Source organism: Ornithodoros turicata, chromosome 4 (assembly GCF_037126465.1).
Source record: "Ornithodoros turicata isolate Travis chromosome 4, ASM3712646v1, whole genome shotgun sequence".
Lineage (NCBI taxonomy): Eukaryota > Metazoa > Arthropoda > Arachnida > Ixodida > Argasidae > Ornithodoros > Ornithodoros turicata.
In genome coordinates, this window is record NC_088204.1 from 34284613 (window position 1) to 34356701 (window position 72089).

Below are 72089 nucleotides of genomic sequence, written 5' to 3' on the forward strand. Positions count from 1 at the left end.
AAGCAGAGTGCCACTCATGGTCAACGACAGTTCCTCGAAGTGCATTAGCACACAGGATATTTTCATCTGGCAATCTCGCACAATCTGAAGGAAACACAGGTAGCAGCAGTCATTGAGCGACCCCTTTACTTAAAGGCATTCATCATGAAAAGGGTATATTTGGTTAACTTGGACCATAAGAACTGGATCGTAGTAAGGTCCACTACCTGAGCTTCCCAAATGTAATATACCAAAATGTGAAGAAAAAATGAGTAGGGGGACTAGGCCAGCTGGCACAACAGTAAATTACAATACTACCTCACGGGGAAATAAAACGAAAGGGAGCTGTTGTGCAGTTTGTGCGCAACTCGAAATCGCCGCAAGTTGTCACACTTCTGGACTACCACCACATGGGGGCATTCCTTTATTTTTTTTTATTTTTTTTTTGTTGCAGACAGCATGAAATGTCCAGAAAGAATGTAGTGTTCATATCCTGCAAGGCGTTTGGTACGTGGCTGGAGAGTCGTGCTTAATTGGTAGAGCATCAGACTGACAACGTTGCAGGACCATACCCCGCTCCTGCATGACTTTTTCAGCCACTGCCAGCTTTCCATTCAAATTTTCTTTACTGGCATCTTCCTGCATTATGACCCAATATCCGTAGCACGTACACTAGGTACACTTTGCGGGGTCAAGATATGCGATAGCCCGCGTTTCGTGCACTTCACTGAACAGAAATCGCTTCAAGTGCATCCTCAGCCACAGAGTATGTCAATCACGTAGTCACTGACATCGCCGTATGTGCGCTACGGACTGACATGCAGTGTAGGAGCTCAGCAAAGATTTTGCTCTTTCCCCGGACATCTTTCAATTAATCGTGAAGTAACATATTGCGATGATGCAGCTTTATGCCATCTCCTGCTCATGCTCCTCCCTTCTTTTCCGGTTTTACAATCTGGATACACTTTCCACATTCTCACACTGGTATTCACGATTGCTGGGAAATTTTGTTGCGATAATTATAATTTAAAAAAAAAATTCAGGCATCAAAATTGGGGTGCAACATATGAGTAAATACGTAACTGTTTCTGACACTTGTTGGAGTTCAGTTCGACTCCCTGGCCCCTTGCAACAAAAGTTCACTCCATGATATTTTTCTTTTCTGCAGATTGTCTTGGGGATCCTGTGCATTGGTCGCAAACAGGAAGTCACAGTGAGGGGTGCCACTCAGGTTCTTCTGCATCTTTTTTTCAGTCCCCGTTGCGAAGTGAGCTCAAAAACATGTAATTCATTGGTAGATAAGGGAGTGGAAGATTGTCCTTTCGCGTTTCACTGCGAAGAGCCGCGACAAAAAATATGTAAACCGAAACCAGTTAATTAGTGCAGCAAATGACCCGCTCTGGTGGCACATTTTCTAAAACGTGTTCACTGAAGGTCTCAATAGCTTTAGGACCCATTTTAATGCTGACATCGCCCTGCATTAGAACTTACGTTTATCACGGGACTCATTTGAATTTTTATTTAAATAATGAGCGTCTCCCAATCATTCACACTTGTAGGCGGTATCGCAAAGCTACTCGTAAAAAAGTAAGTTCTTCCGTTGGTGCCCCTGTTTGCGAATTATTTAGCCCGGGGATTTAACTGAAACACCCTGCATATACTCCTCGAAACTAAGATGTTTCTTGGCCATTTTGTTTCCTGTTTACAGGCAGACTTCCGGAGTTACATTTTTATTTTTAGTGCCTTTATTATTTGTCTGTGTTGGATTGTGTCTGCTACATGAAAAATGTGTCCTTTCTTAAAGGGACTCTGACCAGAAGTTCGACAAATCTTTCGTTTGCATATATTACGAAGGTATAATATGCCCCAAAGCCACGCGCGAAATATTTTGGCTGTGCGCGGCGGCAAAGTTCGCCAAACGGGGAACTGAAAACCGGCTTGGCTTTTCCTCCTCAACTCACGCTATCGGCGCCGAAATCTAGCCTCTTTATAGTGGATGTCCGCCAATTTCCGTGTGCGTGACGAAAACACGAGGTTCATTTTTCACTGGGCGCCCCGACCGGAAGTTCTGCTGTTAGTGTGTTAGTGAGAGCGGCGGTATCCGGAAAGCGATCTTGAAAATTCAAAATGGACGTCGACGGTAGAAATGCGGAGACTGAGTCCGGAACGTTTTTCTGACCTTCCTGCGATTGATAAGGAAATTCTGCGTGCTGAACAGTTTCTTGCTTTCGAAACACCGCCGACGCTGAATGCGAGACCAAGTCATAGCTCTACGAACATCGGGCACTGATGAAGCAAACACCATCAGTCGCCTCTCTCCGACAGACAGGTAAGCGATGAGCTCTTTAGCGCACACTGTGATCGAACATGTCAACGTTCTGTGTAAATTTTGTGTCCTCATATTTAATGCGCACTTGTTGTTTAAGGTGGCGGTGCAGCTGGTATGTCATAGGCTATGCCGAAGGAGATCGAAAACACTGCCGAATGACTGCAATATGAAAGCGTTACAACCCACGAAGATTTCCAACTTCTATGCCTGTCTGGACTGTCCTGAAGATAGCGTATTTTGAACTCCGTGGGCAGCGCGAAACTATGACCGACCATATTCACAAGTAAGTCACATGCTGTAGAACGATGTTAAAATTTAGCCCTGTATTAAAGTCCCTAAAAACTCCCGTACAGGGCGCAGCACATAAAAAGACGACAGCTCTGAACTGGGGAAACGCAGTATAGGAAACCGTGTAATTGTCAATGTGCTGTGTCTTGAGCCACCTCTTTATGTATTGCTCTGCGGTTAGAGTTAGCGATATCGAGTGTTCTTTCTTTGTCGATTCAGTGAAAAGCCAAAAAATGTTGGTTTCTAAAAGAATACAGCATGTGTAGTAATATACAGGGTGTGTGCTTCTAAACTGCAGTGGCACTCAGGTACCTCTTGAAATGCCACTGCACACAACCTGTACAGTGACCGGCTACTTATTTGCCTAACTATATTTATGTACATCTGTGTATGTATTAATCTACACACAGATACACTGCACACTGCCAGTTTGCAAGGTGGGTTTGGCACAAGCTTGGGAAGATGCCAGGTTGTGCAGTGAACAGGATCTTGCAAGCCTACCCCACAGAAACTGCCACAGGCTTCATGTGCCCAAGATACCAGAGGTACCCCTTCGCACAGCTTGTCTATCGCATTTACAATAATTCTGTATCTGTATTGTAGTATGATTCATAGCCATGCAGGACGATGCATGGCTATGAGTTCAATACGTTGTGTTGAAACACAACACTCAAGTCCTTTTTAATGAGTCTTGTGGGACGATAGATAATCTCTGCTTTCATGACATTGTGTACTGTTGCTACCAATGAACAGTTTCTTGAGCAAGACTGATGAACCAACGAAAAGATTCTGTCTTCCAGATATGTATGTCCCTTGTAACTGCTGTGTTTGTTAAGTGACCCATGTTGATGTACCCTCTCATGTAATGCCAGCAAGGGCTTTTGAGGTATATTCATAAATAAATAAATATCGCAACCAAAAAGAGATGTAACACCTATTTCTTATGTTTCGACGTGAATTACTGAGAGCCCCTTTCTTTGTGCAAAATTACATCAGTCAAACCTAATGCAAAATAGTGTTATCGTCTGTGAAGCCTGGCAACAAGAGAGTGCCGAAGGACAGTACGTAGCTGTGTCAGGGAGGCAAGCATTGCTTCCATCACTATGTGTTAGAAATTTATGGCAGCCAAAAAAAAAGAATGCGTAAACAATAAGTATAAAACGTTGCCCTTACGAGGAAGTCATGTAGTGACGAATCCGGAACCGGGCATTGTTAAACAGCAATTGTGCAGAACCTTGAAATTCGTATTGTTTAATCACATCTGTTATGTGTGACTGTAGAGAATTTTTAACACAAGTGTATTCATTGGTGATGTAGCACACAGGCAAATCGCAGGAGATGAACGACAGAAACATAAAATTAGTGCAGCAGCAGCAGCCACAGCAGACCTTTGGTTACTATGGCATTAGCACTTACCCGCTAAGTATGTTCAATACTAATTACTGGCCAGTGGCAGAGCAATGAGCACGAAACACTGAAGTTGGTGGAGCACGAGGTGGGGCTTTGAACATGGAACGTGACATCGACTTTATGCATAATGTAAAAAACCCTGAGACTAGGGAACACGAAGGGACAGACACAAACACGAAGTCTCGTGTTTGTGTCTGTCCCTTCGTGTTCCCTAGTCTCGGGGTTTTTTACATTATGCATCATCTTCACCAGCTCGCTTGCTTCCTAGCCATTTGTTCACCGACTTTATGTAGCGTGTTTTATGTCCATTAGTTTCGCGGTCCTACCCTCCGGCATTGCAGATCATGTTGCCCCACAAATAGCCTTAATCACCTATCTATGAAATGTACTCCCGATTATTACCATGACTAGGGAATGAATCTCACAAGTTGTAGACAGCAGGGCTTCTACTGAAAGATGCTAGTAGCAGCTCGGGCCAACAACAAGTATGTTCAAAACTCTTTCTCGCGAAAGATATATTTATTTCATTTTGACAGGCGTTGTGACTAGACATGATTGTGACTACATATTCTGACTAGAATGCAGCTTCTTGTGCCTTGGGGACCAAATGGTGTGCTCCACTACATGAGATCTATGGATGTAACTCCCTTTTACATTGTATAAAGTGTAATAAATGTCATTGATGGAAATCTCTAGAAAAAGATTACAGTTCTATGGACCAACATGACTAAATTTCAGGTTGGTCACTCAATGTAAAGTCAGTGCAGGTGTGCTATGGTACATCTGATTTGATCTGAAATGTTAACATGAAAGAGCATTTGCCAAAAAATCACATCGCACATCTCTGGAGCACACAGTTCGCGCCAACCAGGACCACGTTCCTGTCTAACTTCGATCAATGACAAATTGCTTGTTGTTCGGCTCTGCACTTCTTGGCGCTCTTGCATGACGATAGCTTCGAACAGTTACGTAATGAAGTTTCATCTTGGAAAATAACTATGCAGCGGACGCGCTAATGTTCACTAGCACCGGTTAAATTCTTTTGAGATTCCTGTTTGGGAGTTATAGCCCTTTTATATATATATATATATATATTTTGTTGTTGTTGTTGTTGTTCTTGTTGTGAATAACACAAGAGCTTGCCGTTGCTTTATTGTCAGAGGGTAAGCTCTACTGTACTATGTACTTCAGGAACAGTGAGTATCACACATGTAAGCCAGTGTCATTAGGATGAAGATCATGGTCAGAAGATTCTTTTTGCTTTGTTTTTTGTCTCAATCTATACCTTTCATAACAGTCATCTCGTGCTCAACATTGTACGCAGCTTTCTAAGCCTTATATGCAGTTTTGGAACCAAGGAAGACAAACACCTTTTTTGAAAGTGGATCTCACCCTAAACAACTTTGTGGATACATTGTTATGGGCATCCTCTCTGTATTTGAACAATGCATAAACTGTTTCATGGGAGGTATGTTATCACACACTGACTGATTGTCCGTAAAGCCTACTTGCTAGTTGCAACTCTTACATCTCCACAGCCTCAGTCTCCAAAGCAGTACAGGGCTAGAACACTAAGCATTTCAACATTTCAATATTATAAAGCCAGAGGAGAAGAATTATAGGTTACATGTATTTGCTAGCTATTGTGCCTTTCCTTGTATGTTCCTTGATTAAATAAGTATAAAATAAAAAACAATATTAAAATATCTGGGGTATTGTCGGGTGGGGTGGGGTATTTACACACAAATTTGAGGAGGAAAGATTTGCTTAAGAAATTATCACAAATGGCAACAGTTAGTGAAGGTACTGTACAGGGATTCTGAAACTAATGAGGTACTACATAAAAAAGGAGGGGTAAATAAGTAAATGAAAGCTGACACATATACGCTTCAAAGAAATCCTGGTGACTTCATGGGTCTACGCATGGGTCAGTCCTGGTCCAGATGCCCGTAGAAAACGGCTCTTCTGGGCCTCATTGACCGATTCCCTTGATTGCCCCGACTGTGAGGCGCTACTCACTGGCTTGGTGGCAAGTGGGCTTGCGTCTGACAGTGCGGTTTGGAATGAAGGAAGCAAGGAGCATCTCTCTACGGTCTCGTGCAGAAGGATGTCAACATAACCTGTCGAAACACAGCATTTCATGTTGCTTTCAGTAAGTACACTAGAGCACTGCTCATAGAAGCTGTAGCCATGTGTGTTAGGGAAGAATGCGCACTCACTGAATGTGGCATTCTCTTTCACAGGGCATGCCACAACACATCCTGCACTCCCTTTTGGCACTTTTAGTTTCCAGCGCTCCTGATCAGTCAGTGTCCTGGCTTGCTTGCGGCATGAATTCTCATTGAAGTGAAGAATTGCAAGGCATGTCCTGAGATTAAAGTGAACAGCTTCATTTCAAGGCAGCACTTCCTATTGTGTATTTCTCTCTAAAAGAACATGTAGTGACTTTCAAAATAAGAAAGACCTCGGATACAGGAAAAGCACATGATAACTATTATTCTGTATTCCCTGGCCAGAACTCCTACAACTGGATAATTTAAAATTTATCTTGCATACAGATTAAAAGTGTAAACATGAATTCAAATACTTGGAACATTTCTGTACACTTATGAACTGTGCTGCAACATAAGGTTGAAAGAAAGAGAAAAATGAGCATGAGACACGTACCTCTCATACATTCCTTCAGGAGAAAAGGCCACTGACTTTGATGCAAAACCATTGAGGACGTTATGGAATGATTCCAGCCCGTAGGTTTGGGTGTTGGGAGACAATTGGCCAACGTCCTTCAGAAGCAGAGGTGCAGTGATTACGGCCTTGAACTTTGTGTGTGCTGGAGATCCTAGAAATGGAAAATACTATGGTAGAAATCTCTTGTACTCCGAAGAATTAGACTGGATACTGTACCAGGCTGAAGCCATGCAGATTCTTGGTTCGGCTTGTGGAGGCACCGAGGGTAGTTAGGTGAATGACCCTCATGAATATTTGCCACATGATTCACTGAGCTTTTCCACATGCTCCTGCGCAAATCAGGGTCTCCACCACTCACAGCCGCGCACCAGTACATGTGGTTGACGGTTGCTGGTATCCACATTTTCAGATCCTTCGTGGCAGCAGCATTGCTGGCTGCTGCTAGTTTTTTCTTGACACCTGAGGTTGGTTATTGAATGTGCATTGCAGAAGGTGTAACAAATACTCTACATGACACTACATAACAAGTTACTAATCAGACTTAGAACAGTGAGTGAGATGAGCAAATGGTTATCTGTATTCATAATGCCGTCATGTTGCAGTGTCCCATAAGCAAATCCTCTCATTACCTTTTGATGCATGCCAGACATCAAAGTAGTGCTTGATGTTGGGCTTGACATCTCGCATGTACTTTTTGATGGCAGGATGGCGGTCAGTAGTCAGTGATGTCACATTGATGTTGCAGTCCTCAAGGAATCTGAGTCCTCGTATCAGACCCTGTTTCTCCATGTGGCTGCTGGCCTGCACGTCAGGGGACTGGGAAAGAGAATGTACTTTTCGCGAGAATTTTTGTTAACTGCAAATGTCTGATGTCATGCCCAAGGCTAGATGTAGGCGTGAATCCTATGAACTGGGTAAGCTGAAAGCTATGAGAGATTCAGCGTCTGTGTCATGTTTCATGCTTGTTCTTTCACCTTAGGTCAGAGCACACAAAACATATGATAGGCATACCTCCTTCACCTGGACCTGCTCAAAGTGAAGTATCTTATTCAGCACATCTGAATAGAAGCTGTATGTTAGGTACTTCGCGCTGTGGCCAGGTGAATCGCATCTCCCATCTGATGCAAGAGAAGTTTGGTTTGTTCCGAGTTCCTAAGCAGCTCCTCTTGCTGCGCTTTGTACACCTGTGGTGCAGTACATACAAGTTCTTTAGTAAATAAATTTTTCTGCACAAAGGTGCAACTGCACTTTCTTTTGAGTAGCAGATACAAGGTCGCATACAGCTCGGTTACTGCAGTGCTGGATAGAAGACCAGAGAAAGACAGAGCAAAATTCTTTTCTCAACAACACCCTGTTGGTGTGAGAAAGTGGGTACCAGTTAAATTTGCCAGGCCAGCTGATGACCTATGATGACCTATTTGATGACCTAAAGCCCTGCACATGGCACAATTTTCGTGCTGCTCCGTATATTTTGGAAGTCGAAGTAGGTACCACTTTTATCCTACCTTTTTGACTGTTGGGAATAGGTATGCGCCCTGATACCTGTAGTACTGCCGGTCAGTGAGAACCTGGATATTTATATGGCGAAGCGCCCGCAAGGTGGATGTTGGACTTGATCCGCTATAGAGTAGAGCTGCAGAAAGCAAGGCATTTCCTGCGGCCTTCTTCCCTATGCGAGGTTGGCTTTTCCACATCATAGTGTGGCCAACAGGGCATCTCGCCACAACGGTAAGCAGGGTTCCACTTGTTTCGAATGAGCACCTGCAAGCGTTAAGGCATTCCCTGCACATTTTGAGGAGTTCAATGAGGCAGCTTTCGAACACTATGAATTTTGGTTCCTGGTGAAGTTGCCTCTTGTCAGGTAGAGGTTCCCTGCAACATTGCAATATTTCTTAATTTCTTGAGTGTAGCATCATCCTTTTCTCACATGTTTGCCGTAATGGATATTCCCCGTATGCGCAAGTTAGGAGTGAGCAAGCCTTTTGTGCAGGTTGTCACATGTTTAGCATTGTGTGCCTAGTGGTTCCCGCCTTGTGTTAGCTGCGTAGTGTTGTGACGCTGTAGTTAGGCCTAACTGGTCACCCCTAAGCCTTTTCCCCAATGTGTACTGTTTTCTCCGTGCTGTTTAGCAGTAGCGGTTGGACCTTTTGTCTCGCATGCCTAGATTTGTTTAGCAGTGTTGCCATTTTTACCTGCCGCTAGTATCTTGTTGTTCTCTATCCTTCTCGCATAGAGCTATGATGGTGGCGCCGTCTGGTGTGATGCCTTGCAACTAGGTGACCACCTGTCGTCGATCTCTGCAACTGACAGGTGCCAACAAGCAACATGGCGGTCGCTGGTCACTCGGGCGTTCCCGAGCGGTTTCTTTGCCACGGCATTGTTGATTTTCGAATAACTTGTTTCTCTCCACTCTATTTCTATCTATTTTTTTTTCTTTTTATGGACGTAGGTTGCCGCCAACTCACAACTTGTTCAGGACACGAGTTAGATGCTCCCCAATTAGTGTGGTGACATCCTTGAGGGTGCTGAATAATGTGGGGGCTCCCAATTAGCTCTAATTGCTAATTAAATCGTGTTTAGACAAAGTTGTCAGTTGGCGACAGTCTGTGTCCAGTCCATACTACTAACCTAATTTTTTTTTTTTGGAAATGGGTGCCCCTTGGTCTTTTTGGTCATAATAATTGATGAAATAAATTAGCCGAAAACACGTGGAAATGAGTCCTTGGCTCCGCCTCTTTTTTGTCAGCTCTGGTTTGAGTGCCAAGGAGCCTGTCAAAATGTCGGGTGACCTTGTCTTTGATAAAATAGTTTTGATTCCCGCACTCGTTGCACGTGCTTGTTCTGTGAGTTGAGATGCTAACCCTATCCCCCTCGTATGTCGTGTCAATGTAACCTCCTTTTATCGCACTTGGGCACTCAAACGGGGGCAGACAAAAGGAGGCGGAGCCAAGGATTCATTTCCGCAGATGTTTGGTGAACTTGCTTCAGCAAATGCCATTACGTCGCAGTTGCTACACTGAGTAAAATGACCACAAGGAAAAACGTTAGGTGACTTGTAAAATTTTGGAACTGAATTCAAGAAATTAAATTTCATCAACTGAAATGAAATAAAAATCGTACTAATATGTGGCAAATGTTCCTGCCAGACAGAATGCCTTGACCGCATGTCTCTCTGTTGTCTACGTTATTTATTCTGAATTTCTATTGCGGTTGGTGGACCACTCTATAGTCTCAGCAAAGATGTTGAGCTGTATAGACGGCAGTATGTTTTCTTCGTGAGACGAGTTTCAGATTCTAGATACGTAGCTCCTGGCAACCTCCAAAGGCATGATTCTCCATAAACAGCTCTCCTGCTTCATGACAATATAAATGCTTCCATGGAACGCTTTTGAGGAAGTCAAATCAGAAAAAAAAAACAGATTTAAGTATTACTGTTCATTATCGTTGGTTATTTAGATTGCATTGATTTCTTCTGGTAAGTTAGTGAAAGACTTTCATACACATTTGTTTTAAATATTATGATGCTAATTTTGTCAATTTTACTTTAACATCCTCAGGTGGAGCTGGTTGCACAGTCTGGCGTTTTCATCAGCACCGCTTCCCTCAATCGTGCAAAGTCGATGAGTGGAGGCAATGGTTGTCGTCTTGCAAGGGACCTTATTCGTATTCTCTTTTCCCGTGAAGAGCTTATTGGGAGTTCCGTAACAGGGATGCAGAGCAATGCTCACAAAGAAAGGCCTGCCAAGGAGCAAGTGGACCCCATACGAATGGGAGCAGTCATTGGTAAGTATGGAACTTGTTGTGATGCATGTACTGTATCACCAATACTATTTTAATTCTCTTTACAGAATACTGCCACATGGTATGCCCAAACACTGAAGTGTCAAAAATTAAACAAAGCATTCATACATTTCTTCAGAGGTTGTAAGTACGCAGTGGGTGTGTGTTTTTTCTTCTATAATTTAAAATATTTATGTGTACCTTCCCAGATGTATGATCTCAATAAAGTTCACTTGTGTCTGATTTGTTATTCCCTGGTAGTTCATACATTCACGGTATACATCCTTTATATACGCTTGATATATATGCTCTAAATAGATTCTACATAAAAAAACTGTGTTATGGTTTTGTATGAACAATATTGTATAGAAAACATATACGCCACAGTGTAAACTCTTTATACACTTAATATATCTGCTCTAAATAGGATTTGTTTACAAAACTGTCTATTGTTTTTGTATAAAAAGTACTGTATACAAAACGTATACAATTAGTCCGAAATGGCTACAGGAAAACATATAGACCTATACACAAAACCTGATACAAAGTCTATAGGGCATTTGAATACAATTGTATAAAAAGTCTTTAGCCTATTTTCATAAGGGCCGGTAGGATTTATTCCCTGGCACGTCCGGAACGACTAAGTTCTTTAGGACTTCATATGTCTTTGCACCTATATCACTGTGAGGAACGTTGCTTTCCGTTTGTCTTCTGCAATATCATATGCTGTCGCATAATGCTCCAATCGTTCTAGGTAGGAGCTAAAGTTGTCATGAGACTGATCAAACTCGAGCAATCTTCCTACCCTGGCCGACATCTTTCTCCGCTGCTATTTACTTGCTTTTAACTGCCTGAACTGAGCAATGGATGTGCGGTGCTCGCCTACCTGGAGGTAATTGAATCCTAATGTCTTCGTCGCCAGTTGTTGTAGTCTTGCGTGGGTAGCGGAGCATCAGGGAGACGACACGCACACAGTAAAGCAGGTGACAACCAAAAAGCGTTTATTGCAAAGTGCGCAGCTTTTTATCAACTCAACACACGGGGCGGTGCCCTCTGTTGGGTGCCCTCAGATAAAGTTATCATCAAGGTTGGTCTTCCGTTATCACAGTCACTACTCCAACGGGACTTGGACTCTCAGCAGGGGAGGAATGTGAGTAAGGCCTGGTGTCGCTTCCCGGTACAGCGTACCCGGAAGCTCGGTCTGGCAACATTGGAGAGATGACTCTCGAAGGTTCTACGAACGAACATGGCAGATACATGTCGTTGTGCTGCCGCTACTCACATGTATTACTCAACAGTTCATTAAAGTTGCTCATTATCCTTCTCATGGTCTCCCGAAGCTCACACTTGAAACTTTCTTTTCTTCTTCTTATCTTCGTTTCTTCTCTTCTGTGTTTCGGCGATGCGACATACGGGACAAGATCTTCACGAAATTTGGCCCTTAACTGCTGTTGCTGTAAACGGTCCAGCTGATCTGATATAAGATAAAGGTGGTGGACACGGCACAATGCTTGGTACAAGGATTAACCCACTGCTGTTTGTTATCCCGCAGCTGTGCCTGTTTATCAGCGATCGTCTTCGCGTTTGTTCCGCTGCCTTTGATGCTTCACCCTGTTTCACTTCGCCTGTCGGCGCTGATACCAGCATCGGTACACGTGCTTTTGACGCCTTCGTCTACGGAACATTCTTGAGGTACAGGGGCACACATTGGGAACCAGGCTACTCGGATCATTTAAGAACAGCATCTCCCCGTCTCAGCGCAATGCATGGTACAACGCTTAACTCACTGCTGTTTGTTATCCCGCAGGTGAGGTCTAGCTCTGTTCATACAATTCAGCAGCGACAGTTTGTTTTTTGTATTTATGCCATGTCCACACACGCTTGTCTCCATCCTGTACGATTGTTCTCTTATGTGCGTTTGCTGCTTATGTGCCGTATGTTGCTTATGTGCCGTATGTTGCTTATGCGATGTGGTGACGTCGAAATGAACCTTGTCCCTTCTGACACACTTGAAAAGAAGCTAAATGAAATTCTGAAAGGATACACTGCTAAAAGGCTGAACTTCATCCGCCTGATCAAGGTTTTCTCCAGAAAGCTGCTGAAGAGATTAGCGAGGAGGCTAAAGAGCTATCGGCATGAATATCTAACATGGAAACGCTGTTATCCGATTTCACTGAGTTAGACTACTGTCACATCCTTTCAGAACTCAGTTTCGCAACTACTGTCAAGGGTCGATGACCTCGAGAACCGTTCTAGGCGGAACAGTTTGATTATTCACGGCCTCCAGGAAGAATCTGATGACACTAGTTCAAAAAATCACCTCCAAAAAATCGGCGCAGAAGTTCATACGGTGGAACGTATCCATCGCCTGGAACGTAAGTGGCCCAGTAGTAGGCCTGTAATTTTTAGGGTGTACGATTTTAAAGAAAAGTCTCAAATACTGCGCAACTGTAGCAAATTGAACGGAACAAGCATTTTTGTGAGTGAAGATTTTTCAAAGAAAATTCAGGATGCGCGGAGGCTGTTGTGGAATAGATCCTGAGATGAAAGGAGTTCGGGTGTTAAAGCTCGCCTTGTTTATGACAAACTGTATCTGCGCGACAAGGGATACTGTTGGGATTTTGTAACTAACTCTCGTAAGGAACTTGTAACGGCAACTGCGACCACGGTTCTGAGTAGCGATGTTCATAGTAACAGACATACTGATGGTCAAAATAAAAATTCATGATGTACAGGGTCTGCCCCTGACGCTGTTTTATACAAATATTCGCAGCATCTGCTCGAAAGATACGCTACGTGTACGCTAACAATTCATTTTCTCCTTCTATGGTTGTCACTTCAGGGGATCCCCAGGGCTCCGACCTCGGGCCTCTCCTATTCCAAATATACATTAACGACTTACCTTCCTCTATTTTATCGCATATAAGGCTCTTTGCTGACGATTGCGTAATCTACCGTATCATTAACTCCTCCAGTGACGTGTCTGCATTACAAAATCACCTTGACACCTTATCTTCTTGGTGTGAAACTTGGCTCATGTCCTTGAACATTAAAAAATGCAAGCGCATGGCAATCAGTAACACCAACCACTCTGTTAATTCCTACCTCCTTGGCAACGTTAAGCTGGATAGCATACTTAGTTACAAATATTTAGGTGCTCACATTTCGAGTGATCGTAGATGGGACATCCACATTAATTCTGTGCTTTCCAAAGCAAGCCAAACGCTTGTCTTCATCAATTGACTTCGCAATTACTCAAAGGCACCCTGCGACTTAAAACGGCAGTTTTATGTTACATTAGTCTGCACAAAATTAGAATACGCATAATCTATTTGGGACCAGCACCAGGATTGCCTCATTAACAACTTAGAAGCATTACAAAATCGAGCAGTTCGCTTTATATTTTCTGACTACTCCCGACACTCAGACGTAACGCTACTCAAGAAACAAGCCTCCCTTCCTCTTCTTTCTGTTTGTCGCAAAATAACTCGCCTCACGTTGCTTCACAAGTTTTACTACCACAACATTCTCCCCAGATATTTCCTGTTCTCACCATCCCATCATATTGCCAAATACCTCGACTACTCAGAGAAACGACTTCTTCTATTTAGTCGCACAAATCACTTCGTCAATTCATTTGTTCCCAGGACAGCGAACGATTGGAACAGTCTTCCCGCCTCCACTGTCATCGTCCGGGACCTAATAGCTTCCGCAAGCTGCTGGACCAATTACTTTGCTTGTAATTCGTTGTATGTTTTATGTTGTGTGTTCCTTTTATTATGGCACTCCCCTCTGTGCTTCCCTGACCTGAGGGTAAATAAATAAATAAATAATGAAATATCCGTCTGAATCTGAATCCGTCTAGTAGGTGATTCACACGCGGGAACATCATCCGAATAAAATAGGACGAATAGCGCGAGCTGGAGCATGGAAGCGAAGTAATAATTCTATCACAGATGGTGCATCATAAATATTATGTACACATTTGTATAAAAATGGAAAATCACGACTAGTACTACAGTCGCGGAAAGCCTATCGCCCAGGGATGATACCGTTGGGAGTGGTCGTAGCTTTCTAATATACTCTCGCTCGATTCTCTTGTGATTCCCGAAACGAAGTTTGTCAGTTGCGTTCTGGTTGCACGCCTCTGTGGCCTGGACGCCAGCCGTTGCACAGGGGCCGGACAGTAGTGGTCGCAACTGACACAGTTCGCAGGTAGTTGGTAACCCGTTCGAACGGTCACAGTATCGTTGTTAACGTCTGTTGTGGGTGATCCAGTGATCTGGATTTGACGACACCAATCGGATTAAAATGAAGTCCTCATTATGCCGAAGACCATATATATATGCATGGGCGCACCTAATGCTGTGCCCATTTGCTCCGCTGGTTTTGAAACAGAAATAGCGAGGAGCGTTGGTGTGAAGCTTCCATAATACTTGTAACTGAATCGCTTTCGAAAAAAGCGCAATTTATTTTCCTCGGTCTCGCAGAGCTGTAATTCAAATAAAAAGCAAAAAGCCACAGTGATCATAACTGCAAGTAGATTTACATGTAACAAATGGCAAACAACTATATTCTCGGTAATTATCTGTATTATATTGTTAGTACATAGTGCAAATATTATTGTTAGTCAATACTGCACCAACATTTTAGCGACCAAGAAAATCAATTGAGTAGCCTCATGGTGGAGAGGCCGACGATCCAGCATTGCTGTACACATCATTCATGAAAGGCGCTGACGGTGGTCATAATCGTTTTGCGCGGTGGTACAGTAGCCGTTGTCTTCGAGTACCATATGTGCTCCCTTTGCTGCGATCATGTACACTGCGGCCATAGTATTTCCAGAAACCACGTTTGGCATCACGGAAGCGTCGACCACACGCAAGTTCTGCACGCCTCCTCTGAGCCTGAAAGCAAAATGCATCACCTTCGTAAGTCCCATGGCGTCTTTATCACACACACATTACTGTGCGACCACAGTGTATCACGCGTTTTAAAGGAGAAGTGAAAGAAAGACCACTTCTCGACTTGGGCGAGTGGCACGACAAGGAACGAGCTTTCTCGTTTAACAGTCAATCCCCGCCGCTGAACCGTAGCGCAGGGCAAGAAATGCTTTAATGCAAGAAATGCAAGAAATTTCATGCTAGCTACAGACTGATCCAGACTGACCCAGCTACAAACTGATCAACTATTAAGAGAGCCCGCAAACAAACATGTGGGTGGGGTGCGGACTATGATTGACTTTTTCCCTTTCTTCACGCTGTTCTGCAAACGTCACGGAAGGAGACTGGTCTGAGCCTCCAGTGTCATGACCAGTGATTTATCCAGACCTCCTGCACCCTATACAGCCCCCACCCCAAATGTTTAGCGACTCGCCTCTCCCCCTAACTTTTTTGTTGGTAATGGTACATAAAGCTGTTACAACGCAACTTTGTTCGTTTATTATTGTTTTTTTTTCCTTTTCAACATCCCTCGTTTCTATTCTGGATAGACCACCGGTCACTCGTCTCCACACAGGGTAGACTTAACTCTGGGAGTTTCTTTAAATTTGATTTGCATGAGCTAAGCATATTGTCTTCTGCGATACAGTTGGCACTCACGTGTTGCGTTTGATTAATGGAGCAGTAAAATAACAATTAGGGCTGCTTGCAAAAACGAGCGTAAAGTCAATTAATTCACGAATGTACTTACTGTATATTCTCCAGATCTCACGGAAGGGCCGTTATTACGTTTTAGCTGTGGCAGAATATACTTCCAAAGCTCAGTATCAAAGCAGACAGTTAATCATGTGTCATACGCATTACTGGGTTCATATACAGGGTGTTGATCTTTATTCGTTACGGATTTTTTATTTAAAAAAATAGCAGAGTGAAATAGATGCCTTGAGTGCTACGGCTAGACTGACATTCCCTCGAAGAAAGCATGTAACTACAAGATGAATAATTACCTAAAATTTCATAACTCTTTAATTAGGGGATTTAGAGCAAAAGCGGACAATCACAATGAGAGACCATCCAGCCGAAACCCCTTCCACGTTTTAAAAAAATCCTGAAACACGGACCAGCGTTAATATAACAATCCTCGGATTTTGACATGCAAATGAGCCGAAACTGAAAACGCGCCTATGAAGCGCATCGCATTCGTCGACAGAGGCATATCCGGGCGGGAAAGCGATTAAACTGGCCCGCAGGATCGGCACAGAAGCCAGTCCTCTTCATGGCTCCAAATCACGTGGCCCTCTTACATGAAATGAGGACTGTATCCCCTGCGCTCCGGGTCGCCGCGGTTTCGGTTTCGGATCATTTGCATATCAAAAGTGGGTGTGGATATCTTCACGCACGCGCATGTTTCAGTATTTGGTAAATGTTGAATGTCTTTCAACTCGGATGGTCTATCATACTGATCTCCCACTTTTGCCCGAGGCCCCCCTAATTAAAGAGTTCATGAATGGATTTTAGCTACTTAATCATCTTGTAGTTGCATACCTTCTTCGAGGGGCTCTCAGCTTGACCGCAGAACTCAACTACAAATTTGCAGCTCAGTTCTAGCAGTTAACTATCAAAAACTACCAGAGCAAAATAGGTGCCGTTTTAAAACGGCATCTATTTTGCTCTGGCAGTTTTTTAATACCAATTCTGTAGCGAATAAAGATGAACACTGTGGCTAAACACAGCTGGCTAACCTTTTCAGTGACTTTCATCTTTCACTATGTATAGTGTAACCGTAGTAATTGAAGGAGATACCCCATAATATAATATAACCATAAGATAATCTAACCATATTCAGTGAAGGAGATACTCGTATTGCAAGAGAGAGAGAAAGAAAACAAATAATGTGTGATAACTGGTTTCTGCTCCTCTTTACAATACCCTTTTCTCTTAAACCTCATTGCCTGGCTTGCACTTTTGAGATTCCCTTTCGTAGTCTGCAATTTCGAACATTTGTTTAGGAACTGCAAATAATTTGTTTAAATAGCAGAAAACGTCGTTGTCGTAGTGCAAAACGTAGTTAGAAACTGACGCCCTTTAAGGCGGAATCACTCCAATCTAATCTCTATGGGTATCAGGGTGTCCAGTTCATCTCGCAAACCACGGCTCTTAGATAGCCAAACTCGAGGCATAAAATAATGGAAGAGACCATGTAGGTATTAACATCTTTTTAATTCATCTTCTGCACACGGTTGAATTTATACAATTTTTTGCTTCCTTGGAAACAAATACATTCAGCTCTACGGGACGAGCATGAAAACGGTCGGTATAACGTCGGTGAAGAAAATTTTCCTTTTCAGAATGGTGTCCAGCTGTGCAAATGTTGATCCTGATCACCATTCAATTGAAGTTTCGTGTCAAGACACTCAAGTTTCCGCTGTGAACTGGACATACATTCGGCTATTTGTCGTCTGATAGTCGCGGCTGCATTGTACTGCCACCGCATCCAGCTTCCGCCTTGGGAAAGGGACATAAGCTTTCGCACCTAGCTGGGAGAGGGCACGGGAGAAGGTGCGCGAGCAAGCGCGTGTAGGGCAAACTGTCCGATAATCAAACTACATTACGAATTCCGACTTTGTTTTTCTTTGCAAACATATCCTCTTATGTCGAAAATGGTTAAAAATTGGGCTGTTCGGTGCAGCATACTTTGTGGGATAACGCGGCCACACGGCGGCGCCGTTATCTCGCCGGGAGAGGGCAAACTGGCTGTCTCTCCCGGCGAAGATTATTTAACTCGAGACCGAATAGGCAGGAGGCCTCTTTTGGCTGAGTGGAGCGCGGTTCTCGAAGGATTGCTCCCGCCCGGCTCACTTGGAGACAGTCCATGTAAGTTCATAGGAATGTTTCCCCGTGTACGCTTCCCTGTTGACTGATTAAAGAGTTGTGCTTTTCACTTCTGTCCGTGTCTTCCGGTGCAGCGGTTGGGCAAAAGACTGGTTGGGTTCTACCCCAAGTGGGATTTAGGGGGCGGAACTCCATAAGTGGCGCCCAACGTGGGGCCCGACCAGTCTCGCCGCACGCCCGGGAGGCACTGACAGCTAGTGTATTTTGCAGTGTAGTTTGTAGCATTTGTCGCCCGTGCCCTTCGCTCGCTGTCGCTTTTGCTGTTTTGTTCGTAGTTCGGGAGCGTGCATTTGCTGGCCATGCCGCCCAAGAGGCCCCCTCTCGAGCCCGTTTACGAGGACGACCCGCCAGTAGCGGAGGACCTGCTTCGGCAGATGACAGCTCTCTGCGCTTTATTGTCGCAGCAGCTCCCCAGTAGCACGTCCGCCGCACAGCCGTCCTCGGAACCCCCGCTACGCCTGAACTTGAAGATACCGACATTTTCGGGCTACAGCGACGCCAAGTCCGTCGAAGATTTTCTTGCAGACCTGAAGGCTTACCAGACAGCCGTGGGAGCAACCGACGAAGCCGTCCTGCGCCGGATACTACCCGCTGCATTGGTAAGCTCAGCTGCTGTGTGGCGCCGGTCTCAACCCGCATTTCCGTCTATGACCGAATTTCAGCGACTGTTTCGGGAGGAATTTTTGCCCCCGGATTATGCAATGCGTATGCGCGAGGAACTCATGACTCGAACGCAGCACGCGGAGGAGAGCCTGTTGGAATATACCCGGGCAATCCAAGAGCTGTACCGCAGAGCTGAACCGCTCGCGACGGAAAGCGAGAAAGCGGTGGCCCGCGCTATTCGCCAATGTCACCCTCGTTTTAAGCCTTATTTGCGGGGGCGAAGCTTTTCTTCGCTCGATGACCTCGCTAAAGAAGCCCGTGTCATCCAAGCAGATTTGTTGGCGGAATTGCAGTACCGCCCACCGCCTAGGCCGGAACAAACGCTGGAGCCTAGCTGCGCATGGAACGGGCCGAGACAGTCGTTAGACGCGGAATTAAACCCCCGCGGGACTGTTGGAACACACGGCGGTTCGTCCGCCGGGCCAGTTTACCGTTCTTTGGATCCCTTTGCATATGAGCAAAGGAACCGAGCGAGGTCTGCACGAGCAGAGCCGCGCGAGCGCGAAGTCGGTGATGCACGTCATGCACCACGGCAGGACAGGCGCGACTCTAGAGCAAGTAATAACGCAGGAACACAACCCCGTTGTTACGGTTGCGGTGAACGCGGTCATTTTCGTCGTAACTGCCCGCAGCAGACCACTACCACCCCCAGACAACCCCCGCAGGGAAACCCGGGACGCCGGCGGCGGTAATTGGGAATGACTCAGTTCTGTCGTCGGCTGCTGAAAATGTCGATAAGAAGCAAGCGAATTCTAACCATGCTATCTTGTCTGATAACGTAGTGGCCTCGGTCCCGCTCGCATGTCGAGCGCAGGATGACATATGCAACATCGGACCGTTTATCGTGGCGCGCGTTCTGAGTAAGGACGTTGCGGCTTTGGTGGACACTGGAGCGGCTGTATCCCTGATAGGTGACACCATCCACGATTGGTGCCGGGAGCGGAACATTTCCGTACGGACGACCAGGACCTGCCTACGGCTCGCATCAGATGCAGTGGTACCAGCCGGAGGAGCAGTACGTCTCACTTTGACCGTCGACGGACAACGTGTCAGACAACGCTTCATCCACCTGCCTGGATTGGCGGGACTGATGATCCTGGGACGCGACTTCATTATCCGGATGGGACTCGTCCTGGACTTACGTCGCGGAGGCTACCAGCATGCAAGCGGTACTACCTTCTACCCCTTCATGGAGTGGACGACGCCGGAAACGGAGCAGAACCGGACTGGTGAGGAGACCCAGGATCCCGGAGCTGGACAATCTACGTCCGTTGAGCTATTTTCCGGAGCAGAACACCTAACAGCGACGGTCGTACCCGCTGTTTTGGAGGACGTCCTGAAACGATTTCCAGGAAGCCCAGACCAGCGACGCATGCTCGCTAAAGCATTGCGGCCATTCTCCTGTATGTTCACAGAGAGACCAGGTCTAACCCATGCATTGGAGCACCGGATAGAAACCGGCGACGCAAGGCCCTGGCGATGTAATCCTCGGCCTTTGAGTGTGCATAAGCGCAAGCTCCTCGATGCTGCGCTGGATGAAATGATCGAGACCGGTGCTGTGAGACCTTCTCGCAGCCCTTGGGCTTTTCCGGTGGTTCTTGCGCCGAAAAAGGATGGAACGGCAAGGTTGTGCGTGGATTACCGCCGACTGAACGAGGTGACGGTAAGAGATTCGTACCCTTTTCCCTCGATAGACTCGATCATGTATTCGTTGGGATCCGCCCACGTGTTTACAACTTTGGACTGCAGTAGAGGATTCCTGCAGATTCCGATAGCACCGGGTGATGTTGAGAAAACAGCATTTACCTGTCACAGGGGATTATTTGAATTTGTCCGACTGCCCTTTGGACTGTCTAATTCCCCCGCTAGTTTTCAGCGAGTGATGGACGAGGTGCTTGGCGATGCGAAATACAATTTCGCTATGGCGTACATGGATGACGTAGTAATTTTTTCACGTACATTCCAGGAACACCTTTCTCATTTGAAAGTGGTGTTAGAACGCATGCAGGCTGCAGGATTGACTGTCAATCCCCGGAAGATGCAGTTGGCTACCAACAGCATCGATCTCCTCGGGTTCAAGGTGGAGTCCGGCACGGTCAGGCCGAACGAGGACAAGCTAAAAGCTATCCTTGAGTATCCCCGCCCGACGGATGTGAAAAGCTTGCAGCGCTTCCTTGGTATGATTGGCTTTTATAGACAGTTTATACCGCGATGCGCAGACCTAACGCAACCGCTAACTTGGCTTTTGCGGAAGGGAGCACGATGGTCGTGGGGACAAGCGCAGGAACAGGCGTTTACCTCTCTCGCTAGAGCGATTGCGGAAACTACCCGCTTGTATCTCCCGGACCTCAATCGCCCATTTGTACTTCAAACAGATGCGAGCGATTACGGCCTTGGTGCAGTCTTGTTACAAGAGCATCACGGTGAACTCCAGCCCGTGGCATTTGCAAGCCGTACGCTGACGCCTCCCGAACGCAATTATAGCGTAACGGAGAAGGAGTGCCTAGCAATCATGTTCGCACTACATAAGTTCGACATGTATTTGGATGGTGCGAAATTCACTATCCAAACTGACCATCAGGCACTGTCCTGGTTAAAGCGGTTGAAAAACCCAGCCGGACGGCTCGCACGTTGGAGTTTAACGTTGCAGCGATATGACTTCTCGGTGGAATACCGGAAGGGAACCTCAAATAAGGTGGCAGACGCGCTATCTCGAGCACCGTTGCCCCTTGAGGACGTCGTTATTCCGCAGGAGCTTGTGGCCGCGGTTAACCAGACCGTCACGGAGGAGGAGCTCTCGTGGGGACAGATTGTAACCAGGAACGACATCCTGGAAGTGCAGAGGACCGACGGCCTTTGTCAGCGTGTGTCGAGGTGGCTGGAAACAGCAAACCTGGAAGGCACGGAAGACGCTGAGGAGAGGTACGACTCCTACCAGCTGAGCGAGGATGGTCTCCTGGTCCGGTACATTCCCCAGGCGGACGACGAGGAGGTTGGTGATAGCCCCTTTCGGATCGTAGTTCCAAGGAAGCTACGTAAGTCATTCCTCAAATACTTCCATGATTCTGCATTGTCGGGTCACGGTAGCGGCAGCAAGACTTATTCTAAGTTGTGTCGTATCGCGACTTGGCCGGGCATGAGACAGGATGTTTTGCGGTATACACGCAGCTGTCCGATATGTCAGAAGTCTAAGCCGCGTGGAGGGCAGCCTCCCGGCTTGCTGCAACCGATTGTTAGCCAGAAACCTTGGCAGATAGTCGCATGTGACGTAATGGGTCCTTATCCCAGAAGTCCCCGTGGTAACCAGTATCTGTTAGTTGTTACAGATCACTTCACGAAGTGGGTTGAGCTTTACCCGCTGCGGAAGTTGGTGTCCGCTCGGATCTGGGACAGACTGCTGGACGTTTTTTCCCGGTTTGGATTCCCGGACCAGCTCATCACGGATAACGCCTCGTACTTTACAAGTAAGGTGTTTGTCGATAGTTGCTCTGCGTTGAGCATACGTCACGTAAAGACGTCCCCTTATCACCCTCAGGCGAACATAACCGAGCGGGTTAATCGCAACATCAAGATGATGTTGGTATCTTTTACCGAAAGGCATAAAGATTGGGACGCCCGTCTTACGGAGCTTGGCTTTGCCACTCGTACTACGGAAAATAGGTCGACAGGATTTACCCCGGCTTATTTGAATTTCGGACGGGAAATTGTGTTCCCCCTCGAAAACACGTTGCGAACACGGCACGCACAGCCTAGTCGTTCGTACGCGAAGTATGCTAAGGATCTTCGCGATAGAATTTCGACTGCCATTCGTTTGGCACGAGAGAGTCTTGAGGTCGCAAGACTGGAGCAGACTCTCCAGTACAACAAAGGTCGGCGCCAGGTCATTTACCGCGTTGGAGATCTGGTACTAAGGCGAACACATCGCCTTAGCGATGCAGCGAAAGGCTTTGCTGCCTCTCTCGCTGATCGATGGGACGGTCCTTATCGGGTAAGCGCACAGCTAACTCCGGTCACTTACAGGCTCGAGCGTTGCAGCGACAACGAAGAAACGGGCCCCGTCCACGTACAAGACCTCAAGACCTTCAGCCAGCGCATCTCGGACAGCGGCAGGTGGGAGGAGGACCACGATCTATCATCGCAAGCCCGCTCTCCCTCAAGTCCCCCTAGGGCCGGTCAACCATCCCCCCAAGAGACCCAACCGCCCAGGGCGGGGTTCCCGGGATTACCCGCTATAACCTTCGCCCACGTAAACAACCGAGGTGACGTTTTCCTTTTTTTTGGTCGCAGGCCCCGCACGAGGTCCCGACCCCTCGTCGGTACCCTCCACCTCCACTGTCCAGTCGGCCCACCCAACCGGCTCTGGTCCACTCCGCCTCCCGGCCGCTCCACCATGTTGCCACTTGGACCACGCTAGATGACCTAGGAGAAGCCAGCATCAGCTACGTCTCCCGACGACGCTGGCGGGACCAAGCTCGACCCTTGCGGGGAGACCCCCCATCTGCGATCCCAGAACCCTTCAGGGGGTTCACCCTTGAGGAACGGTTCCCCTCCGAACCACCAGCACTCTACAGCCCGGAGGAAGTGCTGAGACTGTGCCCCATCTGCCAGGTGCCCCAAATTCACACCGAGACCCATCGCCGTGGGTCCCTCCACCTCGGCCGCACCCAAGGAGCACCAGCCCCGTCTAATCCGGTGAACCTGCATGACCTCCAGGCAGCTCTAGCTGTTATTCGTCGTCTACAGCCGGAACTTTTGGCCCCTTCCCACCAGCTTCCTCGCACACAAGAAGATCATCTCCTTGATCTCCCGGACCTACCGGACATTTGATTAGTGACTTGACTCCTTCGCTTAGTGGGGGAAGGTGTGGGATAACGCGGCCACACGGCGGCGCCGTTATCTCGCCGGGAGAGGGCAAACTGGCTGTCTCTCCCGGCGAAGATTATTTAACTCGAGACCGAATAGGCAGGAGGCCTCTTTTGGCTGAGTGGAGCGCGGTTCTCGAAGGATTGCTCCCGCCCGGCTCACTTGGAGACAGTCCATGTAAGTTCATAGGAATGTTTCCCCGTGTACGCTTCCCTGTTGACTGATTAAAGAGTTGTGCTTTTCACTTCTGTCCGTGTCTTCCGGTGCAGCGGTTGGGCAAAAGACTGGTTGGGTTCTACCCCAAGTGGGATTTAGGGGGCGGAACTCCATAACTTTAAAAGCGATAAAACCCCCGTTAAGGGCAGACCTAGTAGGAACCTAAAAACAAAAGCCAGACAATGGTTCATAGATAATAATTTAGACAAAGTGGCTGGTTTAATAAAAAAAAACACAAAGTCAGTATCTTGAGGCCTTTCATACCGTAAAATTACACAAAAAGGGCTTTCCCTTTCGTGCTATAATTTCTGAAAAGAATACCTGGCAGGGTGTAGTTAGCAGGTTTTTACAGGATAACCTCAAAGGTCAGTAACGCCGATTTCCCGATGTGTTGAAACGGTTGTGATATTCTGAAAGAGCACATCAAACTATCCCCGAAAAGGACCTTCGTTTCTCAATTTTGTCTTCCTACTACGCAAATTAATTAATCAAAGAAATCGAAACAAGCCATGGGCGCAGCCATTTTTGTGACGTAGATGGGATAAACCTGCTCCATCTACGTAGATGAAGTGTCCTGCTTCAGAATGGACGAAAGCTGAGGCTTTCTCCGGCTTCCAGCGTGTGCGAGAAAATCCAGTTGTGGCTGTCAGCGAGGCAACGGGAACGGAACGGGAGGCAAAGGCGACGGGATGAAGACACAAGTATACAATATAGCTATGGGTATAAGATTTTTCATGTAGCTACTGTCCTGCAATTATGAATTACCGTTCCTTGGAAAGCAATCATAACACAGTGCATAGAAATCACATTGGGCTTCTTCCACTTTGGTTTTCGTCCGTTTCTTGAAAGTAACCTTTATCATGTTCTCTTTTGGAACAACAACAACTTTATTTCGAGACGATGAATGATGAATGCGGAGTTCCATCGCCAGGGCCGTTACTCTACCCCATTGCAGGTGGTGATGCGGGGAATGAAATAATAAGCCCCTTCACAATATTGATCACAATGATATGGTCTTATGTAGAACTGTGAAGGCACAGCCAGGCACTACACCCTTCACAAATCACACAGCACTTTTAACTACAACAACAATCACGAATGTTCACTCTCTCCAGCATCGGACAAAGGCAATTGTATACCATTAGACCCTAAAAATGTAAAAACAAAAAAAAATCTGTCTTTGGCACATGTCATAGGCATAACAAATTCAATTTGGGCAATAAAAATGGCACTACAGGCACTATAAATTAATTCACTTTTTCGGTATTGCCAGTTCTAAAAGCACAAAAACAAGTGTCTGTCCTTTTTTTTCTTTTTTTCAATCAAGGATGAGCCCAAGTCTGTGGGATATGTAACACCTACACAATGCTGTATGGTGAAACTTCTCTGCAGGTGTTGCAGAATTTGTCATCGTCATGTTTTTCGTCATCGGTATAGTGGACGGTCTTTGAAAACCCCATATTTTTGAATAATCCATAGACGTTCTTAATGTTCCAAGTACTGAGACTGATAAAGATTATTTAATTCGTTGTTTGGCATGTGGCATGTGACATGGCTGGCAAAAGCAAATTGCAGCAATGAGGGGAGCCTGCAGTAAGAGATGTGTTGAGCTCAGTGCCATGCACTGAAATTTGACCATGAAATTTGCGACCATGTATAAATAAAACTGTACGCCAATAACATAAGCATCGCGAAAATCGCAAAATTCCCATACCGCACACTGATTGCGTAAGTCAGCGCAATGCGACGTTTCGAAAGTAGCGATGCGAGGCGCGATATGGAAGGAGCTGTTACGCCATAACAATATACGGATGGTTCATCAAGTGAAGAAACTGTCGAGGACGATTTTGAAAGTGCGTGGTTCTTAGACGACGATCCCGAAGATGGTCCATTCCACATGGACCCCAGACCGATCGCGAACGAGCAGCACCTACCTGCCTCACCAGATACTGATCCTTCTCCTTCAGAGGATGAACTGCGCACCGCTTTCAGGTATGTTCAAGTGCTGTCAGGTATAATTTCGTATGCTTTTATCTGCAAAGCATTCACGACACGTTTACAGGTATGTTCAAGTGCTGTCAGTTTTAATTTCTTATGCTTTTATCTGCAAAGCATTCACGACACGTTTACAGGTGCCACTGCGGCTGCTGCAACCCCGCGAACCCAGATGAGTATATGTGCTGCAGTGAGATAGAGAAAATGCGAAATGCGTGCAGCGACGCTGGTGTAAGTTGCTTAACGTTGCACCCTCTTTTCCATCCGTTATGTCTGCATCCAGAACTGCTGGAGGTTCACATGAGGTATATCACTTATTACACACCATCGTACATGGAGTGCTGCACTGATAATAACTGGTACTGGTACCGCTCGTAAAACAGAGCACAACCCTATATTTTATACAAGCAACATTACTGCTTATAGTAAGCTACGCTTCACAGCATATTCCAACTTTACATTTTGGATGTGGGGTCGCCTTGGACGAGGAAGGCGCAAAAAGATTCCTGGATGCTGTGTTTCCAAAATACGGTGCACATTTCCATCACCATCTTATCGAGGGTTCATTGGTCTGTATACCTCCTGATATTGTGTGCCTTATGATATAATATTTTATTCTTTTTCAATTTAGATGTTCCGCTGCAGTCCCAGCTACTAAGGGGCATCCTGCTTGGCTAATGCCCCTGTACTTGTTCCTTGTTGATGCACCTTGTTCTTCCACTTGGCTTCAATGTTATGATTATAAAAATAAATTCTTCCGTCAATGACTTACTCATCATATAAGCTACACCCTTGAGATAAAGCTAGGTTTCACTATTTGCACTATTTTAATACTCCTCTCACTGCTGCACATGCAATTCCTTGTTCTATGAACCTTGCCAGCAATTCTGCTTACAAACATAGAAAACTGGTAGCTTTTTAGGCTAGCGAAACTAAAAGGTGTGACACATGAGTGTTACCATTCCCTGCTGAAGTGTGTAAGGTACCAGACTTGTACCTACAGCACATTTCGCAAACATAAATGATCTTTGCAACAGCAACAGCATTGCAGTGCAGGAAAAGGCACAATGTAAAAAACAGGTATTCTTTTTCATTTCCTATGACAAAAAGCAATATTAAGATGTAACTTTCGATAATTTCACAGACAATAAGCCCGTCTCAATAGGTAGGATGTAACCCCACTTCGCTCGGTGTGGTCTGATGTGTGTTACAACTTTGTCTTTGTTGACAATAAATGATGATCACAACTAGGAAGAAATTGTTGAATGCAGGCAGATTCTTAATTTTGTGAAAATTTCATAAAGGAAGCGCATCTGCACTACAACCTTCATCTGCCCCAGCTGCCAATACATCAGTTCTCTCATGCTGTATTCGTCTATTAATTTTGTCATGCCAGACAAAGCTGCTCTTTTTGTTTGTTTGTTTTTTCTACTATCTCAACGACACGATTTAAAAAGGCAGGAATGCATTACACAGAAAGGATAAAACTTTATGAACTTACATACTTAAAAATCACTACTTTGCTGCTGTGCATTTCTGGAATTTTGTACAACCATAGTGGGTCGGTATACCACCACAGACATTACCCCAATAATCAATGAAAGTCAGGTAAATGTTTTAGTGCGCAAATATTGTATGCAATATTGTACAAGAGCAGTCACTCCAAAGGGTAGCAATCCTTAATTGCCTTCATTTGTGAAGTCATCTTTTACCAGTTTAAGGAGCGCAGAACTATCATCACAAGAATGAAAGTGAATTATGCTTACCGAGTACACATGCCATCAATCGAGAACTTCGATGCCTTTGGCGCAAAGTGGATGATGACCGAGTGGAAGGCCTCCAGTCCAAATGTTTGCTTATGTGGTGAAAGCTTTGGGACGTCTTTGAGAAGGTAGGGAGATGCAATAACTTTCTCCAACCTTTTGAAAGTCTCTGTTCCTGTTGTATCGAATCAGAAAATTGGGTACCGTTGTACATCGTATCCAACAAGAAGCTTCACCTCGTACCTTCGTGCAGCCAAAGCCTTTCACCAATGTCCCCGTGTGCGCACCTTTCATGTAGGCTGCCTGGGTGTTCATGAATGTCAATGACATGGCGGAGGATAGTCTGCCACTTTGCCAGAACTAGCTCGCCATCGTCATCACTCGTTCGTGCACACCAGTACAGGTGATTGATTATGATTGATGACCACTTTTGAAGAACTTGGTGCTGCTTTGAGTGAGATGCAGCAATGATCTTCTTTCGGATACCTGGATGTACATAAAGAAACATGGAATAACTCCCAGTGGATGGTACAAAATGTGATACACCAGTGAAAAGTAGCATAATAGTGGCACCTTTTGCTACATGCCACACATCGAAACGGTGCTGCACGTCTGGGTGTGACGTCTTCATGAAGGCCTTGATTTCCGTGTGCCTGTCGGTGATCAAGGTCTTCACCTTCATGCCTTCATCTGCAAGTGCATTTAATGCCCGCTCCAGTCCCTCCTTCTCCATTTTGTTGCTGGAGGACACTTCAGTAGACTGAAACAACAAAAGCAATACTTCAGGTTATTACAACTGTAAAACGTTGCCACTGCAGCACTGTTAAAAGAAAATGAAACTTGGAGTTATAGTTGCTATTGGTAATTAATATAAGTTTCATGCACCTTTTTATTTGTATAACGCAAATATACACAAATCTATACGTGGACACATTATGCTGCAATTTATGCGGGGAAAGTAGGGTCTGGACAACCGCGGGGTTAAACAGTGATCACAATTATCAAGCAAAGACAGAAACTGGGAAAGAACTAAAAAAAGATTTGTATGAGATTGGGAGCTACCAATTGGGAGTCATTGAGTTAATATCTATATTAGGCAGAATCTCTAGAAATTTTGTAATGCCACAAATATATGCTGCAATAAATATAATCTGCTATATTGTGGTTACTAGTCAATAGTGCCAAGAATCTGGAAACACTCTCTTGCACCACATACACACTTCAGAACAGTCTTCATGGCACAATACACTGTAGGCCAAACATAGTCCAGTACGATATCCCTCTCTCACCCCACTGAGTGGAAACATTGTTATACAACTTTGCGTAAGTACAAGGAAAGGTTATGTTCCCCTTTTCAGATCATTGGGATACATAACTATATTATTCAGAACTGACTGCCTGCAGTACATAGTGAAGCATACATTTTTAATTGTGCACTTTCTGCTTTTGGGGAATCTGCACAAGCACTTCTAAAGCAGAACCGCCATTTAAGCGGGTAAATATTAACGAGGTTACACTTTGTCGTGCATTGAAAATTTGTTTCCTACGTTATGTTATTTTGGCATATCTATTTATTATGCTATTTTGGCTAAAAATCAATTGTTTTAGGAGGATCACGTTGTGTGAAAAAGTATAGAATTACCTTCACCAGCTCCATATGGATGATGCGGTTTATTCCGGTCTCCATCAGGGAATATGTGCCGAAATCTGCTGAGTGGCCTGGTGAGTCCGCACGGCCATCTCCAGCAAGGCACAGTTCTTTGTCCTTCAGCTGCTGCAACAGCAGTTGCCGCTCATTGTTCCACACCTATCAAGAATAAGCAATGGTGTCACCATCGATTCCTTTACCACACTGTACAAGAATTGCGCACCTCAGTGACAGCAGGAAACATGTAGAGCCTCTGGAACTTGAAGTACTGTGTGGCCTTTACTGTCTGGACACCAAGGAAGCTGCGTAGCCGCAGTGTCTGCGTTGGGCTGCTTCCAGAAAACAGTATGGTGCTGCACAGTAAGATGTTCCCCAGTGGCTTCCCGTGGTGTGTTGGCTGACTAGACCATTTTGTTATGTGCGATTTGGGACAGATGATGGTGGCCTTTACCATTGTCCTAACGCAGAAGAGTTGCACATTGCAGTCTGGTCTCAGACACTGCGGGCACCGCTGGAAAAGCTGCATGAGGCACGATTCGAACACAATATACTTGGGCTCTTGTGCAGTGCCCACTTGCGGCTCCTCCAGTATACTGACATCGCTGAAAATTTGCTATATGTTAAAGTTCAGCCTCTTAAAAGAATTGCAATATTGCACATGTACAACAACTAGAAGTTCAGAAATAACTCACCAATCGCCTTCGCTGCACAGTTCAGGACGATACGATTCATCATTGGGGTCCACACTGTTCACAAAGAAAAATAAGAGCACATGATACATGTACATCTGAAGATGTAGTGAAACATCATGCTTATCTCGCTGCACGCAATTAATTAGAACACTGGGAAACAAAATGGGAAACACAGCTTTGATGAACACTTCATGGGCGATGATGTCTGTTCCATAACTAGAGCCACTACTCCATTTGAGCCTTCTGAACACATGAGCCTGAATTACATAATGGGAAATCAGCTGAACTAGTGTGATTGTGCCCATAAATGCGTATTACTGCATTAGTGGCTATTCTGACACAACACCCATCAAAAGTGTGAGGTATCTTCATTGAAAAGTGTTGCAAATAACACCTCAGTTCCTCCATAAGTGCCATATTTAGTTCTTTTTCTTCAATACAGTGCTGAACAGTGTAATATTGTGCTTGTCAGCATGATTTATTTCACAGTGGGGTCTCTATCATTATTTTCAGCAATAAATTATTATACTGTCTGTAATGCCATTTATAGTACACAAATTTTTCCTCTGCCTCTTACAGTTGCCTGAACAGTTTTTGTGCTCAATCTGGAATTTACTTGTAAGACCGGAATGACTTTGCAATTTTGACTTTTTTTGTGTGTGTCACCATGCGTGAATGGCACTCCGGCCACTTTTCGTAAACAGTGTGAAAGCAGTGCAATGATTAGCTGAAATATAGCTTACCATTCATCACCCTCTGAATTTTCATCAGAAGATGAGGGTTCATCATCCCAGAGCGACTCCCTTTCTTCCATGACTTGTAATGGGTGTTCAGCACTGCCAATAGAAAACCGTTGCATAGTCAACAAAGATATATTCAAGCTGAATGCAATAGCTCTGCAACACAAATCCACCAACGGAGTTCTTGACAATAAAAAGCATCACTGGTGAGGCAGTGGCCTTGACAAGGAGAATGCACATGACGGGTTCAAGATATTTGTGCTGGTGTTTGGTCAACCGGCCTCTTAAAGCATGCTAAGTCAAGCTTAATAAGTTACGAAGCATAAGGCATAAGGATTATCTGCCAAATATATGTGAACAAAGATGGAGGATACTCAACATGGAACACCTTACCACCAGCATACACTTGCAACAACAGTAACAGAACAATGCTTCCCTTTGTTAGGTGCCACGAAATACAACACTATTTATAGGAAAAAAACAGACAGGTAATCTACCTTTCCAGCACTTCTTCAATGAAGCATTCACTGATAGGCACTGCATCCTCCACAACGGGAGTTGATGATCGTAGAATGTGTGAGGGATCTGTGGCATCCTCAGGATCTGCGAGTAAAATTATGGTTGCTCTAGCTACCGAGAAACAGCATGGGTATACAAATAACAAGAGTGCAACACAAGTGATGCAACCCACCTGATTCACTAGCAATTGAAACATCTGAAGTGCCAGCTGCAGGTGTCACTGGCTTGTAAGGCAAAGTAGACAAACTTGGAGGGAGCAGCTGACCACAGTGGTGGCAGTACTCTCCAGAGTGAAGTACAGGAGGACGAATTTCAGATGTGGATGGCAAATTTTCCATCGGTGCCAGGGTGCCTGCACAGTCATTTAACAAATGAGAGAGGCACTAAACCAGTTATAACATCCAAATATACCTGTTGTGGTCTGAACGTCACTTTCTTTCTGCAAAGGAGGCATTCCAGCTTCACCCCCACCTTCAGCTTGCGTCTGTAACCATTGAACAAATGGATTATCATTGCTTCGGTAATCAAGACGAGTCTATAAAGTAAAGCAGAAACTGGCACATTTCTTCAATGCGATGGCATTTGCACAGCATGAGTGCAAGGGAACATTACTGTGACTTCGACATACCTCCATGCGCTGCCTTTTCCTGCCTCCGCAATTTGCAGCTGCAGATATCGTCGGCACAGCATCTCGGTTGAGATACCTTCGTCTGGAGACTCCAAATTGCGCTTCTAGTTCCGCATTGCTTCCGTAGCATTCAGGGGCAAAATGATCGGAGCAAATCGTTGCTCTCGATGGTGGCACCCAATCGGAGCTATAACCGATCGCTGCAATCCTCAAGCTTCTCCTTCCGTCTTGTGGAAATTTGTGGAACGAGACATCGGAATTCCATGCCGAATTGTTCTTGCAGCCAGGAGCGAAACACTCACGCATTTTCAGTTCGGAGCACGAAACACGAAATGCGCCAGAGGAAGACCTTTGTGCTGACGACCAAGCAAATGCTTTCACCCAGCCACTGACTGCGATGAGAAAACGAGGAGGAAAGGTGATAGCACTGCCTGTCACTAGTAGAAGCCTAAACCTTCTTGTTCTATCGTTGTTTTGTTCGCCCACGGTGCTCCCAGACGCAAGGAGATGTCTCCTTTGGATCTTAAAACCAGCAAGGTCAGAGCAAGACATTTCGCTCTGTATAGAAATATTCACAAGGATAGCGTGCTCACAATAGGTACACCGGTAAGTCACTCTCCAAGGTGAAGGTCGTGAAAGGCACTTGCATCTATAGCCTTGACACGCATTTGTCGGAACCGAAATATCCACTTCTCCGTGGGAACAAATACACAGCAGACGTCTGGCGTCGAATCGCAATTTCCTTTTATGTTCTCAACTGAGCGGCCCAATCGAAGGAAGCTAAAATTGCGTTCCTCGTTGGTTCAATAAAGCCACAGAAATATAATTGCTCACGAATCCCACATCACTGTTACATCACTGTTTCGGTCTCCGGAGCAGACATCACGGCTCGGCGGAAGAAGCCAAGCCAAATGTCATGCCAAGCCAAAACATCCCGGACCTCGAGTGTGACGTCCACCCAGGGTTTGCGAGCCTCAAGGCGAAATCGTGGTGAAACTAAAAATTCACTTTTTCTGAATAAACCGCGAAGAGTTTGGGGTAACTATTTCGCACACATAATCAGTGTTCCCTAATGAACACGTCGTGTGAGTACCGTTCCGTTCTGCAACAGTCGAAAATCGGCGTAGCTGAGCTTTAAACTTTTGACTGTTGATGATCCTTTCCGGGTAAAAAATGCCTGTGAAGTTGTGGATTTTTTTAAAAACTATAGAGAATCAAGAAGTTAAATTCTTTTCTTTAGATGTTGTTGATTTGTATTATAGACTGCCTAAAAAGATAATGTTTGAAGTCGTTGAAGAGGCTATTGAATTGTTCGGAGGTGTAAAATTCCAAAATTCCTCTGGTTGCTCTGTACAACAGTTCCTACAGTTACTTAGTCTGTACTTAGAATCAACCTTGGTGGAGGTAGACGGAAAGGTTTACAGAGAGAGGACAGGGGTTTGTATAGGCTCAACTATTGCGCCCATAATTAGCGACTTGGTTATGGCAAAAATTGATAGGAAGGTTATGGGTAGCTGCAGCGAATTAGGCATGTTAACTATCATGAGATATGTGGATGATTTTCTCTCATGTGCCCCAAATGAAGTCAGGAAGGTTGAGGTCAAAGAAATTTTTGAAAAAAGCGGGGAAGGTTTGAAGTTTACCCTGGAGACACAGGAACAGGGGATGTTGCAATTTCTTGACCTTGCTATCTTTGCGCATGCTACAGGTGTTTGTTGGCAGTACAAACAAAGATGTAAAAAGCCTTTAACCCCGTATGGGTCCTGTATTTCAAAGACCGTAAAAAATGGTGTAGCTAGATGCGTAATTAATAACGCTCTAAGCAGGTGCTGCATCCACCTGCTGAAAGCTGGTTGTATAGAGCAAATTCAGAGGTTAGAAGAAGCAGGATATCCCGAGAACATCATTAGGGATATCTTAAACAGAATCATCAGAGAAATAAGTAGTGGCAAAAAAACCGAAAGCCCTGAAAGAAGGAACTTTGGGGTAATTACATACCCATAAAGCCTCCCACAGGATAAAAAAAGTAGCTAGCAAGTACAGTGTTGAAGTAGTCTTTCGTAAAAAAACAGGCTTAAGATTACTGATTAGGAAGGTGAATCAGGAGCAGTTACCTCGGTGCTCTATAAGTCATGAAAATCAGTTTGTGGACTGTATAGTTGGGGTTGTTTATCGCATACCGTTTAGTGTCTCAACTAAATAAAAGAGCTGCCGTTGTTGGTGCTAGCAAGTTTTACTCTTGAGAAAGTTCCCCAGTTGCGTACGATCCGCCTATCCACAGATGACGAGGTCAAGAAAACGTCCATCAAAGGCAAGGAAACGAACGACAAGGAGCATTGCCACAGCTCGCAAGAGAATGCGGCTTGTCGCCGCATAATTGGCGAAAAATTCTGACAGGGCGTCGCATGACATAATTTACAGTTGTCCAATCCCTAAAGTGGGATAATCCCCAAAGCAGTGCAAAACTTGTTCGTAAGAAAAGTGCTCACAAGAGGCACCACAGAAAAAAAGAAAAAAAAATATATACAGGGTGTTCAAAATTAAGCTTTCACTAGCACTTTATAAATAGGCGAACAAAAGAAAACTGGTGCTATTTTTCTCTTCCTTGAGTAAGAAACAGGTGCTACATAATTAGCAGCACCTGTTTCTTACACAAGTAGCGTAAAGTCATGATTCTGTTTCCTGTCGTCGCTGTGTTTGCGTAGCGCTCGTGAAAGCTTAATTTTGAACATCCTGTATATATAAAATAAAACAAAAGTTCACTTCGTTTTTCCTTTTTACCTTGAAAAATGAGTAAGGAGTAATGAGTAAAGACCAGATGCAGCGTTTGCGCTTGCAGCGCATTGTTGCTGACCCACATTGAGTATACTATTCCTTAATTCACTAGAGGAAACGCGTGAGCGTTACGGTTACATGCTCTGGCGTTACCTACTCTCACATACGCTTACAGGTCTTTGTTTGTAATTTCACCTCTTACAGATTTGTTTCAGGTTGTAATTTTCAGGTTTTTCAGGTAATTTTCAGGTTTGTTACAGGTTGTAATTTCACCTCTTACAGGTTTGTTTGTAATTTCACCTCTAGGGATCAGTCCTGTGCAATTGATGCGGACGTGATGGACACCGAAGCACAATGGGTGTCTACCTCAAAAAGGTCCAAACACGGGAAAGCCACAGGGATGTACTTTCATGCCATATCATGTCTGCGATAACAACGACGCAGGCAGTGATAACCGGCAGCAGTCGCAGAGAAGTGATCTTGAACTACCGGCATCCGCGCCTAGTGTTTACGGCAGATCGGGAAGCGACGACAACCCGCACCCGCCTCGTATGGCATCGTTGTCCGCAACCTCTGCGTGCGACTTCACAACACAAGCCAGTCGACGGTGTCAGAAACCGCAGATGGTGAACGAGCCAACCTAGTCATCAACTTTCAACAAGTGATTGAGGAATACGGAAAAGCTGCTGTTACTCATTCACAGGACTACGTGTTTTGTGGCCAACTTCGGTTCTACAAAGAGGGTAGAGTGGGGCTGAGTGTCACATTGGAATATCGCTGCACCAAAACACCTCTTTGCACCTTTAGCCATTTTGTGCGCACACAACCTGCACTGGATGCGAAAAACAGCATCAATGCTATTATTGTTCGAGGATGTCTCGCGGTCGGAATTGGGTTCACTCAAGCCCGATAACTTACAGCGTCAGTTGGCCTTCCCTTCCGTTCTTACAAATTGTATCAGAAGTGCGAGGACAAAGTTGGCGAGAGGTTGCACGCTGCAACGTTGGACTCTATGAAGGCTGCCGCTCAAGACGAAATCGAAAGAATGTCCTGATCCTGAAGGCTTTTGGCAGATTCCGGTCATAGGGGACGGAGGATGGAGTAAAAGGTCTTTTGGGCACAGCCACAATGCACAGAGCGGTGTCGCGGTTATCATCGGCAAATATTCACGAAAGATACTGTTCATTGGTGTCAGGAACAAGTACTGCACTCTTTGTCAACGTGCGGAGTCTGAAGGGAAAGATCCTTTTGCACACACCGGTGCACGCAACTGGGCTTGATCTTCGACCTCAATGGAGCGCGACATTATCGTCCAGGGTTTCCAAGAAAGCCAACCAATGTACGGACTCAGATATACGACACTAATTGGCGATGAAGATAGCACCGTTTTCGTTGCTGTGCAAACACAAATTTCATTACGGTTGATTGGTCAAGAAAGTTGAATGCGTGAATCACCTGGTCATAAAGACTGTACATCGCTGCAAAAGACCCAAAGCATTCGCATCACCAGATGGAAGGGAAGCCGGGAAGATTTCGTTGTCAGCGAATGACCAAATCCTAAAGGGTGTCGAGAGATTCACGGTTAGACGACATGCCCAAAACACCCACGCTGTGACGTCTGTAGCGATACAAAGGCTACGTCACCAACTGAAAAACGACCCGTATCATTAAGGCAGGATTCATCAAGCAGGATTTTATTAAAACTCATATGGCTGCCGCCTGTCCCGCAATTTCTATGTTCGAACGAAAGAAAAATACGTCATATTATACCATGATCGCAAGGACTGGTATGGTGAACTATAGTTCATATTAGGACAGGTCATGGTAAGCTAGTACAGCCATTGTGTCGTAACGACGGAAGAAAAAGACCATGTGGGTTTCGTCAACATGTAGAATGCAAACTCTCTGAGTCACCTTTCCAACGTGATTTTCTGATATAAATAGGTAAATGGCGCACATTCCAAAGAGTAGTATATGTCTTTTCGTGTGCACAATTTCCTTTACAAGGTGTTTACTATTGATCTGTTTCTTCTCTTCACCCTGAAAAGAAGCAGCAGCCAGCGGGCTCCTCGTGCCGTCAGTACCCAAATATATAGATACAAGAAAACGACGTCGTCACCAGCAACCTCCGGAAAAACAGCTCGGGCTCAGACGCTGCTTCGGGCTACTTTCGGCGTTTCTAGTGTCTCCTTGCTCCTGCAAAGAGTCATTCGTAGAGCTTTTAGCTCTTCCTTCGTTCTACACCATCTTGTCTGCACAAAGGACTTCGTGAGAGGCGTTGATGTTTCCCTTCACGCGTGCGAACTCCTTGATCTCTTCGACCCCATCGGGGTGCTTGAAGCCTTTCGCTGCAGTCGCCTGGAAAACGGGAGACGGATCCCCACTGAAACGATCATTGTGACGTTTGCCGGTCACTGCTGCCCCTCTGAGATCAAGTCCAGGACGCTCATCTTTCGGGTGGACCCCTTCACTCGCAGGCCTCTTCAATGCAAACGCTGCTTTCGCTTCAGTCACACTACCAAGAGCTGCAAGTCCGATGTACGCTGCCGAAGCTGTGGTGACCAACATGATGATTCCTCCTGCCCTGATGGGTCGCCGCTGAAATGCTGCCTGTGTGGTGAAGCTCACCTTGCTGACTGTGAGATTTGCAGTAGTCGAGACCAGGAGACTTCCCTGCTAGAAATCATGGACACGCGCCACTGCTCGCGTTATGATGCTGCTGCTGTCTTGAAAGCACGTGGGTCCAGCTTTGCACGAAAGGCTCAGACACCTGTTGATGGCCAAGATGTTGCCAAGGGCCTCGCCGCGCGGTTCCCTAACACTGTTCCCCTACCTCCTCCGCCTCCTTTCTCCGTATCGTCGCACCCTGGATTCGTAGCAGTCGCATGGGACGAATTGGACTGCATCATCCATGCGCTCCCTTCATCTGCTCCCGGTCCGGATGGCGTATCTGCTCGAATGATGAAATTTACGTGGTCTGCTCACCCCCACGTCTTGCTTGACATTGTCACCACCTCTCTGAGTTCGTCATGGATCCCCCCTGATTGGAAAGTTGCAAGGGTTATCCTGTTGAAGAAGGCTGCGTCCAAGGGCCTTGCCATTGAAGATATTCGGCCGATTGCGCTAACGTCTGTCCTGTGCAAGACTGCGGAGCGAGTAATTCACAGCCGGTTGTCTGATTTTGTTGAGTCCAATAATATGTACAACTGTAGCCAGATCGGCTTCCGTCAGCGTTGTTCCGTCTGCATTGGCCACGTCAACCTTGAGAGGCAAATACACCGCGCACAGGAGGATGGGGACTTCTCTTGTGACATCAGACATTGCATAGGCATTCGACAGCATTGAGCACCGCGTTCTGCTGCACAGGCCGTCTGCAGTTTGTACCCCTGCCTATATTCTCTCCTGGGTCAGGAATTTTCTTTCTAATGGTCGAAAAGATCTTTCCAATGGTCGGACCGCCACCTCGTCTCTTCCCCATCAATAGCTGTTTAGAGGGGTGCCTCAAGGTTCTGTCCTTTCCCCACTGCTCTTTAGCATACGCATGAGCTCCCTTCACTTGGATGCTAATATTCTGAGCATCACTTACGCAGATGACATCGCTTTTTTCACCTCGGCCTCCCTCATCACTTACCTTGTTGTACCGCTGACCCAGCAGTACATCGGCTTGGACCACATCCGTTCATCTGAATATAAAGGTTCAGAAATGTGCGGTGCTCCTATTTCCGCCTGCGGGCTTCCGTGGGGTGGTGCCCAGCATCAATTGATAGGCAATGACCATCAACCAAGCTGAGTCTCTCAAATATCTGGGTGTGTGGTATGATCACAGGATGGATTGGGGCCGCCACATTGACCCCATCTGCAGAAGAGCCTCTGCGGCACTGGGTTGCATCCAACGTTGCTCCAGCGTTCGTGTTGGTATGCGCCGGAATGCCCTTCTTTATGTCTATCGTTGCTATGTCCGTCCCATCCTCGAACATGGCTTTGTCCTTTTCTCTCACCTCCCTGACTACCGGATAAGCAAGCTGCTCGTCTTAGAGAGGAAAGCGCTCCGCATGTGTCTCGGTCTTCCCAAGAATACTGCAAACGGCGCCCTGTATCTTGATGCGGGTGTGCTCCCACTGAAAGTCCGCTTTCATCTTTTAACAGGGGGCACTTTCCTCTCTCTGGCGCAGAGCCCTCTTGCTTCTCACCACATTGAATCGCTCACAGATTTGGGTTCCTGGACCAGCAGGCGGTGGCGCAGATCCAATATTCCCAGTTGCTATTTGCCCAATCTCTCCTGTCGCCGCTTGCCCATGTCCCCCAGCCGGTTGTGCCTCCCGCGCCAGTCTCTGTCCAGGTTCTCAGCATCTTTCACTCTGATGCCAAATATGCGCCTCTCAGTTACTTGAAAGCAGAGCTTGTCACTCACATGTCTCACTTTCGCAATCACCTGGTCATCGCCACGGACACATCTGTCTCTGAGGAACGGGCTGGAGTTGGCATTGTCATTCCCCAGCTCGACTCGCACTGTCCCATTCGCCTCCCTGACTACACACCGGTCTTTCACAGTGAGTTTCCGGCCATGCTCCTAGCGGTGCTGAAGATTCCCGTTGCTTTCAAAATGGTGCTCATTCTCTCTGACTCTCTTTCTGTGATTTCCTCCCTTGTGAGCACCACAAGCGCCTTGCTCGCCTTTCTTAGTTGCTTTTGCACCTAGCCACACCTCCCACCTCCTTGTCTCCTGGATTCCAGGCCACCGCACCCTGGCTAATATGTCACTCTCTGGACCAATCCTGGATGTCCTTCCTCCAATTGCTGACATCGTCCGGGCGCGCTACAGACGTTTCCTTTCTCTCGCGCGGCATCGCCGTCCAGCCTGTCCAGCCACCATGTCCTGGCTATGAGCACCTCTTATTCCGTTGGAACCATGAGCATTGTGGCTGCCGTGAGACCGAAACTTCTGTAACGCGCGCTCGGTGCCTTTCCCTCCCATTAAACTTCTATCGCAACCGTGCTAGCCTCGAATCGTCGTCTGCTTGCCCGCACTGCGATGAAGACGAGACCGTCCATCACTTCTTCCTTGATTGCACCTCCTATGTCACCATTCGTCGTCGCCTTCTCGTTCCAGGTGTATCCCATTTGAAACCATTAGAAATAACCTTTCACAAATAAACGCGTAAGCAGCCACTGTTAGAAATAAATCTCCCACAATATACGCTTAAAAATCAACGCACACAAATAATCGCTGAAATATCCCCGTGTAAATAAAAACGCTAAGGAATCCACGGTTAAGAATATATCGTTAAAAATAAATCGTTTCAAAGTCCCCCACGTCTGCCCTACGGTTGCTGCAATCACGTGGTATGGCCGCGAGTGAAATGGACAATCAGCATAGAGAAATAGTCTCGCTTAGGATTTAGATTTATTAGCGTGACCCCCCCCCCCCCCCCCCCGTTGCCCGAAGCAAGGTGAACTCCAAACGAGGGACTTAACTAACCTCCCAGGGCCAAACTAGCCTAAGCTGTCTGAAACAAAACTAACCTAACATAACCTGATCTAACCCGACGCAGAATGCAATCAATGCGCCTCTGTGCTGGATGATGAGGAATGAACGAAAACGAAAACGAACGGAACGAACCAAGAAGCAGAACCGAAAACCGAAAAAAAACGCTATTTTGGTGCGAACCGGAACGGAATCGAATCCGTATACTTTTTTTTTTTTTTTTTTTTGCACAGGAGGGAAACCGAAAAATTTATTTAACGGTTTTCGGTCCAAGAAAAAACTGCGCCGGTTTGGACTACGAATAGGCGAATGAAACTGACGTCGCGTGTTCTGAAGTCATGTAATGGATACTTTACAAGGGTTATGGTTACGGTGGAATGTATGTCGGTATACTATGACCCTTAGGCTGCCTTTGTAACGTTCTATCGTTCGCGCACATAGACTCAGAGGTACATGTGACCGATTGTGACTCTCTACCAATGTGCCGTAGTGTTCGTTTTAATTTCATCCGCCCAAACCCTTCTCTCTGGTTACGTTCCTCTTAAGAGGAAACACACTCAACTAAACAGTCACCCAAGGAGGCTGTGTAACGGCTTTTCTCTTAGTAATGCCGCGCAACGCGACCCTTGTTTGAGAGCAGCGATGTTGAATACATTTACGTATCCGCGAGACCAAGCGCGTGCGAAGTGGCGCCTCTTTTGTGGACAGGACACGAAGAAAAAACACGGAGCCGTCGAGCGCGTTTGTGAGTGAAGGTGTTCCTCGATTTGCGTCGCACTCTTGCGGTGTTGCTTGCTGGCTGGGAAGCAGACATTCGGATGGGACGCAATCGCACCAATCCAGCAAGAAAGTACTTTACGTATGACATTACGACAAACAAGTCCGTCTGTATCATGCGCTTCAAGAAAGGAGAGAGCCTATTTGTACAGACAGTCACCTACAGGAACCAGGAGCTACCAATTTCTCAACTGCCTATTGATATTGAATACCATGTATGCGGAATAAACGGGTTTACATTTTGCAACATCGATTTTTTTTCTGAGAATGAATATGCACACCAGAAACGGAACTGGTTAAAATCGGTATGAACCGTTATTTTTTTTTTGCTCCGGAGCAGAACCGGTACCGGACCGTTTGTGATGGAACCGGATCGAAAACCGGAACCAAAAACCTTTCGGTTCGACACCCTGTTTTTAATGGTGGATTTTTAAGCGGTGATCTCTAAACGGACATAATAAGTTGTTTATTTTTCGTGATTTATTTTCAACCATGTATTTTTTTAAGCGGTTTATTCTTAATGGGGGATTTCGGGTACGCCCCTCCCTCGTTCCCCCGGTTCTCTCCATCGCTGCTCAGCTCTCCCTGGCAACGCTGCTATCCCTTGGAGCCTCCCATAGGAACCGCGCTATTCTCCATAGTATCATCTCATTCATCTCCAGCTCTATCCGGTTCTAACTCTGTTTAACCATCCTCTTGACCGCTCCTCATTAACCCTGGCAAATCTCCCTTGCGGAAAAGCGCCATCCCGCTTGAGAAGCAACAACAACAACGCAAACGCGCGTGCATTCGTCATTTCTGATTTTGGTCCAGAAATATCACGTGGCTCAACACTGCGTGGCGCCATCCATCGCGAGAAGATGACATGAGCGGGTTGGGTGATTCCGCCTTAAAACTCAGCGAAAATTGTGGTGCTTTACTGCTGGATGGACAAAGCGGGGTAATTAGTAAACGTTCATAATTTACTAATATGCAGCATTCGTGCACGAGACTGCACTTCTTCAGGTTACAAAAATGTAAACATGGTACAGGCACATATATACAGTTGAAGGGGGAGTTCTGGCATGAGAGGGTAACAGGTTGATGGAAAGGATGCAAACAACAGATAAAAATCACAAGAACATAAATACAAAAGCAGGGGTATCAGAAGCGAAACAACGCGAGCCCAAGGGCTTATACACAGGAAACGAGAACACTTGTTGGTGACGTTCGAGGAATTAAGGATAAAAAGGGGGGTTATGGCGACGGAATGAGGACACGGGTGCGGAGTACAAAGGTGACCAGTGGACCGTGAGAAAGTGAAGACGGAGGTGGTCTCAGGAGAGAGACAAACGAAGAAAAATGTGGAAGTTGGAGAGTAGTGTGTGTGTGTATATCATTATCTTCTTTTATTTGAAAAATTATATTTACGGGTTCAATAATTGTAGTGGGCCTGCGTGGATGTTCAAACCATGAGGCTTCAGAGACTGGAATTTTGCAATTAAAAAGGATTCGCGATTTTTGCGCTTCATGTCACTGTTATAACCCGATTCAAGGATAACGATTTTGAGGTCTGTACCTAAAGCGTGTCCAGGAAGGTTAAAATGTGTAGAAACGGGTGTAGGATGGTTATTAACAATATCGGATTTATGGCCGTAAAACCTTTCCCTCATGGTGTTCGAGGTTTCTCCAATATACTGAATACAACATTTCGTGCACATAATGAGCTAACATACGTTAAAAGAGTTGCAGTGCAATCCCTGTCGGATTTCGAAAATAAAAGAGTTTGAGGTGCTCCAGATAAATGTACATGGGCTAATGAAATGACATGTTTGGCAGCGTTTGTTACCACAAGGGGAACACCCAGGATTTGGTCGGGATAGACGGGATGAAACTAGTAAGTTACGAATGTTACGTGATCGACGGAATGTGATATTGGGGGGAGCAGGAAAATTATTTTAAGTTTTTCGTCGCTGTGAAGTATGTTGAGATGGCGGGTGAAGATGGACCCTGCGCCACTCAGTGCTTTGTTATAGGCGGTAACGAAGGATAAGGGGTTTTGTTGCTGCCGCGGTTCATGTGAAAGTAATTTATCCCGATCTAGAGATTTGCACGCGGAGAGAGCATTGTTTATAAGGTTGGGAGGGTAGTTTCGTTTTCTAAAATCGTTGGACATTTCTTCAGCGCATGCCTCAAAATCTTCTGGGTTAGAGCATATGCGTTTTAGACGTGTAAATTGACCAAAGGGGATGTTCCTCTTCTGAGTATTAGGATGGTAGCTGTTAAAATGAAGGTACTGGCGTTTGTCAGTGGGTTTCTTGTATAGATTCGTGACCAGCTTACCAGACTGTACAGAGACAGTCACGTCTAGAAAATTCACTGATGCATGGGAAAGATTACACGTGAACTTGATGGCCTGATGTACGGAGTTAAAATGCCCGAAAAACGCAATTAAGGATGGTTCATCACCCGACCATACGATGAAAATGTCGTCAATGTACCTTAAGAAGACTAAAGGTTTGATCGGGAAGGATGCTAATGTTTTTTCTTCGAATTGCCCCATGAAAAGATTCGCATAGTTGGGAGACACGCGTGACCCCATTGCTGCACCTTGAATTTGGACAAAATGTTTTTCGTTAAATATAAAGTTGTTGTACATGAGCACAAGCTCAAGGAGCGAGAGGACAGCTGATGTCTGGAGAAATTCAGACGGGAAAGATTCAAGAAAAACTTTCATCGCATCGAGACCCTCATCGTGTGGTATGTTTGTGTAAAGGGATGTAACATCCATAGTAGCCAAGATGACGTTGCTCAAATCGCTGTTCTGCTTATTAATCGAATCGACTTTGAGGAGAAAGTCATTGGTGTCTTTTACGTAAGAGGGCAGAAGCGGAGGAACATGTTTGATACAATGGTCTAAAAGGAGAGAAATGTTTTCGGTGGGTGTGTTTATTCCTGATATTATAGGCCTGCCGGGGTTATTTTCCTTGTGTACCTTAATCAATAGGTAAAATGAGCCTGGAGTAGCATTTTTGGGTCTAATGAACTCCGCAATGTTACGAGGAATAGAATCGTTAGCGATTAGCGCGCTGATCTTTTGGTTAATTGTGCGACAAAATAGTGGGGTGGGGTCAGAGTCAAGAGGCTTGTAGAACCTAGCATCACTGAGGTGCTCATTTGCTTTGCTGACGTAGTCTGAAGTATTCATCACGACAATTCCTCCGCCTTTATCAGCGGGCCTGATTATGATATCATCACGAGACTTGAGATTCCGTAGTGCTATCCTTTCTTGCTTAGATAAATTAAATGATCCCCGGTTGTCAAAAGTGTTAAGAAGGCCTTTGATGTCATTGGATACTGCCTTAATATAATTGTCGATCATAGGGCTAGTTTTTGATGGGTCAGGGGTCCAGACGGAAGGTTTCTTAAATGGCGTTACTTCAGTGCGTGCACTGCCGTGAAAAAATGTTTGCAAGTGCATTCGTCTACCTAAATTTTGGAGATCATTTAGAATTTCAAATTCATCAACACCATGGGGAGTGGGGACAAAGCTCAGTCCTTTGGATAAAACGCTGGTTTCAGCTTTCCCTAGCGTAACGCCTGATAGGTTAAAAACAACACTTAGTGGTGGACCTACAGAAGTCTGTGGGTGGTCTAATAAAACAGAACAAAGATTAAGGCTGGTGATGTCTGTAAGGTGGATATTATCACGACAAGCTTTCTTACACTTCGTGCGCTGTAATTGGGCGAGCTTATCGGAAGAAAAACGATTGAGTGTGAGCAATTCTTCTGGCGTTAGAGCGTGAGCTAGTTGACGGAGCTGGTTGTCTATGTCTTTGATTATGTAAGAACTTTCTGTTCGCAGAATTCTGATCAGTTCTATAGAAGCATGCGTTAATATGTTACGCCATCTCTTGGAACTACGCGGTGAGTGGAAATTGAATGTTGGGTGAACGTCAACCATTAAACCTTTGGGTACAACATTCTGTGCTATACAATCAGAGTAGAAATGGAAGTGAGAAACAAATCTAGTTTTTCTGTCTAATAACTTACGTGCCCTAAGGAACGTTGTAGAGTTTACATTGTCCGCACATAGTCAGTGAGAGCTCCTTGTGTTGTACCTCCGTGTCGCACGTCGTTGCTTCTTAGGCTGGCGTGTCCGGACCGAGGGAGTCGTGGCGGCGATAGGGGTGTCAGTCCGAACGGTGACGTCCGCGCTGCCAGGTGAACACGGTGAGCTTCTGTTTGGGGCTACTCCGGGCGTTTGGGGATGAGGGCTGTGCACAGGGTTGGCACAGGACGTGGACTGGGTAGCACAAAGATCACGGGGAGCATTTCGCCGGGTAGGTGACCGTGTAGACGAAGGTGGCAACTTAGGACGGTTCCCGATGGAGGGGGATTCTTCGAGGTGGAAGCCGCTGGAGCTGTTGAGGTTGCGGTGTGGGCTAGCTGAGTTTGGGCGGTTCTCCGTAGTCGTTGCACTGTTACCCTCTGGGGATGGTTGACTGGGGTTGGAGCTCCCATTTGGTGCAGCAGGGGCAGCAGACGGCTGACACTGACCACCGGCAACTTGACATCGCCTATTTTTTCTGCCTTCGTATCTAATATGCAGCATGAAAGACACGAACAAAGTCGGCCTGACTTTGTCTGTTATTTCTCGTTTGTATTCCTATACGACTTTGTCCGTGTCTTTTATGCTGCATATTAGCAGTGTTGTACACAGCTGCGCTACTAGTAGCACCGCTACCGTGTTCACTACTGTTTTCGGTAGCGGCGTAGCGATCACGCTACATTCTACATTGGTAATCGGAAAAAGTATTTCCGCTACAAATATGGGTGGAGGCCGACTCCTTCTCCGCTAACGCTGCCCCTACTTTTTATAATCTGAAAGACATGGAACACACAAAAAAGGCGACGAAGCAGAAATGTTTTCTTGTTACTCCTTTTAGTTACTTGTTAATTAGGCAGACTGATGTGATGATCAACCTGAATTTCGCTAACACTCATAACCTAAGAGCAGCCGTATAGGAATATAATTTGTGTTATTCCGTGCATATCTGAGAAACACAAACATACGGTATGGGCTGGGAAGCTAGTTTCCGTCATTAAACCATTTGCAAAATATGCATGAGCGTGTTGCTCGCACGTTTCAAACTGTGTTTTGCAGCTTTATTGTTCGGAGCTGATAAAGAAACTGTTGTGTCTTTTGGAACTGGAATATCGAAATCTATCGGAAACCCAACGAGATATCGCCATGGTCATTACACTCCAAATTAACCCGACTGTGCTTTTCAATTTCAGTTTATTCCCCTTAACGGATAGAGGAGGAGCAAAAAGGCAGCAAAAAGCCGAAAAGCTTTAAGGTGTTGTGCCGCATGAAAAGCATTGCTGGCAAGATCGAATTGCTTCAGCTTACACAGGTTGCCAAACTCGGTCTAGGTATATCCGCGTATAAAGGTGTGTATAAATAGTAATTGTTGTTATTAAATAATAATCGATTGCATTTCCTATACTTACTTGAGCGTAGGGTCCACGACGGAAATTCTGTCGCTACCCATCTTGCATGTCCCCACAAAATGGAGACCCGACGACGTTTGCTGCCTCGCCAGGCAGGCGAGATATTCATCACTGTACATGGCGAACATCTCGCACCCGGGAAAAGGAATGTCCCAGAGCCTTACACCATGACTCTTCATAGCGCGTGTAGTCAGGAGTCGCACCGCTAGCTTTGACGCTGCAATGTACGGAATTTACAGCATGCATCATGCGGAAGCAGTTACGCAGCACAGATAACGACTCTGCCACAAGAAAATTACTGGAAAACTATGTCGTGCAAGCATAAGGGTTACGGAGTTGTTTTTTCACCGGATTGGAATGGAATGGTCTCGGTGATCCCTGTTCGCGCACCACGATCACTCCGTTGTCGAAGCGTCACGAGTCCGGCTGCCGAGCTTAAAGGTCAGATATGCCGATTTTGAAGTGCCGCAGAACTGAGCGATACTCGCGCTGTGTGTTCATTACCGAACACTGAATATGTGTGCGAAATATCTTGCTCCAACTGTTCGTAGTTCTTTAGAAAACCGTTTTTTTAGTTCCCACGCCCGGCCGTCAGACCGTCGGCAAACCCTGCGCACGGGCGCACCGACGTCACTGCTCTCGGTTTATCTGTCTTTGGCTTGGCATGGACTCTTGGCTTGGCCGCTTGGCTTCTTTCGTTTCGTCCTCTGTGCATCGTACATAAGCGAACAGCTGTTATGTTGTTGCTAAGCCGGAAACAAAGCATGTGAATATTTTTTTTTTGGCACGGCGTCGTTTGGAAAGTGCACTTCTTTGTTCTGACATTGCCTTTTATGGGCTGGAGCGATATGATACGTAATATGCCACGGCGAAGTTGTCGAAGATACGACGGTGCTACGCTGTTAGAACAATTCATCGGAGCATTCAAGTGTTACCTATTATAAGCTGCCAAAGGTGCGAAGCTCTTGGCTGACAGTGGAACTGCACTGGTAATTTCCACTGCAAGGATTTCGTCCACGAACGTTATCATAGGTTACGCGCGACTCCAGAGGCAATTTGGAATCTCGGCACGAAATCGTCTGATGAAATTCTGAGGTGCCCGATGCACAACGTTTTGAACGTGCCACGGAGGATTAAGGCAAACAACGAGAGCAAAAAAAGGTAATTAAGTCGAGGTTCAGATATAAAAAATAGCAAGCTTTATGAATCGATTGTGCAGCTGTCCTACTGCGCTTACTCTGATATAACCACCATCAACAACACAATAGTATTGGTAATCTAACTTCTGAATTATCACTGGTGCACGCTGAAGGCGGAAATGAAGCATGATCTGGCTTGTATCTGGTGCATGAAGAAATGGCTGACACGTTAGTTGCAGTCTACCTCCACCAATAGGTATGACAATGTGATGTTATAATTTGAGTATTCACCTATGTTCAACTTTTCATGTGCGCTCACCTGCAGACATCTTGACACCACTTTTAAATCTGCCCTCAAAGTTACAACCTGTGCTTTCAGGGTGGAAAACAAAGGTCGCCATCCCGATTAGCTGCTATCTCCCAGTTCAAGCACTTTTGCTGTCTGGACACTGGTTCCTGTGGACGGGGTGTTACAAGCTTCACTGTCTGATATAGAGGGTACGTTACATTAGTTCAGTTAATTTGTCTTTTGCACATTTTTGTTACTGTTAGCTGGATTACTGTTGGACATACAATCCTTTGGCACACCGAAGCTGATGTCGCCTCTGATAACGTTTTAGAATTTTCAGTGTCATCAACGTCCATTGAGGAAGGTGCCTTTACTATCTGTGAATCTTTAATTGAAGAATAGCCCAGAATTCATGTTAACATTGTCTACTCTTATTAATTCACTGTCTGTGTCCTGAGAGCTAAGAAAAATTGAAACTATTTATTTGTCACGACTTCACACTGGATGTGGTACTGGCTTGACATGTAAGCTAAAATACCTGGATTCTACAATAATTGTGTTCAACTTGGTGCATTACCGTGGGCAATGCCACATTCACTACATTTTTAGTGGGTCCGGTGCACAAATACTGTGTGCATACTGCATACATACATACTGTTCGATAGGCAAAAATACCTGAGCAGTGCTGTGTAGTCTTTTTACCCAAAGTCCATACTCTTACTGTAAAGTCACAGTACGTAGAACAGCAATGTGCAGGTATGCTGCGATAGAGATTCACAACAGAAAGAAGACTGTTGAGAGCATCTAAATTTTAATGAGACGAGACGTTCGTGCACAAGGCTGCTCTTGTTAATATCTAACATGAAGTTACAAAATCCCGGAATATATAAAACATGTTGTAATGTAGAGAGCGAGGGTTGGTACAGACATAAAAATAATTATACAATCATATATAATAAAATAAAAAGGGGGTACAACTCCCCCCTCAACTCGACTCGACAACTCAATAACTCTACTTATTCTCTACCTTACAACATGTCATATATTCTGGAATTTTGTAACTTGATGTTAGACCTGAAGAAGCACAGCCTTCTGTGAGAAAGTCTTCTTTCTGTTGTGCACAATCATTATACAGTAAATATGAATATCCATTTCTTGTCATTAAATGCTTCTTCTTTTTTTTGTTTTTTTCTGCAGTGATGAGCAACCATAAGGACACATGCCAGAAAGGGAGTCTCTTCGGGATGACAAACCCTCATCACCTCATGAGGATACAATGGTTGACGAATGGTTCTCAAGCACATCGAAACTTCAACAAATAATTCATGAAAAAGCCAGTCAGTGCTAGCACCAGGAATTGAACGTGGACCGTCCTGCTACCAGTCAGAGATGTTACATTTCAGGCGCTCATTGACTTTTGGTGACTTTGTTGGTTGTGGTGGTTACTTGTTGACTTTGTCCCAAGGTGGAGCTCGCCACAGCTCATTTGCTTATCTGTTAATGTTGTGGCGTGTGTTGCGTTTTTCTCTTTATGTGTTCCAGACTCAGAACGGTTAATTTGGATCAGGTCAGGTACGTTTCATTTAGACATGAAAAACATAAAGTGGTCTTTCTCAACACAACTTGGCAGTGGCCTTCATGCATTACTGCTACGGCCATTAAGCGCGAATGGAAAGCTGCACATTATGCATGATGTAAAACCCCCAAGACTATGGAACACGAAGGGACTGACACAGACACATCCCTTTGTGTTCCCTAGTCTCGGGGTTTTACATGTGCATCATCTTTACCAGCTCGCTTGCTTCCTAGCCATTTTTTCTGCACATTATGTTCACTCTACTTTTATCGTGTGCTATATAATCTTGTTCAAGTTCTGTGAAACGACGTGTAATGCTATAAAAAAATTCAGTACACTGCTTATGTGGGTTGAATGGTAGCGCATGAATGCAGGAAGGAAACTGTCATGTTATGGCAAGTGTTTACGTATTGTACATTTAACTACTAATTTTATTGGTTAGCTTTTGCCGGCGTATCATGTCAAGCCATGTTATATTAATTTGGAACATGTTCTTCTTAGTAGCCAGAGCAGCTGATACACAGTGAGAACATAGCCCATGTGTGTTTGTCTTTTCCACCGCAGCCCTTGGGTTTCCTCCCTGATGGCTACACATGTCAGGGATAGGTTTCAGAACCGGTAGTTCCCGCCAAGTGTGAATTGCTTTTCAGGGGATCATCACGCTGGCAGATGAACCATATGGTTTAAATTATTTGCAGGACAGGAATTGCGTAGCTTCACACAAATAGTACTACTACGACGTAAGAGTGGTTTCAAATCTAACTTTTTTGTGTTCCTGACATTATCGCACAAGATGTAGTATCCACTATGATTCTTTATATGGGGGGTATGTACAGTGCAACCAACAGATGCTATTTACAAATCTGTGTTTTCTACTGTGTTGAAATGGGGTAGTTTGTATCTAAAAGCCATAGTGAAACACAGGCAGCCAAGGACAGACTTTTGATGCCCTCGAGAAACATGGCAACACATTGCAGGGACTCTGGATGCTGCCTAAATTTCCAGAACACACAGCTCAAGGCAGCGGTTAAATAACAAGTGGTTAGAGAAATCCAAGATAGTTGCATGCGTAAGCAGTCCACTGTTGGATTTGCTTCTGTGCGAGATACGTTATCTCAAAGGGAACGCACGGACACACTCATAATGATACTAGGGCTGCCTGTGAAATAGAATGGGGAGGAGCGGGGAAGATATATAACCCCTTTTTCTTGTCTGTTATTCTATTGGTTAAATTGTCATTTTCTTAGCAGCATATATGTGTATATTCCAGAGTCTGCTAATAAATATATCAGTTTAGAGCTAGGAGTCGCATTGTAGATGTCTCATCCTGCCTTGGCTGCTTGTGTTTCACTATGGCCATGCTTGCTATTGCAAAAACAGAAAACAAAAAAACACAATAGAAAAACACGAAAAGAGCGACCTAAAAAGCTGCCTGTTCTAGTGCTCACATGGAGGCAATGCAATGAGGTAACATGTTCCATTCATGAACTGTGCATAGTAGTACATATCACAACGGCAACCGATTATTCAGATTTTTTTTGAAGTACTTTGTTTTTTGGAGCTTTGTTTGCACAGTCTATTATTGGAGCTTTATGTGATTCCCCTCTTGAGATACTTTAAGATTGCTGATGCTGTGCAGTTTGTTAATTTTGAAACTGTGCTGTGCTGAGGTAGAAAAACATAATTGTCATATCTACATTTGAGCACATAGGAATAATTTGTAAGTACTTTCCTTGTTGACATTAATATTTGCACCAGGTCACAACATTGTTGATAGATGGAAAATGTAAATAAATATATTTATTTGCTTGCCAAACAATGCACAAATGTCTTCTTTTCTAGTGAGATATTCCCTGTTTACCAGACATAAATGCGGAGAAGTTAAAGGTGCACAATGATGGTAGAGTCTAGCGTTGCTTTTTGCCACTTCACATATATTCACTGTTATTCGTGTGCACATGTAGGAATAGGAAGGTAGAGCATGTGCTTAAAAAATTTCGTATGCAGCCACACATATGGTTCAGAAGATTAATTAGATGATGTCCAAGCATATATAATTGCTTATATAATTGTACTTTATGTGCAATGGGTATGCTAACGGATTGCTTCCATGAAGCCCTTTCATTTATTTTTATAGGTTTTATTTTTTATTCTATATAAATTTTATATTACTTATTGTATACTTATTTTTTTTATAAATCTTATAAATTAAAAAATCAAGTTACGCAGACCCTGTAGGAGTACCCTTTGCAAATGGTTTGGTAACGTGTCTCTAACTGTAAAGGTAAGAGGCAATCGAGAATGCTGCAGACAAGGTTGCAACTTACATATTGCTTATCATGTCCTACATACAAAGCGATTTGTACAATAATTCCTGAGCACGGAATTAATTCCAAGGCTGGCCAGTGATGTCACCCAGGACGACAAGTCACATAATTGCCTCTAACACTTTTACACCCCATGGGCTGCATTGTGAATTGAAAGAGCACTCTACAGAAGGATAAGGTGCACCTGATTTCTAGGATTTATGCTATGCCCTAACTCTTCAGACACCACATTTCTAAAAACACCATTTCTAAGAGGCAATATGTGCTCTGGTACTTCTTTTGCATCTGCATAGTGTGCAACCACATGGCTACTGGAGCTTTCGTGTACATGTTTTTGTGCGACGGTGCTCATTACAAACAATATCCAGATGTTAGACATAAAATGCAGTAGTTTGTAGCGTACCACACAACGCAGCGTGACATGGGAGTGTGTGATTCAAAGAAAGCTTCTGAAAAATACACAGAATCTCACAAAAAGTTTAAAATGTGATTTGTATTTCGTTTTACGTCTCTCATCGTTACATACCATCGTCGACGGTGTTGCACATTGATAAATTGTACGTAAAACTTGTGCCATAGCAGTATGCGGTTTCTCAAATACATAGCAAAATTTTTTCCTGCAGGAATAAAACGCTGTCGGCATTTTCTTGCTAACACGGCTGTCGAAACGTCAGTCTCTACAATGGGCAAGTGCTGTAAAGGAGCTAACGCAGACGCGACTTGATACAAATTGTACGTGCTCACAAAACACAAACGACGAATTCCAGTCACAGCATCGCACAGAGGTTGGTTCGCGAATGAGTTCGCTGCTGCTGCACTGTTTACTTATCGCGGAACGGTGGAACCCGGCTGTCCGCCATCTTCAAGCACAGATACGTGAAGCCGTGAGAAGCCTTAGCTGAAATCCACTGACAAGTACGAAGGCGCGTACACGTCACAATGCCCGTTCGGGTGCATCTACGTCATAAAAATGGCTGCGCCCATGTGTGTTTCGGAATGAATTATCTATTTTTTTGACATGGTACTGTACCGAACTGAGAGAATGAAGGTGCATTTTGGGGAGAGCTGGATGTGGGCTTTCAGAATATCACAACCGTTTCGACTATTTGGGATATCGGCATAGCTGACCTTTAACTGTTCTCTTCTGCTGTGGCGATGCACCTTGGGCCCTGATTATGACATAGCAGTGAAGTCGGTTGTCCGATACCTAATTACAGCAGCTAAACTTTGGGCACAGGAACATATGCCACTCGTGGTCGTGAGCAGCGATACAGCTGGTGTTTTTATTCAATGTTTCGTAATAAATATCGTACTATGTACTTAGCGAAATTTCAGTCGTATCAGTGTCATTTTGATGTAAGAGAGCCTTCTACACGCTGCCCTTAGCATTTCTGTCGCGGATGGCGTTAGCCACCTTTGCGCTGCACTCGAAGGAAGAAATTGAGTAATTTTGCTCCTTTTGGGGACTAAATGCATTGCCACACAAATTAGTTCATTTCGGGAGTAAATGAAGGTCACAGAGTGGGGACTGCATGTCTCGCTCTGTCCTAGAGCCCCTGGCACAAAATTCATGCCCATGAATTGTAGTGCATCATGTGCATAATGTGAAAATACTTTTAAATAAACCGTTAACCGTGATATGTCGAGTGATAAAATCTTGCAAATCCATAGGACCAAATTTCACAAGAATGAACCTTTTACTCAACTTTGCTCTGTGTGGGAGGAAATTGTTAAGTTAGCTAGGTTACATAGCTTTATTCCTTCAAATTCACGAAGCGCTCACATTTACCGATACTGTTTGATTCAGGAGACCATTTGCGAAATTCTGTGACTATTTGCAGTGTTTGGGAGTAAATTACCGAGTTAGGGAACTAAAATGGGGAGTAACTGCAGTCTAGGGGACTAGAACATGTAATTGTTCCCAATTTCATTCTTTTTCTTAGAAGTGTGCTCTGGTGACAAGTAACAGACTCTTTACATGTTCCAGGTATTTTTCCCTTGTCGATTAGTTCCGGAATTCAAGGAATGGAACGGGATATCTCCAGCCATTAACGGAATGGGAATTAAGACCTATTTCCACTCCTCGGAATGGGATTGGAATAGACTGGGTCACCTGATTCCGGAACCCTGGCAGGCACACTTCAGATTAACGTTTAGGAAACGGCTTCCTATTTTGCAGTTCACCGCACACAATTTGTTATTTGCCCTCTTTTATTTGATAACTTATATCCTCCTCGAATGCGCCAATTAAGTCAAAAAGCAAAAAAAAAAAAAAAACATTTTCGTTCTTGAACGGTGTAGATGAAAGAAGAAAGCTGCTGATTCAGCCTGCATGATTCATTATCACCCCCCTGACACAACACCCAAGGGGCTAGAGTTCCTTTCATAAAGCGGATGATTTCTGTATGTAATGATTGTGATTTAGTTGTTAGCCGATTCGAACTCAAGCGGATAAATGCAAGAAATACAACAGTGGGACTTTATATTTCTTCCACGTTTCTGGACGCTGGCTGTATTCTTCACTTGCCTTTGCAGTAAATGCAAGAAACAAACATGCAAATGCAAGAAACAAACACATGCGAGACCCAAAAGATTGTATATTTGCAACTGCATTTCAATCTGTAAATGTCGCAATACATAGAGTTTTAGCTCACCATACGATAAACGATGTCTGTCGTAACTGTCGATCTCGTATATAAAAATCGGGAAACACTTTTTTAATTATTCAGTATTCAAAATTAATGAATATTCTTTGTAAGGTGGGCTATTTTATGGTCGCAGGAATTATCTCCAGGAGCGTTGCCCTAATTGATTTTCCCAAATGAACTTATTTCGAAGGATAGATGTCTCCCAATGACAACATCTGTTCCCTTCGGTGCGCTGACGCCGTTGCCGTTTATAGAAAAATGGTAAAGCTCAGGGGAAATGGCCTAAAAAAAAAAAAAAAGATTTGGACGCCACCTTTGCCGCTCCCACGGGAAAACGCTTCCCCTAGCATAGTTTCAAACCAGGGACATCAAGATTCACTGCTTGTTCTCCGTGACACTTATGGGCAATGAGAGAGCGCATTTCACGGGGAGCCACAAAGGCGGTCTCCAAATATGCTTTGTTCCTTCGAGGCCATTTCCTGGTGCATACTCAACAATTGCCAATGACGTCAACGCGTCAAAGGCAACATATGTTGTCATTGTCTTTCGAAGAAGTGTACAAAATCCAGCGAACCAGAAAGGACATGTGAAAGGAAGTGCCTGAGGACTAGAGCCGCCGATATGTCGAACAGAGACTGTTCTTCTTCTGGGCACCGTCCTCATATTGGCACGGTATCTAAAGTGTTAGGGATGACGTGTTGAACGTTGATGGGTATTGGTAGGCATTGGTATTGGTTCATAGGTAGCCGGGAGGGTTGAAAAGTTCAATTCAATCTTTCACGACAGAGGTGAACGGACTGCGTGCGTAAGCCAATTTGCTATAACGTGGAAGGAGATTACGTGAATGAAGGCATCTCTGAATGAAGATGCATGCAATGTTAAATGCCACCTCGTTGCTCCTTTGATAGGTCGGAATGTCCAGTGTTCGCAAGACATCAGCCCACCAAATGAAACTGACAAGAAAGAATGACAAATGCGGGCCTTACGAGCCATCGCCCATGTACAGAAGGAAGCTCCACGAGGGCCCCAAGGGTGGGATCCGTGTATACGAGCCATACGCAAAGTCTATCGCATGGATAGAAAAATAGAAGGCAAAGATCTTGTATTTGGTGCTCGAGGAGAGATCCCGAACGTGGCTAAGAACGATTCTTTGAGGGAGAGAAGAAGAATGGAAGAGTAGAAGAACAGAAAACAATGGGAGGCAGCACTCTGGAGGGATTTTTCAAGAAAAGCGCGTGCAGGTCTGGGTTTATATGCAACAACAGGAAAACAGAGGAGAGAAGACGCAGCAATACTTTCCGGGCGTATTCTGTCTGCGTGACCGGGTGAACCCAAACATGTGTGACGCCAACAAGGTGCGTTCGCTGGAAAGGGTTGCAATCACCAACCGTAGCTAAGACAACAACACAGTTCACCCGAATTCTTGAGCGGCTCCCCGACATCGGATCCCTTTCAAGGCGAGCCATGCTCGCAATTTCCAATCATCATCGTCCTGGATTCTTCATTCCCTTCGGTTATCCTACGAACAGCAGCCAATGGCAACGCCCCCGACCAGCAGCTGGCTCCACCTGGAACAGCGGCCCGCTTTGTAGGTCACTGGCTGATTGCACCCAAAGACACGGGATGCAGTTACAGATACAGCCCCCACCAGCAAGCTCCAAGACAGCCCGAACTTCTACCAAGCCCAAGACAGTGTTCACGCACTAACTCTGGCCGTGGAGCGCCCGCAAGAACCAGCGCCTTGGTAGCGATTTCCACCCAGGATGACCAGAAACCGCTCTGGAACCAAGGTAAACTGCTACCAGCGTAACCGGCCTGGCCACCCCATGCGCAAGTCTCCCCAGCTCTGAACACGGTTAATTGCGAATGTGAAACTGATGTTGTAAGGGGACTCTTTGAGTGGAACAGCACCATCGTGCTCGTCACAACTGCACATTCTTTGGGTTTTCGTTGTTCCGTTTATCTGCGAGTGCCGAACGGCATGGTTGTTCTGGGTTACCGTTGACCTTTTTGATGATTAGATCGTTTGGACTAAACTACCCGCTCAAAGTTGCTTAACCTAGTACGTCGAAGAGAGAAGCGGCTCCGTATTGAGACCTTCCACATGTCAAATCCATATCCCATGGCCCATGTTGAAGGCTAAGAGTTTGAAACAATCGTGGTCAACGGAGCATCGCTGACCGTCGTCTCAAGCACCTTCGCATCTAGACTTGAACAGACAACGCAACCGTTCAGCATTGTGGTGTGATGGAACAAGGGCACCTCACAGCTGCCGCAGCTGAACTTGAATTACACGTGACAATTGATCCAGTATCGACCCGTGCGACCTTCACACTGCTTCAGGACTTCCCTTATGAGGCTTCAGAATGGTTACCTTTTTGTATGGACGTGAATCTTATTTTGGTCTTTCCAAAACGAACGACAGCGTAATCCTCTTAATACGAAATCTCTTAATTTGACGCTTGAGTCGTGTCAAAGTCACGTGTATTTCAATTAGGTCATTGGTAAATTGAACATGCATACAACAGGCTATTTCTACCCTTAGGTGTCTTGATGCTTCCCTCGATCGACACGGGAGCGGCGAGGGACATCCGGCAGAACCGGTACGGAAGATGCTCCTTCGAACTGTAGACCATTAATTCCCAAATAAATGTTGCAAAAGGAATCATCCAAGCCTGCGCTCTTCACCTCTCGTGCTTGTACGTATTAGAGATGGAACGTCGGGATTTTGTGTCAACTCAGCAAAATATAAGTTGGAATCAAAAAGGACGTCAGCCCACCGACGTAATGGTGGACCATTATACGAAGATGGTGGAGCCAGTCGGCAAACCGGACGCAGCAGCGGCCAGCGCAGCGAAACCCTTCATGAGAATGTTGTCATCCGCTATAGAGGCCCAGAGAGGGCACCAGGCACCAAAACAGTGTATGACAGCAGCTGAGGTTTTGAAGGGACAGAAGTCTCATTAGTAAAGTGTGAGTACTTATGTGACTATAATGGACAGCGATCGGACAGTGACCAGCTGCACCTCTATTTTTGTCATACGCTCATTTCCGCTGTTCAGAGTGCCATGGGAGCCGGCTTGCCCAAAGTGCGCTGACAAAAGTACCACGTCCTGGTAGCGTGCTCGACCTAAGCAGAGCATTTGTACCAAATGTTTAGACAATAACTATATCTCTACCAGCGGCGAATGCTGCTCGATGAGCAGAACAGCAGAGGACGACTCAGTAAAAACGGTGTGCCGAGAACTTTCCAAGGATGACCATCTCGTCGCCAGAAGAAAGAAAGCGCCTTGCTAACTCCTGAACCGCTATCATGAAATGACAGCGACGTTCCTCGGGTAGGAAGTACGGGTGTATTAATATGTCAAGGCACATTTTACGAGCGCCAGAGTCATGCGGGCCAGAACGATCACAGATGCATATAGATATTGTTGCGATACTCTCAAACCACCAGTCCCCGTGCGCTCTTTAACCTCGTTCCTGTCAACGACACGATAGAACGATGGACTGTCAGAATCGCCTTCTATCTGGATGAGTACTTTTTATTTGATTTCGTGTTAGCGCCACGAAGCAAGCGCTGCTATGAGCGTATAGATGAGGACAGATGGATAGGGAACATCTGAAAGGAGTGGGGGACAGGGGGATAGTATGCGTCCTTGTCTGATTTCAGCCGAACTGCGCCTACATTCGTCTGGAAAGTCCCCAGAAAACTCAGGGAAAACGTCAGTGGCACAGCAAGGGGTAGGATTCGAATCCATCACATCCCAGTCTTCAGCACGGCCTTGCCTACCACCAACACGCGGGCAATTACCCCTTTCGGCCATAACCCTGGTAGGATGAACACTGGTCGCCGCCGTCTTGAAGAGTTTGACTGACGGGAACATCAACATCCCATATAACGACAGGTTTTCCCGCCCATTTTAGTCCAAATGTAGTGTGATTTAATCCAGCTGCCATCTGAAATAATCCATGCGCCATTCAGTTTAATCCGGTTGTCATCTGACATAATCCAGGTGAGCGGACTCTACCTGATATCATCATTTCGTACGTCTCACTGACCCCCTGCAGGACTTTACTATTTCCTACCGTTGCAATAGAGCTCAAGAATCACTCCTCCGCCGTCTTCGAACGAATGTTACACGGACACCATCACTCCTGTACAAAATGCGCCAGACGAACTCCCCCAATTGCGCAACTTGTTGTGTGGAAGCCGACATTGAGCACTGCCTCCTGTCCTGCAACCGGTACCTCTCACAAAGACACATCCTCCAACGTCACTTGCGACAACTTGGCTACCTTAATGTCACTTCGGCCACCCTGCTCGGCCCGGTCCTGCACAACCAGTGGGCAGTTACGACTACCCTCTTGAGCTAGTAGAGGAAGATGGTCTTCCTCTACATTTGGTGACCCGAACAACGAGCACCATGTTCGGCATAATTAGGCTTCCTACCATCCAAAATTTCTGCAAGACCACATTCGAAGCCATCACTGAAGGTCCGGTGCACTGTTCTTCCGAAGAATCGCTAGGCGACGACGTCAATCCACCGCGGCTCACTCATCGCAAGCCCGGCCGCTTAACAACATGGTTCGCTCATCCACACCGCTCAGTTCGCCATGGTCGCACACTCCACGTCACGTCTCCACACGCTTCATGATGATAGCACTCTTCGGGCTTCCACCAGCGCTACCTTCACGAGCATCACGCTCCCGTACCGGTCACGGTTACGCCGCTGGTGACTGCACTGCCCATCCGCATCGTCATGACAGGCTCAAGTACCTTGAACGCCTCGCCTTCCCACCGGGCTTCGATACAGGGTGCTGGCAGCCCATCCAATTGCAATCGAGAGGCACCGGCCAACATTCCACCGGGGATCCGCACGGAGGCCACTGAGTTCTACTCCCGATCTCCGTGCTTCGCGATGGTCCTCCCCGGCACTCTCCTTTGCGACAACATTAGGAGCTCACTCAAGAACCGGTCGCGGTTCTGTCGCCGCCCTCTCTGCATCACCTCGGCCTACCTGCCTGCTCTCCGCTTCGGCCCGCCCCTGGAACCCTCCCCGCAAGCCCTTGTCCGCACCATTCATCCCGCCACTTCTGCCAACTCAGCACCAGACGCAAGCCGCACCCCTAGCAGCACCAGCTGTCCCTATTCCACATGTCGCCCTCCTTCCTCCTCTTCACGTATCAACGCGGACCTCAATCGCTAGCTCTACACCGCTCCGCGTTTGAGGGGGGGGGGAGTGATGTGGCGGCCCCTGGGCGACGATAAAGACGTGCCTCCGCTGGCGCGCGCCACTGCACCTGCCAGCCAGCTTTACCGGCACCCTCCTTGTGTGAGGCCACGACCATCTGCCCGCTGGGACATTCCATCATCGCCGGTCAGGACTCATGTAGAGGGACACCACCTTCTCTACAAGCTTTCTCCGTGCCACCGGCCTCTCGACCAGCCTCTAAGGCCCTTTTCTGTGTCTGTCTGTCTGTGTGTTTCTTTTCTTTCTATTTTCGTTTTCTTTTTATGGAAGGAATAGCAAGTCGGCCTATGTCTGAGTAACCTTTACTCGCTTTTTTTCTCAATAAACATAGCCCCCCCCCCCCCAGGTGATATTCAATAGGCGATTTCAGATATTGCTCTTGCGCTCCGCACGGGGGCCCTCCGTCGCGCAAGTCACGCGCATCGCGCAATACGTTGTGGGGAATGGTTTGCATTCGTGCTCGTCTGCCTGTTGCTTGAAGGTGCGGGAGGTGAAGGAGAAAGAAAACCGAAACCGTTTGCGCTCTTCTTCTTCTCTCTGACTCATGAACACTAAGTCCCAAGGTGCAGCGGGGCTTTCGCAACACGGCGCTCTCTGGTGGGCCATCCATCCAATTTCTGAAATCGTCTACTTAATTCGGGTGCCATATCAATTAATCCATGGTGTTTTTAAGCACTGTAACCGTGTATTCACACCAGGGACATCTCCGTAGAGTATTCTAGTGGAAGGAAAAGTAAAACAAAAAATGCTGATGGGACTGAATTTCTGCCGTGTCTTATGTTGAACGTTCGCACGACGCCGAGATATTAGGAGTTGGAGCAGGAGTATGGCAAAGGACGCCACTGGTGCTGCAGTCTGCTACAGAATATCTTCTGAATGAGCTGCAGGATATTCCGCATGCTTAGAAGAGTACGAAAAGGCATTACTCACATAGCAGACTACACCACTGGTGCTGTCGTCTGCTACAGAATATCTTCTGCCTGAGCTGCAGGATATTCCACGCGGTTGGAAGAGCACGCAAAGGCTTCACTCACATGACAGACCAGTGACACATGACATGACAGGCGACACCACTAGTGCTGTCGTCTTCTACGGAATATCTTGTGACTAAGCTGCAGGATGTGCGTGATGTCTCTCCGTGATCTTCAAACCGCAGGGGATATCCTGCGGCTGAGTCACAAGATATCCTCTCGCAGACGACAGGACCACTGGTGTCGTTTGCTATGAGCATCATGCCTTTTCGCGCTCTGCTAACTGCGTGAAATATCTTGCAGATCAGTCAAGACATTTCTTGGCAGACGACATGACTAATGATGTCGTCTGCTATACTTCCGCTCCAACTCCCTGTATCTCGGCGCCGTGCCAATGCTCAATATAAGACGCAGTAGAACTTAAGTCCCGTTAGCAGCTTTATGCTTTTCGTCACACTACATGTCTGTAGAATATTTTGGGGGTGTCCCTCGTGTGAATACACGGTACACGGTTACAGCGCTTAAAAACACCATGGGTTAATTCAGATGGCTCCTGGATTAAATTGAATACCATCTGGATTTTTTCAGATGGTGCGCGGATTAAGTTGAATGGCGCTTGGATTATGTCAGATGGCACCTGGACTAATTCAGATGGCACTTGAACTAAAATGGACGGGAAAACCTATACTCATTTGGTAAAAATCTGAATAGCATATGAATGTTCGAAAGATCAAGGAAAAAGAAGATTGCTTGCTTCCGCGTACCATATGCACCATTGCGCACGATAGGAGTGCTTGCCGATGCGATATATTTGCTACACCGGCTCCAGAGCTCAAGCAACAGACTGACAAGATGACCAAACGTCTTACGTGAATGCAAGATTCCATGCTCGTGATACAAATGGCAAACGGCACTCCACGCGTGCACAGTTTCTGTGACTACCACGAAGAAGCAGCATTAATGGCTGCGCCCATGCATTGAATCGCGTTTTGTGCATAGTCTTGTGAGCTGAACATTGGAGTACGTAGGGCGTGTGGGAGCCACTTGTTAAGATGACTTGAATTGGCGTTGATCAGCTGGCCAGATAAACTGATTCGCGGCCTCGCTAAGTCTTCGACACTTCATGTCCTGGTGTGTAAAGCCCGACTTGTGTATCGACTTAATTTAAGGCAATATCTGGGACTGCATACCTTACGTACTTCTTTCAGGATTTAAAAAATATGAACTTAGAAATTGGCTATCGTTATCAAAATAAAGGTATTTAATGGGCACCAAATTTCAAAGTGCATCTTACCGTCAACAGCAAATTGAATGTCTCTCTCATCCGAAAAATGAGGAGTGGATAATCATGCATATCGCTTGTCTGTAGGGTAAGTTCTCCTCTAGCTGATGGTCGATTCAACATTAGTCTTGCATAAAATCCTGGCTTTCCCCTGTTCGGCAAGCAATATCTGTCGTACACCTAGAATGAAATTTATTTGAAATTAAGCCTTACATGCCCTTTCTGTTTACTTTATTTGTCTTGTTTGTTGTTTTGCAATGTGCTAGAAAACGCGAACAAAGAAAAACGTTATACTGGGTGTCTTCAGATAAAGCATCCCCAAACGTACGCACATAACGCGTAGCCTGCTTACCGTCCGAACTTCCGGTCGCGCACGACGACGCCTTTATGTGACGAAAACCAACAAAAATCGTAGTAATCAAACCCTCCCTTACAAAAATATAACCACGCAAATTTTGCTCTCCGTGAAGTTCAAATCCGCCATACCGATGCAGACCATGACGGCCTGCAGAGCGCTGTTTGCAGGTACTGCTAGGCACCCTGTCGCGCAGAAACCGAAATAATAGAAATGCGCATCCATGTCGGGATTCTGCGCCAGTGCAGCTCAAGCTGTTCTTGGACGCAACTGTGCGAAGACCGCCGTGCCCAGTTGACTCATCAAGGATCGTCATCAAATGACAGAGGCTGCCATATTTTGAGCCATGGTCGTCCTACCGGAGTTGATGTAGCCCGCTAGTTTTGGCGGAAGAAATCGCAACGATGTAGTGGTTCCGCTTTTCCTACTTTCTCTTCCTCATACCAAAGAAAAGTTTCTGAGGTGAGTGAACAAAGCGATTAAGAACAGTAATGAGTTGTCTACTGTTCTTTTTACTCTTCTATTTAAATCCACGTGGTGTACAGGTTGTTCACCTCTATACAAGTTTCGGTTTCTATTTTGTGGCTGTCAGATCACAAGCAGCTACATGGTAACTGTAATTAGCGGTTCAACGCACTTTTCGTTAAAACCGCTATAAAGGGCCATGGATCGGCAAATATCTGCGTTTGCTTTCCGGTTTCCGTTGGTAATAGAGTGGACATGCCATGCAAATGCGTCATAGGCAACTGTAATCAAAATAAGGACACAGGATAAGGAGCACCTTTCGACAAGCAAGTACCGCACTTTCATACGAGTTGAATTGTTGTAGCTTATGTTTCCCTAACTGGATTCATATGCCCGTGATTGTACACCGTATCATCGTCTTAGTCTCCCAGTGAACATGTATATTGTTGGAAATTCCCGTGCTACGCAAAAAATAAAAAATAAAAAAATAAGAAAAGAAGACGACAGACATTTTCTACCTCACTTTCAAATGGAAATGTTTTCGACGCGCGGGTATGTATGATATATCTGCAGTATGGCCAGGTTGTGACAAAGTAATCTCGCTTTCGTTTTATGTGTTGTCCAAAGGCACGTCCCCCATAAAGGCGTAGTTGAGGCAACCCCCCTTCTGCAGGTGGATTCTTGGGTAGATGACGCGAGGTAGAAATGGAGAAATGCTCGCTGCCATTGGAGCAAGACACGCTTGCGCTTGGCGTCCACGTTGAAGTCACCGGTGAGGCCGACAGGATAGGTCCGTTCACTGGTGGAAGATTCATGGATGTATGTAGCTTGACAAGGGGCACGTTGCAGGATATGTTCATGAACACCGCCACGATGCGTTGCTTCTTCTTCGTTTCCTCTTCGTTTGTTCTCGCCTCTGTTTCAGCGATGCGACATATAATAATAATCTATTTCTGATTAGGTGCCTATAAACAACCCGAAGGTCTGGGAAAAACATATGGGACGAGATCTCCACGAAATTGAACCATTAACAGCTGTCACTGTAACATCCTTGATCCGCCTCTTGTTACAATTCTATGTGTATAGCAGTTGTACCTGTATCAGCTATATCGGCTATATAGCTGAAGGATTGATGTACGTCTGCATTACCTAGGTACCTTATTTATGTATTGCAGATCTCCAGAATTCCACGATAGCAGCGCTTCCGGCACTTTCCACTGACATCATTCCAGCTTACATATGCTATCAATGTACATATCAGTGTTTCAGATGGACCTCAAACATTTCAATGCTGCTTTGGTGTCACAAATGTTCCGTGTTGGGCGGTACTTAACGTACCACACAATGAAATGCTACTTTAAATATATTTCTGGGTAATTGTACTTTACCCTAAATACTACATTTACACGTAAGGTGAGCCACCCTATTTGTGCAGCTGCATGTTGCACGTGTCGCAGAGTAGCAGTGCGAATAATTTCGACCACATTATTTCTCTAACACAGCGGTTCCCATACTGTGAGTCGCGACTAGGGGGCGCGACGTTTGCCTGATTTGTGTCGATATTCTACCTCATTTTCTATCGCCTGCTTCATATGTCTCTCCACGATTGGATCATTCATTGAAACTGGAACCCATCAATGGACGTACGTCTCAGTCTTTAGTTTCCTTTTTCGCAGTCGTTGAATGGAATGACCTTCCCCAGTCCTTGATCACAATCACAGATCATGCCACATTCAAATGCTCACTGTCCATGTACATCGGTGTCTAATATGCATACCATAGCTGCGTATTCATGTTTAACTGTTTATTAACGCAATATTTTTCATATTTTTGTGATGATCATGATATGATTTTTTATGATATGACTATAGCAAAAAATCATATATTTGTGACATATGTCCTGTTTCATGTTCTTGGTTATTTGGTCAATGTTTACTATCTTTCTTATACCATGTTACTATGTTAATGTATGTACTACATACAATGTTACTATGTCAAGATATGTTGCCATGTTATCGTTTTTGCTCCCCTCATGTAACGCCCTTGTAGGGCCCTTGAGGAATGTACATAAATAAATAAATAAATCTGCTGAATGAGTCATTCGCATGGTGCATTTTAATAGGCAGGTTAACAGATTGGCTTGAGAAAATGGAAGTGATTGAAGCGCTTTCTGAGCTCCTTTAAGGGACTCGCCTTGCAGTGAAGAGAAGAGTAAAACGGTAAAGAAGCGCACGTACAGGTACATCCGGCATACCGAAGCAGACATCCGAAAGCAAGTAAGCAGAATCGATATTGCGGTTAATAGCCAGTCCTGTGCAAAAAAAGAAAAAGAAATATTGTACCGCCCTTAGTTTGGTTGTTGGTTTGTGTTCCCCTTTGCGTAAGTGAACATCACATTTCGTTGCATGCCGAGATAGCTAGTCAGGAGCAACAACATCTCTGAAAAGAACTTTTGTGCAACCGACCTACTGCTAGTTCTCTTTCGACAACAATAGATCGAAGTAGAACAACTAAACTCATCCGCGAGACATTGTGTCGCGACATTCCCGTGATGTCCGCAGGGCGTTGAAAAGTGCGCTCACACCCATGGCTGAGGATATTGCTAACCTTCTGATAGGCAAACAAAACGGCCGAGAACAAGAAGGGACATTACAGCGACCTTGACAAGTGCCTTGAGTCATCGCGTGTGCCACGAGCAGTGGCTTTCGTCGAAAAAGCCAAGAGACAGTGGGGACAGAGCACTTCACCGGCAAACAAATGAGTGTGACCTTCAGTGATGTAATGCATTTTCCACAACCGCATACTAATATCGTTTCCGTATTGTTCCATTCTTCGATGTTGGACGCTTTATGTTTTTTGTTTCTCTGCGTTCCAGACAGTATGGGGAGCACATGAAGTATCAAGTAATGAATTACTACTTTAAGTGCATTTCTGAGTACGTGTATCATCCGTAATAGATCATGGCACAAACTTTGTTTTCCATGAAAACAAAGAAATGATGCAAAAAACATGTTCTTTGCATCATTCCTTTATTATTACCGTGGCTAGTTTCGGCTCATTTGCACAGCGAAATTTGATATTTCATATCTCGAAGTACGTTCACTTCACGTGGTGTTTAATAAGAACGGTGAATTTGGATAATGACTGCCTCCAATTCTCCCAGCTCGCATTTCCCAGAAGACATCTAATTAATATGCTAATTAATGAATTTTAGCTCATTGGTCGTCCATGTAGTTTCAAACGCTGTCCTATAGGATGTTCGCCTGGCTGTACAACCCTGCTTCTAAAACGTTATCTGTTTTGCTCTACTAGTTTTTTAAATCAAAGTTTTGTAACAACAACAACAAAAACACAGTATATAAAAATATGACACACGTTAAAGTGAATGCTTTTTGTATGAGGTTGGCATGAACGTAATTTTGCTCCTGTGTCTCTGTTCCTGGCGTTCTGTTTACTTTCAAAATGAAACAAATGAAAACAGACTTGCAACAAACTCGAAATATATCATCAGTGGTGCATAGTAGCTTTGCAATTCCTTATACAATGAAAAGGTGTCGCCTCGTTATTCATATTACTCTCTATCGTTTCGCAAGTGTTAACTAAAAAAAATCCACCAAGAAGTCCGCTGATACACGCATTATAGTTCATGCCATCACAGTTATTTTTCATATATTCCAATGGATACGTCGGAAAGGAAAACAACAACAGAAAAAAGAGAAAGAAACACTGTCAAGAATCCCGCGATGAGGGAATTACACACGTAACATGAAAAACAGTTAGGAGCAACTAAGATTTATTTGTACAATAACTTTCGTGCAAGAGACTGCTCAGACTGCAAGGGAGAGTCTCTTGCACGAAAGTTTTTGTTCAAATGAATCTTAGTTGCTCCTAACCGTTTTTCATATTCCAACATACACATGAATGATGTCAAGTTCGTAAAAGTAGTCTGAAAAAGTACTTTGTTTTGCTGATGCGTGGCTCTTACTCACAATTATTTTTATGGAAGCTAGCGGCAACACAGAGAAAGATCGCCGCTATCCGAATTTGTAGCGATATTATTTTTCAAGCGATGAACTTAACATGTTTCAGAATCCGATCCCGATTCCGCTGCTAAAAAGCGGAGCTACAAGTAACCCCGCTATATGTAACACTGCCTGAGGGTGAATGAATATAAATAAAAACCCTACCACATATACTTTCCTGCTCCCGTTGCATGCGTATGCCAAAATGAGAAAAGAAGCTATGACTCACGTCTTTTCTCAGCCATCTTTGATTTGTCATCAATTGTTCAGTGTCTGGATCCGAGAGGCTCGGGTATGCAATGGTGATCTGAACATCTGGATAACTGACGTTAGCAAAACTTGAGTTGACGAACCAGTACACTTCTGGTCCGGGTAGTGTCAACGGTCCTGAAGAATAAGGAAAAAAGAAAGACAAGGGGGCAGAAATTGAACCAAATCCGAACAAACATATACGACGAGCTTTATTTTCGTAATGGAAAGGTATATGGCTCTGACCATGGCGCAAAACGAATAATATCACAAACAAACAAAAACAAATGAAAACGAACAAAAAAAAACGAATAATATCACTCATAAGTCTACTGCGTCGCCTTCCGTGTTATGCGTAGGCTCGTTTTCACGTTTTTACGAGACTACGCTTTCCACATTAAATTATGTAAGTCAACACAGTTAGCTTCCCGCTGTTTTAAGGCAACATTTCCGTGACACGTTTCGAATCAGACTTCGAGGTAACTCGTTACTGTAACTAAGCTCCTTTTTTTTTTGTTAACTTGTAACTTAACTCGGTACTTTCGCGCCGTGGTAACTTTCAGAGGAACACGTTTGTTTTTCAGGTAACTTTGCCAGAGTAACTTAAGTTCTAAGTTACTTTTCACTTGCTTTTCAATCACGTCCACATATTTTCTTGCTTTCTCTATTGTTCCTTCATGGTATTTTTTCCCCCTAAAACGTGATAGTCAATCAATGACAGTATTTTATTGAGGAAGTAAGAACCGCTGCCATTGAAATGAAGCTGAACCATTGTGCGCCTACAGGGAGTAAGATGCAAAGCGTTCGAATAGACCTCTACTAGAGAAACGTCATCATGACATTGATAGGCAGACTGAAACCGAAACAAATCGGAAGGAGAGGGCTGGGTTCCACGAACGGGCACTTGTTCGCTGCCTCCCATTGAAAGAGAAGTAGGACCGAGGGTCGCGTAGGGAAGGGACCATATCGTAATCCCCTCAAGACCGTGGCTTTTGGGCGCGACCTTGTTCGCCTCTAGCTTCGAGCGTATTTCAATTCTAACAAATTTTGGCGCTGTCGAATACTATGACGTCATTTGTTTACAAACAGGGAGAGGTCTGTTGTTGCACATAAACGAAAACGATCTAAGCGTGTTGCACTCCTCCGCAGGCAAGTCAAGGCCTAACTCAACTGCTAAAAAGCGATAAAAACCGGGCTGTTTGGTGGTACATGCTAAAAGCGCGGTGGTACATTCAACTTCTCACGCGCACTGCACCTGCGTAAAGCTATTTTGTGTCCGAAGTAACTTGGAAATAACTCGTTCTTTTTTTAAGTAACTCAGTAACTGCGAGCTACATTTCCGACTGAAGAATTTCGTTATTAACTTATTTACATTTTGCACATGGTACTTAACTTGTAACGAGTTCTTTTTGACGGGTAACTTCTCAATCTATGTTTCGAATCGCAAATATGACATGTTGTCGAAAGAGGTGTCCCACTGATTACTTGGCCCTGCACGGACAATGCGAGCAATGAACGTTTACCTAAGTAAATGCAGTCATTTTCCTGGCTGACGCTTTGACGGTAGAAGAGCATAGATTACACTTGGAAAGCTCGAACATGTGAAATGAGCGTGGAAGGTAGTTGAGAGTGTATTTTTACCGGGGGATATTAATGTACTCGTAGTACTACTGTGACACAAAATATTTTCTACGGGAAATGCGAATTTGCCGCGCAAAGTTGTTTCCCAGAATGCCCGACCCGGCGGCGATCCCTGCCAGCTACTTATCGCGTTTTGTGACGTCAGGTCAGGTCACTTTTATTATTGGGTGCGGTTAATTAACTGTTGGCAAAGCGACCGGTGGACTATCAGCGGCAGGCGGTGCAAATACAACTTACACAAAATTAAAGAGAGAAAAACCCACTCGCCTCACTATTGGATAGACGTTGCGTGCTGGCAGTAGGGTTGCCGCCAGGCCGGTATTATACCGGCACGGCCGGTTATTTGCTCGCTCTTCCGGTTGCCGGTAGGAAGGTGACACCGGCAGCCGTTTGCGGGTATTTGTGGCTCAACAACTTTCATAGGGGCTTTTACGGGGTTTTCCTTTCAACATTCCACTACAGCTTGAATAAATCTGAAGGACAGATCCAACTCCGTAGTCACCAGTCGTTTTCTTAGTTATTCATTATTATTATCATTGTTGTCTTGAGCGAGTACGCTCGTTCTTTCTCTCTCTCTCTCTCTGTATACTCTCCACCCCTCACATACTTTCCCTTTCCCGCTATTCCACCTCCTCTCCCTCAGCCGGTATTTTTCACTACGAAAGGTGGCAACCCTAGCTGGCAGTCGAGGGAAACAGGTACACTGACCTTCGCCAACTAGGGCAAGCAGTCTCACACAACCGCCAGGCTTTTTTACCCACCAAACTGAATGCTCTCTGTGGCCGAACCAATGTACGAACGCCACCTAAATACACAAGGCCTCCTTATTGCCTCCTCTCCCCCTTTGGCTACACGGACATCGAAAGTCAGAATTCGTCTGCTATTCCGATTTGCGGTTTTGCGAATTCAAAAACTCGCAAATGATTGCAGCTCGCTTGGATCCTGTGGACCGGAATCTGTAGAAAAAATGTACTGCACGCTTTCCAGAAAATCGGTCCTGAGAAAGATACAGGACAGTTTTGCGCTTTATTTTAAAGCTTTTCCATTTAGTACTATAGGTGACGTCCAATCACTACTCGTAGACGACGGTGGTTCGTCTCCATGGCTACGACAGCTGAAAGCACGTTCATGATTGGCTACCGCTGTTGAAAACACGATCCTGATAGGCTGAGCAGGCCTTCCCTATCTAGGCGGTGTTGGCACGCCACTGCGTCAGCAAGCCAGTACTACCCACACCGTCCTAGCGTGAGACCACGCACATCTGCCCTCTGAGACACATCATCTCAGCCATTTCAGTAGTCCTGTAGAAGAACAACATCTGCTCTACATGGTCGTTCGGAGGCACGAGCGCGATACGCGCTCAGGCGAAGTTTCCAAGCCGGCTCATTGGTTATCAGGTCTTTCCCTGCGTTCTGGAGCTGCTACTAACGAGCCCAAAGAGACGCCTGCACGGCCGCGGCGTTCCTTTCCTCAAGGTAGCGCCGTCCTCGGTTCTCAGCGAGTGACATTTTCCAGTTTTACCAGAGAGGGAGTTCCGGAATACTCTCAACATTCTGCATGTGCTTTGTCGTGTCTTCCATCGAATAACAGTCAAACTACGACACTAGTTCTTGTCGAATTTTCGATACCGCCGTCAGTTGTCCAGGAGGAATAAAATCACACTATGGTATGGAAATCGACTGGTAAGGATTCGACCGTCCCGTTTTTTGGGCACAACACGAGGTTCAGAGCAAGAATTTCAGTGTGTCATCTCAACGCGAGAAAACATGTCTCAACGATTTTTGGTTTTGTGTTTTTTTATATTGACAGCTATTGAGCAACACTCCTTACCCACAATAATTTTGATTCAAAAGTGCGCTGGCACATCCTAAGATATACAGACGCCCTCTTTTTCACTTTCTGTCTCTTTCCTTCACAACTAAGACTTCCTTACATGAAATTAATCATCCAAAATTGGGTTGGATGCGTAACTTACCACTGGAGTGCAAAGCATATTCGATGTACGTTGACGATGCTTCGAACTGCAGCCCAAGTTCGTGTTCTGTTGTGGCTGCCAATGCCTCGAGAAAAGGTTGATCGTGGAGGTTGTTACCTACCGGCAGGTCCGCCACCAATCGAATCTATGAGCAAAAAATTCGCTAATTTTAATGGCGACTGGGGACAGGCAGGCACCGTGTATATCAGCACACGCGTGCAAATACTCGGACCATACAGTTCAGAGAAGTGGATGGCCACACGTTACCTGATGTTTTGCAAGTTCTTCCCGCGGTCCCACTCCAGACCCGAGAAGAAGCTGGGCGCTTCTGATGGTTCCTGCAGACAAAATGACTTCCCTTCGAGAGTGCACGGCGTAGGTTTTGCCATCTTTCTCATAAATGACGCAAACAGTCCTATTGTTTTCGAATACAATCTGAAATCACAAACAATCAAGCCATGATTCACTCCGGTATTGACTTAAGCCTACATTTAGATTGCCACAGCCGTCAAATTACTCAACAATGACAGCGAGTCGTAATTTATTTATTGATTTCTTTAATTCTTTATTTAGCAATTTAGATGACCGACTCAAGGGACATCGTGGATACAGTATTTGTCTTTTTCATCATTATTCAGTGTCAGCGCGGCGAAGCACCCGTGGCTATGAGCGGCGTACAAATGTGGACAGCAGCAAGGAGTGGAGGGCAGGGATTAGTACGCGTCCTTGGTCGATTTCAGCGGTAATTTTGCCGACATCCGCCTTCGGAAAACCCATGGATAACCTCAGAGAGCACAGCCGGTGATCGGATTCTAACCCACCACCTCCCAGTCTTCAGCACCAACTTCGCTACCACCAAGAAGCGGACACCTTAAACCGCTCGGCCATGCCGCTGGTAGGTAAATTCTTCTGATTTCCGTTTCCATGCGTACGCTTTAAATGTGACGCCCGTTGTGTACCTCTTGTGTATCTCCACAAAGGAGCAGGCGTCCGTGGGATGGGGTACATATCCGTTACACTGGAGCGAAGCCAGTAGACAGCGGGCACACAACCGATCCGGAACGATGAAACTGCGGATTCGTGAGGTACACAGCAGGTACTGCAAGCTGTAGCTCCTGAGCTCGGCTTGTTCCTCGTACCTTCGAGATCTCGTACCGCATAAACTAACTTCGCGTACCTCTTAATTACTTTTACAAACTATAATGTTTGCCAACAGGATATGTCGATTTGTTGATATAATTGTTGTCGAACGAAATAAGCTTTATCGTTTCGCAGGCACGGAACGCGCTACGACTTCCGGACCGTCGAGCCTATCTGACTTGCCTATAAATT

General features: G+C 45.5%; 1 protein-coding gene across 1 annotated transcript; it reads right to left on the minus strand.

Annotated features, from left to right (window-relative positions):
- Nucleotides 1–14967: 14967 nt before the first annotated feature.
- Nucleotides 14968–45595, minus strand: LOC135391419 (uncharacterized). The gene is made up of 13 exons (XM_064621675.1): nucleotides 45103–45595; nucleotides 32034–32425; nucleotides 31817–31889; nucleotides 31578–31757; nucleotides 31384–31489; nucleotides 30890–30982; nucleotides 30147–30200; nucleotides 29678–30056; nucleotides 29449–29613; nucleotides 28380–28566; nucleotides 28050–28292; nucleotides 27810–27981; nucleotides 14968–15381 (listed from the first exon to the last, which is right to left on the minus strand). The coding sequence occupies exons 2-13, from the start codon at nucleotides 32337–32339 to the stop codon at nucleotides 15198–15200; spliced, it is 2142 nt and encodes a 713-aa protein (XP_064477745.1). The 5' UTR covers nucleotides 32340–32425; nucleotides 45103–45595; the 3' UTR covers nucleotides 14968–15197.
- Between the last annotated feature and the right edge of the window lie 26494 nt (nucleotides 45596–72089).

Bases quoted from the DNA above. Each gene is read 5' to 3' on its own strand.
- LOC135391419 (XM_064621675.1), bottom strand. From the start codon at position 32,339: ATGCGTGAGTGTTTCGCTCCTGGCTGCAAGAACAATTCGGCATGGAAT. The intron at 31,890-32,033 runs GTATGTCGAAGT...CAATGGTTACAG, and splicing joins GGAAAAGGCAGCGCATGGAG to ACGCAAGCTGAAGGTGGGGG. The intron at 31,758-31,816 runs GTATATTTGGAT...ATGACTGTGCAG, and splicing joins TGACGTTCAGACCACAACAG to GCACCCTGGCACCGATGGAA.